The sequence below is a fragment of the Lichenostomus cassidix genome, chromosome 1 (assembly GCF_008360975.1).
Source record: "Lichenostomus cassidix isolate B80296 chromosome 1, HeHo_3.0, whole genome shotgun sequence".
NCBI lineage: Eukaryota > Metazoa > Chordata > Aves > Passeriformes > Meliphagidae > Lichenostomus > Lichenostomus cassidix.
Window position 1 is genome coordinate 54,655,026 of NC_139479.1, and position 72,089 is coordinate 54,727,114.

At 38.3% G+C, this 72,089-nt stretch overlaps 1 protein-coding gene and 1 long non-coding RNA gene across 2 annotated transcripts; one reads left to right on the forward strand and one right to left on the reverse strand.

The window, feature by feature from the left end:
- Positions 1 to 33,542: 33,542 nt before the first annotated feature.
- LOC146444661 (uncharacterized) lies at positions 33,543 to 35,549 on the reverse strand. Its single transcript, XR_014851722.1, has 4 exons — positions 35,110 to 35,549; positions 34,578 to 34,840; positions 33,735 to 33,818; positions 33,543 to 33,594 (listed from the first exon to the last, which is right to left on the reverse strand). It is a non-coding gene; the product is annotated as an uncharacterized LOC146444661 (long non-coding RNA).
- A 128-nt stretch (positions 35,550 to 35,677) lies between these two features.
- LOC146444662 (maestro heat-like repeat-containing protein family member 7) lies at positions 35,678 to 43,560 on the forward strand. Its single transcript, XM_085058702.1, has 14 exons — positions 35,678 to 36,103; positions 36,340 to 36,404; positions 36,518 to 36,847; positions 37,032 to 37,180; positions 37,420 to 37,567; positions 37,796 to 37,983; positions 38,066 to 38,203; positions 38,478 to 38,592; positions 38,765 to 38,902; positions 39,160 to 39,336; positions 39,463 to 39,882; positions 40,274 to 40,376; positions 40,619 to 40,675; positions 40,974 to 43,560. The coding sequence occupies exons 1-14, from the start codon at positions 35,983 to 35,985 to the stop codon at positions 41,186 to 41,188; spliced, it is 2,364 nt and encodes a 787-aa protein (XP_084914828.1). The 5' UTR covers positions 35,678 to 35,982; the 3' UTR covers positions 41,189 to 43,560.
- The last annotated feature ends 28,529 nt before the right edge of the window (positions 43,561 to 72,089 follow it).

The following is a 72,089-nucleotide window of genomic DNA, read 5'->3' on the forward strand; positions in this document are numbered from 1 at the left end:
ATCTCATTGTGATGTTTATGGTATTTGTGCAGTGCTTGCTGCTTTGTTAATGGAGGTTAATGAAAGCTGTGTGGATAACTCAAATGGGAAGCATTTCTCAATCCATTTCCAGGAGAATCTCACTGCTTATACTATGGAATTTTTCTGATTGCTATGCATTGTTTTTATTATATTACATTCACTTAATTGTATTTTATTTACAGGCTTTCTTCTCAAATCAGAAACTGAAGCACAGAAGAGTTTCTCTCAGTACTTAATTCAAATGTACTCTGTTCCCCTTTTGTTTCCACAGCGTTTAGATGACAGAGGTAAAATCGCTTGGCATCTCAGCAAATTAATCCCTTAAAGTTCCTTGTTACAGTATGAAATGTTATAACTTTTACGGTCAGGCAATTGGCCTCAGTGCCCCAAGAACACTGAAGTTATTGGAGTCCCTTCTAGGCATTTAATTGGACAAAGGAACATCATTTTCCAGGTCTTCAGTATGTATTTCCAGCAGAATGAGGACCAAAGAAGATTTGTCTCTCAGTCCCAAAGAATGAAACTCAGATCAAGAAACAGGAAAGAGCTAATGTGCAGTCAAAATCAGAATTAATTTATTTTCTGTGAAAGAAAATGTGTTTAAGACGCAACAGGGGAAATTACATTTTTACTGTTTCTCCTTGTTTCACCACCTCTGGTCTGAGCCTATGTATTAAGAATGTGGCTATAATAGGTTTCCTGTGTAGCAGATTTATATGCATACTTGACATTTCCCATCAAGTAATAAAAAATCTTCTAAATTATCTCCATTAAAATAAAAATATGAATAAATGATTCCTATCTTTATCATATTACTTAGAGAATGTGAAAAAAATAGTAAATAAACTCCTCAGGTGGGTACATTTTGCCTTCACTGTAGATTCTGATAAATATTGCATTAAAATATTACACTAGATCTAAAGTGAGTATCCTAACCATGGAACCTTAATGGTCTTAGTTCATGCTCTGTTAGACCTCCCTACTGTGATGAACAACTCTTATGCTGAAATAATAATCATCTCCATTAAAATGGTGCTAAGTAGGTCCCCATTCCAATTATGCTGTTGCAGACGCAGAGGGAGCATGTGGCATCTAAAAGTCTCAAAAAAAAAATCTTCATGAATATAATTTGTGTGAATCTCATGACTTCACTTTATTGATTTATGATGTAGCATTAAATCAACCCTTTTAACCTGATTAGTCCCTTTCCTCTCAGAGGAATCCATCCTTTGCTGAAATATATACTAAAATCTCCTCAATACCTAGATGTATGTCTATCATTAAAAAAAAAAAAACACCAAAACCAACAAACTAATATCCATCATAGCTTTCATTTTTGTTATCACTTGTAAATTTATTGGCCTGCCACTGAAACTCCACTAAAATGTGGAAAGGATTTAAACACTGTAAATAAAATGTCCTTCATTGCAGAGGTTTTTGTTTTCAAACTGAAATATTTCCCAGAGGCAAGAGGTTTCTAGTGAAAGTAATGCTGTTGACCCATTTTCTGAACCAAGATTTAGTGACCATCTAGCAAGCAAACTCAGATGATCAGAACTTCACTACATATATTTCCTTTCTATAGAAAGCTATCCGAACACGCAAAATAATCTTTCCCTCTCTGCATCTGAACTTTTTAAGTTCCTTTTCTTAGCAATCCTCTTCTGTTTGTACAGATTATTTTGTCTCAAGGCAGGAGTGGTGTCTATTGCAGCACTATTCAGTAAAATGTGAGAAAAAGCCTTTTTGCTACCTCCCTCCAAGAGGGTGCAGCAAAATGTGAGTGCTATGAAAAAAATTGGTATATGATTGCAATTAAGCCCCAGATGACCCTTAAAAGAAGACTATGGTTGGCAGTGCCTTCTCAGGTGCAAAAATCCCTCTCAGACTGAAACTCTACCCGCATGAATATTGGTCCATGACTGGTTATCAGTGACCCAGTTATAACTCTCTGAGCTAATACAGACTTTTCAAATGGAAGGCTGAAGTCATTGTTATGTTTGTCATATATCTTCCCCTACTCACTCCCAGCTCCAGATTTAAAATAAGAATATCTTGGGATTTCAAAGAAACTGAACTACAGTTTCAAAGCACTGCGTTTTATCCTGTAGTGTAATGCAACTCAGATTCCATAACAGATTTCAAGACCTTAAAGATATAGTTCCTAAAACAATATACAATATTTGCTACTGTGTACAGAAGGGTTAAGTTTGAAATATAATAGACCCTAAACAATTCAGAAGTGCTAAACCCTCTCAGTTTCAAATAAGAGCAGAGATTGTAGTTGCTGTGTACTTCAGACTTTGCTCTCTTACAGTAAACCTCAAGGAAACATAACATCTAATCCTTGCCAAACCTTTTACGTCTAGGAGTGCATATGGCAATGGGAAGAGATTTATACAAAACAAAAAAAAACATTCTTGGAGTTCTCTGCTTTTAACTCTTGTCTCTAGGTCTTCCTTGAGTGACAAGGGCAATGCATTAATGAGGAGGAAATGAAAATGAAAATGAAAAAACTGAGGAAGTGAAATGCTCGTTTTCCTTCACTAATAGGATTGGCTTTTAATAAGAGACAATTAGTAAATGAATGCTTACTACCTCCTTTCACAATCAGCAGCAAACATAAAAAAGGGAGAAACACTGAAGCTAATAATAGAATTGGATGCATAAATAACTGCATCATTTTAGATTAAATCACAGAAGCAAGCAACAAAGACAGGACTTGTTCCAAGGCAGATCTATGCAATGAGATTAAGTGCAAAGACATTGCAGAAGTTTCCTTTAGTGGTTTCCTTTAGTGGACTTTGTATCAAGAGTAACTGTCCAAACTGCAGACTTACATGCCTGAGCCAGTCCTCCTAAAATTCGTTTCAAGTTAATAGAGAAAAATATGCATTTCTTGCAGATAATTCATTTCATGTCAAAATATGTAGTAATGTGATTTCCAGATCTCCATGTGCTTCCATTGTTTCCCTGCTCTGTATGCTATTGGTTCGTTTTGAAATACGCATCCTGCTGTACCTGAAACCTATTGGTGTGTACCCTTTTGCCAATTTTCCCTTCCTCCTCCCAGGACTGGCTCTAGGGGAGACAATCCTTCCCCTTCCTTTCCCCTTATAAGCCAGTGTCTGCATCAGAGAGAGGTCTTCATCTCTGTGCTGGCAGCCCCTGAACCTCCCCTGCCTTCCTCTCCCCTTCTCCTCCCCTGTAACCCTCTCCCCTTACCCTAAAATAAACCTCCCTGGCAGAACAGAGATGGATTCCAGGTAATTTCTTCGTCTCATTATATTTCCCACTGAATTTCTGTGGCTACGAGACCCACGCCACGCCGAGCAGACCCCGGGTGCCGCCCGCCCCGCATCCGGTGGAATTACGCTGACCAGGGACCCCGTTCCGGGGGGGAGCCAGCTCCTGCCGCCATCCCGGAGCCGGTGACATCAAAAATGGGCATCTAAAGCAGATAAAATGTATTCATAAGTGTCTCTACTGAGCAACTCCAAAAGGACCATATAGTGACTAGCTCAGGTAGAAATGCTTACAGTGTGAAAGTTTAAAAGTAGGTGATAAGAACTCCTTCTCTAGGGTCTGGGTAGGTGATAGCCAGGTTTCAAAAGAAGTGAGAAATATACCAGTTTCCCATTATAGATATCGTATAAATCTTTGTAGCTATCAAGTGCATATTAAAAATATATGCAGGCTTCCCCAGAAACCATGACATCACATTAAAGATGGCACAAAACCAGTTACTGAGATGATAAGAAATGACAGATTTGAAGTTGTTTCCATAACTTTGTTTTGCAAGACTTTTGTGTACATAGACATTCAATACTTGTTTATAACTCTTTTATTTTCACAGACTTTGTGCTTCACATAGAGTACAGAAATGGACCTTGCGATGAGTACCAGGGTTATTTACTGCAGAGGAAAATACAGAGATAATCAAAATGTAAATGTCACCCACTTTTTTACCAAGTTTCATATCAAAAAGCATGGAAAATCAAGTGATTAACCAAAAACCCTTATAATCTGGTTTTGAATGAAAATGAAACTATCTTTTTCTGTAAATAAAAATATCCAGAGAAATCAGTTGCAAAATTTTGTTCCAAATGTTTTTAAATTTCACTAAATTACAATGTATTAAAAATTGATCTTGAAATTGGAGTAACAGACTCCATTTAACTGAGCTGATCTGCTCTTCCAGCAAGCCAAATTGAATGGCACTCAAAAACCTGGGGAACAGGTAGCAACAGGAAAAGTATGGAACAAGTAGCAGCAGCTGCTAGTCACTATGCCCAAAGCTGCAGTTCTCACTACAGCTGCAGTATCTCTCCAATAATTCTCTTAATAAAATCCCTCCTCCTAGGACCGCCAGAGTTTTCCTCTTATTTATTATCCAATACAACAGATCTTTTGAAGCATTACTTTAATATCAAGTATTAGAGTTTCTTACAGAGAGTTGTCTAGTGAAAAACAATTAAATATACTCTCTCTAGAAATCTTGAGGCTCACTTGAAGGATCAGTGTAATTAGCTTCTACTGCTGAAGAATGGGTTCTGGATGATCTGTCAGGTTCTGCCTCATACGTCTTAATAATACTCATTTGACCAGAAAAATATTTCAGCTCTGATGATAGTATAATTTTCCTATAGTATTCAAGGAAGATCCAAGTTTCAAAGAGATGGTGTGATAAAACCCCAGTCATCACCATGGCTGCAAGCAGCAAACGATGACTTTGCAACTCCAAATAGGAGAGGTATTCTGCAAATCAGTACACTGATGTAGTTACAATATATGTCAAAACAGAAAATTGCCAAAGAGAGGCAGAAGAGCCAAACAGGACAGAACTACTTTTGAATCAAATCCGTGAAGAATCACAAAACATAAAATATAAATGATAGTTTGCTGAAACTGTTCTGCTCATGTGTGTATCTTTTCAAAGAAAAGAAATAACTGTCTAGTACTCTGAGGACTCTCAGTGAGTCAGCAATGGTGAAATCCTAGTGAAGAAAAAGAAAAAACTACCATTGTCCATAAACTTAAGGAATGAAAAAACACCAATCACTTTCCCTAAAATCACTAGAAATATCTCTTGTATGGAAAGCAGCTTATTATATTTTTCAAAAAAAAAAAAAAATTTAATATCTTGACAGAGCTCAGGAAGAAAAACAGCTCTGAAAATAAACAATGCAGCTGGAGGGTCATGGCCGCAGGCATGATTTCTCTGGTTTGTTTCCACACAGTTGTAAATTAATATTAATTCTTCATGACTTATTACAGTTGTCTTTTTCCCTGAAACAGTATTGATTGATTTGTTTTTCTTCAAACTGCATTTTTCTCTGCATTGCTTTGTACACTTTTACAAATGTGCCTTCATGACAGCCTTAGGCTAGGGTGACACATAAGGATCAGACTGGAGACCTCCTGTGTTACAACCTTGAAGTGAAAATCCATGACTTTGCAGTTAAGGACTTTAAGAAGCCATTCTCTGTGGATCAGTGGAGAGGGGATCCTATAATACCTATTTTCTAGTGTTGTTTTTATAACTCAAAAGTATTTTCTGCAAAGTTTCTAAAAGATGCACTTTCTTGAACAGTTTATGAATAACAATAGAAATTTATAAGGTCCTGTCAATCTAAAAAAAATACCATTAAGATACTACTCTCTCTTTCCCTGGCAGAAATATTTAGGTCTCAAACTAAATCTAAATTGTTCACTTAAAAGTGTATTAGAACACTGTTAAACTTGTGATGTTACAGGAAGAGTAGTGTACATTCCAGGTTAAAGCTACTTTTCTAAAATGTGAGTTATCATGTAGTTTGCATACATTATACTATACTTCTTTTTAGGTACATAAAAAGGAAAAGATGCATTTTCAAAACTACTTGTTATAACTGTCAATTTTTTATGTAACTAGTTGATCATTTGTGTCTCTTGTGTCCTGCTGTACCATTCTAGAAGTATTTTCAAGAAAAAACCCTCCACTGTGTTGATATGCCATACTACAAAACACATGGATATTTATTATACAATAAAAATTCCTTTGAAACAGAGAGATTCCAGTGCTGTTTCTGTGGCTAGAGGAAATCAAAGGGGAAAACTATACAAGATGAAGAATCAAAGATAACTGCTTTATGTAAGGTATAAAGGAAGAAAGTAACTTACACCACTTTCCAATTCATTGCTAACACCACTGTAAAGCATGTAAATGTTGAAGGTTATTGTATGTTATCCTGGCAGATAGGAGATCAAAGAGGTAGTAAGAAGGATATGCAGACAGACAATGTGCAAACTCTGCAAACAGAAGGTAGGATAATTAAACCAATTTCTATTAGCCATAGATACTGTCTCGCTGTCACATTTTGCCGATGTTTACACATATGCTTGCATATTCACATACATATACAGAAGCCTTTCATCAGGTCTGACAAGCAGCAACAAAATACAGACTAAATACCACTTACAGTTGCTCTGGGGATAATTATGGTAATCTACTAGACCACTTGAAAGAGAAGAATAGTCAGCACCTGTGGAGTAGAGAGGTGACAGTAGAAGGAGGTGACCAGCAGTTAACCTCTGCAGAACAAAGAGAGAAGAGTGCCCTTAACAATTCCCACTACACTTACCACAGTGTAATGGGAAAGGTCAGATGAGTCTTTTAAAGGAACTCTGAATAAAAAATCCTCTTGTCTTCCTGCTACATCAGTGGTGTCATAAAGAATTTTATTGTTGCTTACAATCCTTGCTGCTCTCATATCATTAGGCTATTACAGCTGAAACACTACTACTTTTATCCATGTCTGTAAAGAAAATTACCAGTGTACTTCACAGCAGTACCCTCAACACTCCAGGAAAGGTAGCAGAAAAAGGCAATGGTGTTTGAAGCCAAACATGTCAAAAAGGTAAAAAAGATCTTTGGCCCTGCCAGCTCTTACTGCTACCTCCCCTGTCTGAGAGAAGGCTGAAGAGGCAGGTGTGTGTTCCTGAAGTTATTCCCTCTCTTTCACATCCACTATTATACACTTTTTTCTCCTTGACTAGCTCTCCAGCTTGCTTCCCCATCACCCCCTCCAGGCCTCTAACAGGACTAGAAAGGAGCCTGCCCTTCTACAGTGCTCAGCTCTCCTGAGGACTGCCCAGATCCACATCTTGTCCTTTTGCTGGAGAACAGCCAGAGAAAGAGAAAAGCAGAGCCACCCTGTGTGTCTCCTGGTTCTGAGTAACTGATGCCCTTTTTCAGACAAATTTAAAGTTAAGGAGACAGAGAGGATGACACCTGGGAAGGGCAGTGTATATAGGAAGGACTTTAATAATGACTCCTTAAAAAAACCCTCAAATTATTTTTTAAAAATCTCTATTTTCTGCTTCAATTATGACAAAAGAATATAGCTGCCTATTTCTTCATTCATTATTTTAATTTTTACAAGCTAGACATTTTAAAAGAAAATTCTTCCTTCAAAACTGGAATCATTTTTTAGGCTATACTGAAAATAAATAATTTACCTGTACTTCAGAAAATAAGCAATATCTGTGAAAACAACAAAGGTTTCTGAGAGTTGGAAGCTGAATTCACATCTGTCCAAATAGGGACTGTCACACATATTCACTGGATTGAGAAAGGATAAAGCAATATCATCTGTGGCTTATGTAGCTAAACACAACTTTACAGTTAAACACTCCTTAGGTAGTTAAACACAGTGCTATCAGCAAACTCACCCTTCCTGGTTACTTTTACTTAATAAAAACTAAGATAAAAAAAGATAAAAAAAGAAGATAAAAAAATTTAGCCTATTGACTTTGGTTCAGTCCACTGTAATTGAGCACTGAATTGTTTTGCCAGTGAAGGAATATGTAACAGGTCAAAAATTACTGTAATGGCTAGAACTGTTTTTGATATAACATGTGTTAAAGACAGCAGCCTCTTAAAAAAATTAGTCCGGCATTTATAATACAAGATGCATATTATTTCTCATTAAAAAGAAAATATAACATATGCATTTATTGAGTATTTACAGACCAAGTGCATGAAACAAATAGACCCTGGTACACAGGTAACTGACATTACAATTTAAGGTTTTTCTTAAGCACAGAGCCAAGAACTTTTTAATTGCTTCTCAATATTGGGATTCTAGGCTTCCATTAAGGCATTTAATTAGGGCAGCTGACATTCTGAAGACCAAAACAGCTATAGCCCAAATGAATGAGAAATTCTAGGCTGTCAACCCTCTCAAAAATGTGTGCACATCCATTTTGTTGTTTACTTTCAAAGTGAGGTTTAACTTAGGCACGTATATATGACTGAAGGGCTTAGTCTATCTTGCCAGAATAATTAATAGTTTTGTACAAATGTATACTCTAATAGGAACGTGAGACAAAAAAAAAAAAAAAAACAAACCAACAATAAACCCCCCCAAAAAAAAGAAAAACAAAAAAAACCCACCAAAAAGATGAAGCAAAATAAATCTAATTATAGGAATCATAATTACTTAGGAGTAGCCTTATTAGAATGCAATACAGAATTCCAAATTATAAAATAAAAGAGTGAGTGGAAATTGCATGCATCACACATTTTATTTTGAGTAAATACCAACAAAATCTATGCAGATTACCATATCATCATCTCTTCTGCATGGAACATATTTCCCATTTTTAAAAATATCTAGCGTAAATAGAATCATAGGGTCACAGAATGGTTCGAGTTGAAAGGGACTTTAAAGATCATCTAGATCCCACCACAGGAAGAGATACCACCAACTAGATCAGGTTGCCCAGAGCTCCATCCAGCTTGGCCTTGAACAGTTCCAGGGATGGGGCATCCACAACTTCTCTGGGCAACCTGTGCCAATGTCTCACCACCATCACAGTAAAGAATTTCCTCCTAACATCTTTTAGCTTGCTCTATCACTACCTCTCCATGTGAAAAGTCACTCTCAATCTTTTTTTATAAGCTCCCTTTAAGTATTGGAAGGCTGCAATTCTGCTCTCCGGGCCAAACAAGCCCAGCTCTCTCAGCTTGTCTCCAGTGAGGAGTGCCTTCAGCCCACAGACCAGCTTTCTGGCTCTCCTCTGGACTTGGTCGAACAGATCCATATATTTCCTTTGCTGAAGACCCCAGTACAGGATGCAGCACCGCAGGTGGGGTCTCACAAGAGCAGAGGGGCAGAATCACCTCCCTTGACCAGCTGGCCACGCCTTCAAACACACCCTACAGTGTTTTTTAAGAAGAATTTGGGGGAATTAATTTGTTCTGATAATTCCCCAGTGAAGTAGATACATTGGTTGCCAGCTGTATGTTTTCCAGAGGGAACTATCACAGCTTAGATAAGCACTACCGAGTTTGTCAGGACTTTATGTCTGTTATCTCAGAAACTTTCAAGGTTAGAAATAAGTGTATCTTCCACAATTATGAAAAAAATGTGCTGCATTAGACTGCAGTAACTTTTATGGTCATTTTATTACCATACCTTCATATTTCATTTTGGGAAATGTAGGAGAAAGAGGTTTTTAAACTGGGAAATATTAGTTTAGGGACGAGGACTGAAACTGCCTGGGCAGAATTTAGCATAGCTGTCACACCTGAATCAAAAGGATTTCCTTTATAGTCAATAGAGAGGATCTCTCAAGGTACTCGCTAGCCCACTGGTTTTAAATACATTCTCCAGGATGATATTAATCTTAGAAAGTATAGTGAAAAAAGAAAAGTGGTGGAAATGGTAGCAAACCTACAGGGACAAAGAGCGACTTGATTACAACTACACAAACTCAGAAAAAAATTATGAACTTTAAATGTTTCTGCTGATTCCCCTTTTAACTTCCTCAGGTCTCACTGCTGCAACAGAAAGCCAAGAGGTTTCAGCCCTGCCTTTGTCTCTGGAGGTTAAAACACAGACCATTAAAAAAGGTATTTAAAGAATCTTGGTCTACTTGCACACTGAGCTATACTACAACATTTGAGAATCTTCAGCTGCAGCAAAATTTTTTAGAAGCTTGAGTTATACATTTGTAAGTTAAAAAAAAAAACAAACCAAGGAGCATCTGCCAAACCAAAATAATTCCTTCTTTGAATTTAATGGGAGTAGATTATGACAAAAATATCAAAAGCTTAAGCTTACTATAATATGAGATTCTTGTCAAGAATTTGAACATAATTTTATGCTACTTTTTACAATTCTTGTTGTTTCTTGATTTGTTCTATTAAAAAACCCCAAACACAAAATACAAGTTTCTTGGTGTTCCTTCTGTGCAGCATTACCTTAGTTCGGAGGAAGGGCAGGTATTTTTGGAGAATCATACTTCTTCCTGTCACTACAGCTAATGAGGCACAGGAAACCATTGACTGTTGCTTGATCATGCATACAGAACAAGCAACTGTTAGGAAGCACATTCTTCTTCTGAGATGAAGCCATCTGCAGCCAATCCCAGCAGGTTTTCCTATAGGGCTGCAAGTGCACAGTAAGAATACAGATTGTTTCTTCTTTCCACATCCTTTTAGCAGAGCTTAAGCCAGTACAATTGGGAAAATCAAGAAAAACACAGACAGATGTCTAATTTTCCTAGGTAGTCTTTCCATGTATTGTGCATACATTCTTTTGAATATCTAAGATATTGTTTAAAAAACCCAACTCAGAAATTAAACTGGAAGACTTTATCAAATCCTGTACATCAGGAAAAAGCAATCATGAGAGGCAAGATCCACATCTGCCAACACTTGATTTTAATTATTTGTTTGATAGGTATTTCTAGACAAACAGACTCAGTCACTACCAGATGTAGCATGTCTGTGTTAATAATCTGTGATAATTGACTCTTCCTTTTGCCAATTACCACACATCCAAACTGAGTGTCTTTCCTTCTCTCTTTGTCTTTAAATTCACTAGAAGGTTAGAGAATTATAAACTGAAAGATTGGGAAGGATAAGGAATGTCATTAAAATGTGATTGCAATCAAGACAAGGTGTCAGTGTTTATCTTCTGTGAGAAAGCAGAAACAAACAACCTAAGAACTTTCTTGTCTTTAAACGACACTGTTGGCTATTCCTCTAAAATATCTCTCCTTTCAATAAGTTAGAAACACCCCAACATTTGTAAAAACAAATTAAAATGAAAACATGCAACATGGATGAATTACGTTATTGAAAACATAGAAGTATTTTCTCAAAAATTGAGATGAGTGGACAAACAGAGCAATTTATTTATGTATTCTGTGAATGTATAACATTCTGTTATTAAGGACAGTATTTTGGCTATTATTTTCTGATATTGGTAATTAGCATGTAATACTGATTTATAAATCTGGCTGTAATTATAGCATTCTAGCTAAAGAAATTGAATTTGCAAAGGCTAACTAGCACAAAGCCTCAATTATCAGCTGATTATAATCATTCGGCAGTGTGACAAGTGAGTTGTCATAAGCCCAGTTGTTGTGAGGAAAATAAATGCAGCAAAAAATACCAAGCAGAAATTATTTCAGTGTGTGCAGGAAAAAATAAATCTTTATTTTGGAAGTTCAATAAACTAAATCCAAATGCTTTAAGATAAACAGAATTTATGAGGTAAGACATTTTTATAATAAAAGAGGCACTTTTCAACATTCCTGCCTATTTCTTTCCCAGTAAGTGGGAAACCCAGTTTTATTTTCTAAATCAATAGTAAAACATTTCATTTTCATCACAACACAGGTACACTTACTATCAATTTACCTGCTATGTAAATATTGCAACCTGAGCAGACACATCTTATTTTAGAAAGGTGGTGTTATTACAAGATGTGTTGAAACAGAGATACTTTTGACTTCCAGCTCTACTCAGTTTTTGGACTAGAGTTCAACCATCTAATCTTAGACACTTAATAGAAATACCCTGGTTAGCAACCCAGTGTCTTTAGGATTCTTCTAATGCCCAGTAAGAGGTGATTTCAGACCTTTGCAAGGTGAGTCAGGAGTCTGTTGGGTCAAATTGCTCACTAGAGGTACAAATTTTTTTCTTCATCAGGGAGATTCTATTTTAAGATAATAATTGCCTAACTGGTGCCTTTCTTTGATCCTATGGCCAAGTCACTTAGGTCTTCTGCTACAGACAAAATCCAGGAGAAATTCTCTATACTCTGTCAGAGAGGCTGAACAATCCTGTACAATTTGTGAAGGGGGTTAGCCAAGAATTGGGGCTCTAGTATTAAGTGTGCAGACAATGAGACTAGATGGGGCACTCACCAGCAAGCAAGGCCCCAGACTTGAACTAAAACAATACAGAGAGCAAGACTAAACACTATTAGGGAAGCTCCAATTCATCCCTTACATCTGTGTCCCTGCCTATCATGTTGAATTAATAATAATAAACTATTGACCATTGCACAACCTATGAGAAACATCTCAAACCTGGGTAGTTGTCTAAGAAAGAAGTAATGTGAAATGGACTGGGGCACAGATCCTTCATACCAGAAGTATCAGGCTGAAATCTAGAGTTGTAAACTTTTTGTTTGATTCAGGCCTTCAGGACTTTCAGCTTTCAGTTTGCAGCTGAGAAGGAGATGTCCTGCTTGTGTTCACTCAGGTGTTCAGAAGGAACCTGAGTCTTCCTGATGAAATGTTAACCATCACAACTATATTCTGAAATACCTAAATGTACATGTTAGCTAAACTTTAGAGAGCTCTCGTATTTTGCCAGGAATCAGAAATATAATTCCATTTTTCTTTGGGAGTTTTTTGTGTGACCTTTTTTTATATTAAACTGAATGTACTTCCAACAGGAAAGTTTTGATATTCATTTAGTCCCCTGTCTAGGATATTTTTGGAGTTGTAGATTTTTAATTTGGACTTCCCACAGTTGATACAAGTACTGCAACTTCTTCATGCGTAAATTGATGTGGTCTGACCATATTTACTATGTTAGCTGAGCTACATTTATAACTTGGCTTTTAGAGCTGAGCAGCTCAGCTTTGTCAGGATTTATGCATACATGCCTAGAAGCAGAAACAAGAAATAATATACCTTACTGATAGGCAGGTATTTTAACTAGCCAACTGATAACACTATTTATACTCATAGTTATTAGGATGCCCAGGGATGCTAGTAGGGATCATGTATGAGAAACATTTCTTAAAGGTATGTGGTTTAAGGCTCAACAAACAGTCTTTTGTAGGTAAGCTTGTCCCTGTGTTTCAGTCAAGTGTCTACTACAAGTTTTATTTCCACAGTGCTAACTTGGAGGTAATAAACTCTGTACAATTAACTTGCATCTACCTGTTATAACTTACATAGCTGGTATTTTTAATGCAAAACTGCACGAAACATCAGTGTATTTGTCCTTACAATCTTTTGATAAAGTGCTAACCAGCACTATTTATTCTATTTATAGAAAAGTAAGTCACTAATGAGGCTTCTCATTTCAGATGTAAGAATGTGCAGCAGTGTTTCCCAAATTGCGAAGAGTATTCTAGCCTTAAACTGTGTCCATATATTTGTTAAAATTGTGGACAATCATATACAATATACTAAATATGGCATTAGATTTTACTTTACAAAACTTTCTGTCTAAACAAGACTAAATAGAACTCCTAGGTGCCAAGGAAACTCACACATTAAGAGTTCTGCAAATATACACAAATTGTGTAAGTTATGAAAAACTATTACCTATTGAGATCCAGCAAAAATTCCACAGGAGCACAGCAAACATATCCCTGAAAGAGAACCACTTTGTCTCTTACTGAGCTGTAGTATGCTCTGTGCTTCACAATCCTGATGGCATTAGAAAAGACATTAAACATCATCACATTTTGTTAAAAGAAACCCAATGAAACGACAAGAAAAACCAAAATAGGTTACAATAGTACTTTTTTTAAGTGTAACTCTTGTCTACTGGGTGTCTTTTGATTGTTTATCTGGTTACAGTCTCACCCAGCACCAAAACACATCTTCTCTATTCCTTTTTTAATTTACTAAAATCAACAACATTAAACTTCTTTTGTTTTAGCACAAAATTGTCTTATTTTCTTTAGTCAGAAATTGCTTGCAGGTGCTGGATGTGGCAAAATAGCCTTTGCACACTCTCCTATAATAAAATTTGAATGAGCTGCCGAAACTTTTGGTATAATATTGGTAGTAAATCTTATTTGGTGTGAATCAGATTAGTAATTTCACTGCCATATTAGCAAAACAAACAAAGATAAATTATCGACTGCTGACAATCTTCATAGAGCGCTAGGCCTCTCTTTTAATCTAAATTATCTCATTTTTTAAATTTTAATCTGAGATTTTAACTATTGGATGGACTTGAAACTTTGTCATTCAGACGTAGGAGTCCCTTATCAGAGCTGGTTCTGTGTTTACTGTTTTACTGACTCTGGTGAAGACATCTTCCTCCTTAACAAAGGAAATTAGATGAACTCCAAGTTGTTCACGTTGCAGATAAGCAGATTTAGTAACCCTCCTTTATTTCCAGTTACTCAGAATTTTTTGGTAGCTTAGCCCAACACCATCCAATTTATAAAACAGTCATTTCATAAGCTGACACAGATTGTATTTGATTTAGTGCTTATCTTTCATTTTGAATAGCAGTGAGCAAATCTATGTCACTGATGAAAAGGAAAGCCTTCAGGTCAAATTCATCTCAGGTGTAATTCTGCTGCATATAGTAGCTACACCCAGAATTCAAATTGTACCCTGTTACTTCAGACAGACAAGATTGAGATCTCAGTATTTGTGGGATTGATGGGAAGAAATATGCTATTGTTGCTATGAAAAATGGAGATTGTTTAACTTCTCAGTTGTAACATCTCTAACTGTATGTACTTTCTTATGGACTGTACTTTGGAAAAGAAAGAGTTTTAAAATCTCAGTATGAAATCTGAGACATGACCTCTCACTTGATATAAGACGCATGTTTTAGATTAAGCACAAGGAAAGTTTAGATCTTCCTCTGATTTGAATAACTTGAGTTTTTACTTTTATTCCTTTATATTTGTATTGAACAAGCAAAATGTACTGGCTAAAATCCAAGTGTTTGGTGTTTTGTTTTTTAATCTAGCAAAAAGAATTAAAAAAAAATAAATTTAATTTATTTCATACTACTTTGATTCTGTAAGGAACATAGAAGAACTATTGGGGGATCAGATGTACAGAAAGGGGAATTTCTGTAATGATGAGTGAAGGGACAGTAATAATATATTTTGAGATATAGAGATTTAACCAAAACTCACAATTCAGGAACAAGTTGCAGTGATTAAGGTTACAGGTTTGCCCTTCCTATTACTTTCTTCTTTTACTTTAAGTACCTTTTGGTTGGGGTTTGGTTTTATTTTTTGCTCTAATACAGGAATATTGCTTTTTATGTTGCATAAAAATTTCTCTCAGTCAAACTGTGCTTTAAAATTCAGCATTTAGTTCATCTTCTGTACATAAAAGTATTAAATTCATAATATTACAGCCTCAATTCCCAATTTCCTATGTTCTACCTTTTTCACTGGTTCAGGTTCAAAACATAATCAAGCCAAATGGTCATGCTGAATAAAGTGGGGAGCAAAAAAGCACTTAAAATATCAATGTATACTGGTATTTCTTACCACATCCTAGGTCACATAAGTTGGAAAGGGAAGGAATTTATGTTTCTAGATTTGACAAAGAAATAGAAATAAATTCTGCCAGGCAAATCTTGACATAGTACAGCACCAGACAGCCTTCAAAACTATGTAAACTCGTTTTCAAGATCTTTTTGAGTACCTTGTGTTGTAAGCAAGCAGTGACTACACAAAAGACAAAATGCAATAAATAAGGATAAAATAAGGACAAATAAGGATATTGGCATAATTTAACTAAAATTAACCTTTCAGTTGAGGAAGGAAATTTATAGAGGACTCTGTAATAAAATCCTCTCCACAGACAGTGATTTTATAATTAAGGCACACTTTCTGCTTAGAATAGAAAAGGCAATGAATAATTGGAGCCAAGTTAACAATACAGTATGTTTATTTAACAAATCCTTTAAAAAGTTATGTATATTAGCCAATATATATTCCCATGGCAACTTCATGAACAAGTGAAATTAAGATTTGCCTTCTTCAAGTAGAAAGCTAAGGAATATCAGGTATGTTTGTGTTTTGCAAAGACAAATTAGTTTTTATTCACCTGTTACCACCCTTTTTATATCTTGGCAGTGAAAGGTAACGGTTCAAATGTGGTGCATCGGCAATGAGTGGAATGTGTACATGTTGGTTAAACACAGAACACTTCAGGCCATCAATCAGAAACAATTTCATGTTAAAAAAAAATAGAATGTATAAGATAATTCTGCAAACCAGAACGGCTTGAAAAGAGGCTTGAAGGCGAAGTCACATTGTGGAAGCATATCTGCTTAGAATGCTTGCATTAAGCCCTGCAGCCCTGCTCAGTGCCTTTAAAAAGCTTTTCAAAGACAGAAGGAAAAGCCCATTAACAAAAAAGGACATTACACATACAGAGAAGTCACAAGTCTTGTGGGGTTTTTTTGGGTTTTTTTTCTCCTTATGTCTAATTGCCACAGACTGTGCTGTAAAGGTGCATATATATAAGTCAACAGTGTGCGCTGGCAGCCAGGAGGGACAAGCATGTCCTGGGGGCATCAGGCACAGCATCACCAGCCGAGCAAGGGAGGGGATTGTCCTGCTCTGCTCTGCTCTGCTCTGCTCTGTGCTGGGGCAGCCTCACCTCGAGTGCTGGGGGCAGCTTTAGGTGCCATGTTATAAAAAAGACATTGAGCCATTAGGGAGTGTCCAATGGAGGGCAACAAGGGGGAGCCTCAAGGGCCTTGGGGGGAAGATGTATGAAGAGCAGCTGAAGTCACTTGGTTTGTTCAGCCTGGAGAAGAGGAGACTGAGGGGAGATCTCACTGCAGTTACAGCTTCCTCGTGAGGGGAAGGGGAGGGGCAGACACTGATCTCTTCTCTGTGGTGACCAGTGACAGGACCTGAGGAAATGACCTGAGATTGTGTCAGGGAAGGTTTAGGTTGGATATAAAGAAAAGGTTTTTCACCCAGAGGGTGGTTGGGCACTGGAACAGGCTTCCCATAAAGTGATCACAGCAGCAAGGCTGACATAGTCCAAGAAGGGTTTGGACAATGCACTCAGGCACATGGTGTGATTCATGGGGTGCCCTGTGCAGGGCCAGGAGGTGAAATCGATAAGCCTTGTAAGTCCATTCTATTCAGCATATTCTATGATTTTGTGATTCTATGATATCAGCCATGGCATAACTACTTATCAAAACATATGTGAAAGTGTTGTGTGGCTCTCTACTCTGTAAGATGAGAAAATACTTTCCTCTAATTCTTCGTCCCTGATATTGCTTTCAGAAGCCTTTTGAGGTTGTTTTTTTTTTTCAGTTGGTTGACTTGTTATCATAGTCTAGGTTTTGTGTGTGTCTCTGTGAGCGTGTGTGCGCATGCAGATTTTTTTTCTGATGCACAAGTTTATGTCACTGTTTCACAGATGAAAACCAAGTGCTCCACAGTAATTCAAATAAAATTTTCTTGTTGTTCAGGGCTTTTCTATTTCTAAGTGGAAGGTTTCTTACCAGCATAATTTTGGAAATACACATTAAGGAAAATTTCCCATTACTCATAAGCATGGTATCCAATTCTGAAATTGTCTACACTTATCCAGACTAGTGAAGCATGACAGTAATCCATCACTTGCAAAGGCACTTATTTCCTACTAGATACCATCTATATTTTAGAGATAATTATTTGTGTTATTGTCATTATGACAGTGAAATTAGTTTCTGTAAATATACAAAACATAGAACCACAGAAAGATTTAAATCAGATTTACAGAAACTTTGCACTTTACCCAATTACCATCTCATGATGTGAAAAATAAAGCTAAAAACCCCACAAACTCTGTCTCCTTCTCACCTTTCTCATATTTTATATTTCTTTCACTGTGCATAGGTATTTACATACAAAGAAGTCAGGCTTAAGATTTCATGGCTGGTACAAGACTACCATCTACAGGCTGTATGAGAAAAAGGTGTTTTAAAAGGCTAGATATGGAACCATTTATAACACAGTTTTTAAAGCAAATTCTGACCTTTTTTCCCCAAAATGTTTTGCTAATCTCCCCACAACTTCTGAAAAAGAGTTTTGTACTTTATATTTACACTGGAGTAATTGTGTTTAGGGTTTTACTACACATAAATCCAAGTCGACAAGCCTTAAATTCACCTTTCTTACTAGTTCATTTAATGCCTTCCTGCATAAAAAAGTGCTTATTCAAAAAATGTCTTGAAACCCCATTTTAATGCAATGGGAAAATTTCAGATATGAGTTACTGATTACCACAATATATTAAATATGGAACAAAATATTTTAAATTGAAGAGATAATCAAATAATGTGGTGTTTCCTTTAGACATATGTGTTTCATCAAAAAGTACAGATCTTTAGACACATATATCATATATATTTTTCTCATTAAATCAACATTTATATGCAATATCTGTATTTCAAAATTATTTTTATTCAATGCATATTCTTTGGGTTTGTCATCATAAATCCAAAGAGTCATTGATGCCTTCTAGTTGTTTGTTTTGGTTTTTTTTTTTTTAAATCATGACCACAAAACTCTCTCAGGTTCTATTTATTTTATTATATATGCTTTGAATCTTATTCATTCATTCATTCAAAAACACCCCAAAACATACCAAAAGGAAAAATAACCAAACAACCCAACGAAAACCAGGACATGCACCGCCTGAATAAACTTGACCATTTCATCAGACCTTTGATCATATTTGCTTGCAAAACTCCTGCTGGAAGTAATGAGAGCTTTGCATAAAAAATGGTGGCAAGTCTGTGCACAGTAATCAGCTACAAACTTTTAATAGGAAACATTATTCTGTCCCAATAACAGCTACATTTAAGCTGAGTAATAATAAGTTAATCAACAATAGATTGTTTTGTGCTCTTATTTTTAATTATTAGAAAGAAAAAAAAAATGTTGTGAGAAATATGCTAATTTTTGTGGCTGCAGTAATACATATGTTATGGAATTTACAAGGTATATTGGGAGAACTGAGTCCATTCACCCTGAAGAAAAGAAGGCAAAGACAGACTCTAATTGCTTTCTTCCATTATCTGTGCTGAATTTTTAAAGAAAATGAAGCTAGACTCTTGGTTGTATTATACAACAAAAGAAGAGACATTTGGCACAACTTACAGGAAAGGATGTTCAAGGCAGAGAAAAATCTGGGGGGGGGAAATCAATGAGGGTTGTGAAGCACTGCAAGAGGTGCATCAAAGGTGTTGCAGAGGTACTAAAATGTGACAGGACCTTTTGCTATCTGATCTAACCTCAAAGCTAACCCTGATTTGAAAGCAATGGTGGATTTCCAGGGGTACTGGAACTTTAGTAGCTTAAATTTTTCATAAACCTTAGGATTTTTGTGAAGATTTTCCCATCAAATTTTCCCACTAAGTTTATGTTGATTTCTGTGGGGTTTGGATCAGGCAGTTACAGAGCAGATGCTAATGTAGTTTGAACCTCACACCTGTGAGTATCAAGAATAAAAGAAAAGCGCAAACTCAGTGCTAAACAGAAATCCATTTTTGCCTTGTGGAGTTAATTAGCAATTGATTTAAACTAGCTGTAAACACATATTTGCTGTTAATGATTCTGAGCAGTGTTCTTTAGGGATCAGGTGTGAAGATATAAGTTTAAAAAAAAACCCTCAAAACAAAGAAAAGAGCCAACTCCATTATTTTGAATTCTTCTTAACTCATACTTTGAAGCTTTTAATGATAATATATTAGACACACAAGAAAACAAGTAAACAAAAGTAGGACCTAAAGTTATTTAAGTTCACTAAATGGCTTGTGACATCAATTTATAGTGCAATTTAGTAGTAAACACTTTGTGTAAACTTTCAAGTGTAATTGATTATAGCAAGTAAAAATACAAGAAATATATTTGCTGCTGAGACAGCTAGCATAGGAATGTGCATGTCTTCAATATGGAATTACAAGAAGAAAGCAGTTATAACAGGACTAGAGCTTCTAAAATACAGTGGGGTTTATTACATGCAAGGTACAAGGTGAATTAAAAACAAAAGAGAGGGAGAAGACAAAAATAAGTCAATACAGTTTTCACCCTCAAAAGAGACAGAAACCACTGTGCTAAAGGAAACAAAAATATTTGAAGACTCTTTTGTGTTATGTTTAAACGCCAGTCAACAGAAAAGAAGATTACCCTGTGAATCTCTTTTATGGCACAATAAGTTTATTTTTAAAAAAATCAATGCTTTAGCAAGGCTTGACCAAGACGTGTTGCGAGTAGGGAGGTGGTAGGCACAGGAGAGTGTAACTTTGAGCTCATTATTACTTCACAGGACAGAGTCTTGCAGAATGCCCAATCTCTAGGTTCATACCCACCGTTTTTAACAAAGGTGTGGAAAAACATGAAGTCTGCTCAAAGAACCCCAGTGTAACCAATTTAAAAACAAAATCAGAAAATGACTGGACTGAAACTGCTATTTGTTTAGAATAGTTATTACCAATAATGCAATTTTTGTAAAAGAAACCAAACATTTATGATTCTTTATTTTTATTTCAAATGTATGAATTTGAGTTACAGAAATATTTTCACCAAAAAAAACTAAAAATACTCCTTCTATCTCACTACCAAATTTGTAGTTTAGGCTGTGTGTAAACTAATGCAAACCAACATGAATGAAGTAAGCAGGATATACTGGATCAGAGACAATCTGCTAAAATCAGATGGATGCTGAATAATCGCAGAAAACCTATAGACCTTTATAACATTCTTATGGCATTAGCTTGAATTATATTAAGCAGTAGTGAGTATATGCTTCAAGTGCTTCAATTTGTTCAAATATATAAATGCAGAATTGGAGGAACCTTTTTAAAATGGATGCTGCAGATAGGGCTTCATGCCATTTCGGTTTCAGCTCCCCTATATTGCCACTGCTAAAGTCAATGCAGCAATCATTGTAGTTGTAATGTAATAGCTGTGGCTGGAAGCAGTCTCTGGGAATCATTTAATCCAACTGTCCTGCTCAGAGCAGAGTCAGCTAAAACAGGTCACCCAGGACAATGACAATGTCCTGCCAGGTTTCAAATATCTCCAAGGACTGGGACACCTGGTTGACCCCTTTCAGAGTGAAAAAAAAAAAAAAAGTAATTTTTTTTTCTTGCAATGAAGTTGATTTTCCTGTATTACAAACTGGGCCCATTTCTACTCGTCCTCTCAGTGGGTACTACTGTGGAGCATCAAGTGAATCTTCTTTGCTACCTCTCATCAGGTCTTTATACAGATTATATGCTCCCTGAGCCTTTGTTAAGATCCCATTGTTAAAACTATTAGAGAGGTGCGCCTGCCTGAATTAAGGTACAAAAAATATCATATGGCAAAGTCAATAATAGGGATTTTTATTTAATAGCAGATAACCACCACCCCTTGGATGTCTCACCAAGACTTGATTGTTGCAATTTTGATGTCTGTTGGTCAAACTGATGGTTACTGTCTTGATCCATCAGGGGTGAGGGAAGTCCACAAAACAGAAAAATTCCATGAGTTATATACACTCAGGATCAAGTGAAAACACCCAGATAGCTGGCGTGGGGTGGAGAGTTTCACATCAAATGATGTCACAGGACATTTCAGGAGCCTTTGACACCTTCTAAGACGTCAGCTGCTTATTAAGTCAGCACAGGTGAGTCAGTTATGGCCCATCCTGGCCCATCAGCAGGGATGGATACTTTCAGACTACGTGTGAGTGTCCCTGTACTTCCCCAAACGGGCGTTATCACCACTGAGTCACTTGAGTGAGGACAAAGAGACAGTATCTGCCTCCTGGAAGGATTTGCCTCTTTCCTTACCTTGTTCAACACCAGAAGGACCTGAGATGTCAGGCGTGCTCACCCTCTGTTTGAACCATTAGCATTCCAGTCTCTCTTCCAGCATCACTTGTGGATACCTTCTTCTGTCCAGACCTGGGACAATTAGACTATAGTACCACTTTTTTCCTTATGTCAAGTTCCCATCACAATCCAGATTCCAGTTGGGCATATTCAGGAAGGGGTGGGCTTCAGTGGTTTCAGAAAAGCAGCTGCCTCTTTGCAGTTATCTACAGTGGACAAAGGTCCCCGAAACTAATATTTAAGCCATTGACCATTTCAGTCTCTCAATGCCTTCTGCACTTTGAACAGCCCCAGCTCTCTCAGCCGGTTCTCCAAGAGAGATATCCAAACCCTTATTCACTCTCATGGCCCTTTGCTGGACTTCCTCCAGCATGTCTCCCTCTACAGGGTAGTCCAGGATTAGACCCAGTACTCCTGATGTGTCTCACCAGGTCAGAGTAGAGGGGAAGGATCACTTCTCCTTTGAGGGAAGGATCACTTCCTTGATCTCCTGAAAATTCTCTCTTAATGCAGCCCAGAAGGCTATTGGCCTTTTCTGCAATGGTGCAATGTCCACAAAATCCATGGTCATTTTCAGATCTCACAAATATGTGTCAATGTCAACCAATCACATTCCTTTTTTTTTTCTGCCCCAAAATCTTACCCTATCGTATCCTTTTGTCTGCTCCTATGCTGACAAATGTGCTACAGGCTGCGATTTAGACTGAATTCATATACTAGAAACCTTTGCATATAAGAAGATGTCTGTAAGTATCTGGGTTATTTTAAACTTTAAATCTAGAAGTCCAGTATCAATGAATATCATTATTATTGTTCAACTATCCTGAAAAACAACACAGAAGTGTACAAGTTCCATTCAGTTAAACCTGTTTGCTTTGAATGCAGTTCACCCTGCTGGAAGACCTATCAAAAGTCCTTTCACAGTATTTTGGTTTCATTTAATCCACTAATGTAATTTGACTTACTGTATTTAGGTACATTTTACCCTCTGAGAAAATATCTGTGCAATATACTTGGTAGAAACCTAATTTACAATAGAAATATTCCATTTAAATAATTGTTCCATATTTAAGCAAGTTTTGTATCAGTTTGAATTAATTACAAAGCACAATAAGATCTAAATTTTGTAAATGAAGGAACTCTGATTCTACCTAAATATTCTTGATTAGTATATAAATATGTTTCCTTCCACAAAACAAGAGTAAGCAAGTTGTGTGTCATGTTCTCCTAGTGTTGACCTCTTTCTTCTACTTTAATAAACTGCAGTGGAACTAATCTGAAGTAGATGTACTACAGTAAAATAGAATAAAACAACATCTGTTATAGAAATATCCATCACTAGCCCCATATTCTCAAAGCCTTCTGCAAGCTGGTAATAAGGAGATATAAATGACTTGGCTCTGCCAATTTCTAGTTGTGCAGCCAGTGTGAAATACAGAGATTATAAAATGTTCCTCTGTCACATATTTTGGTGATGATTGGACTATCTAGGGAAATATGGGATTTTATTCTTGGTACTTTAAGATAATAACAATAACTGTAAAACTAATATTGTTCTTTTTTATAATTGCTGCTATTCATCATATGATGTGAGAAGCTCAGGAACAAATATGCACCACTTTGTTTCATTGTAGGCTTCTGGATAAAAATCTATCATATTATTACTGAGTCTTTCTTAAAGAATTATTCAAGGAAATAATATTATAATGACTGCTTACATTTGAAGACAGGCTTATGAAAATAAGATCATGTTAATAGTTTTATGCCTTACAGCAGTCTTTCTATCCACTCTTTGAACACAAAGACACTGTACTGAAACGGTACCAATATTGTCAGTGACACATACCCAGTAGCTAATATATTGAGGAAATGTTGTGCATTGATGCCTTGCCTAGATCACTTGAATTCCACAATTAGTCTTGAAAAGTCAAAGGAAACATACACTCAAATTTCAAAATTTAAGTTAATTTTTTAACAAGTGATGCTTTATAGTGGTTTGGGAGCTATGGCTTCATTGTACTCAATTTCCCCTACATTTACCACTTTGATGAAATTTGTCTTATCTTCTATTTACATGAATTTGTAATTGTTTGCAAAGTGTTAGCTAAATCATTTCTCTCTTTTTGAATAGAATGATGATGTCTTTTTCCTGTTTCACTCCCCAGTGAAATAAAATCTTACTCATGTAGTTTAAGTGCAATATTTCTTATCTTCATTAATGTTTCAAAGCAGACAGTTAAGGGTTAGTGGGTGTTATTTTGTTGTGTGGGGAAAGATGAAACATATATTTGAAGAAAATTAAAAGACAGAAAACATTAGAGCAGATTTGTTTTAATTGTATCTCATGTGAAATTAATTAGATGACACTGTACACCTTGTTTTTTAAATACAAACAAAAAGCCAAACAAACCAGTCACAACTATTTAAGTTGTGTATATATGTGTATGCTATAAGGCTGTTTCTAACACATGGAGGCAAAATCCCCAATCTCTAATAGAGCATTCAAGTCACTAGGAGACAGCTAATGATTTATAACATCACAGACAGAACTCATCTAATCTAATACATATATATCTTCAGCTGAGTTATTCACTATTGGTTTCCAGTGTTTAACATGGAAACAAATAAGGCTTTGAAGGACAGAATTTGTCCTAAGATTGGCATCTAAAATAATAAAGTCACAGAATGATTTGTATTGGAAGTGACCTTTAAAGGTCATACTGTGACCCGGGAGCATAGAACAGAGAGAGTCAACAGGATGGTTGTCCTTAGGTACATAACTATTTTTTGCTTGTAAATTTTTCAGTCACTGTGTTAAACCTAAGCTCTAAAACTTCTACTGGACTTCATAGCACTTGTGTTTCTAATACATATAATGGCAAAAAAATCAGGAAATGGTCGTAATAGGAGGAGTATTCACATTCCACAGGTTGAAGCTGAATGGTACAACCCCCAGCAGATACCTCCGAAATATAAACCTTATAAACTGATTTAGGTCAACTGTGAGGACTGAAAAGCACAAATAAGAAATTGCTTTGCAGTAGGAATCTCACTTTAAAAGCAAGTCTGTTTGGGCTCATTTGGGAAATATATGAGATTTCTATATTTTTATGTAGTGGTATGGTTATGACGATAAATGGAAGATACGTTAATATTGTACTATTTCACTTATGTCTAATTTAATTCATTAAAATATAACTGAGAATGTAGTTAGATAGGCTGTTTCCTCTTTCTCTTCTTCAAAACTTTACAAACTCACAAGGTGTACTTAAAATTACAGGAGCCATGTAATTTTTCTGAGAATTTTCCTCTTTTTTTTTTGTCTAACAGTACAAGGTAAACTATCAAAAGAAGGGCTGTCAATTTCTTCCATCCAAAACTCCTCAATTACATTCAGCAGGTGTTGCAAAAGAAAAGAAACTTCCACAAATAAGAGGATTGTTACTATTTTCTTGTTTTGATAAGAAACAGAGGACTATTATATAAGTTGTTCATCCTCACATACTAGCTTTCATATGAAAGTGATTTCACCTGAGATTTTTTAATACATCTAGAAAAATAAATAAACCAATAAACTACTGTTATCTCTGTCTTTCAATGCTTTATAGATTATTAAAAAGACAGATGAATATGATTTTACCAGTGGCATTTGTGATGGTCTGAGTGTGTCAATAAATAAAGCTGCATAAGAGGAGTCATTCCCTTTATGTCTTTGCAAGCCTACATTTATTTCTTTCTTCCTATATGTGTGGGAAGGAAGGAAGAAAGCCACTGCTCCTCAGAATGGACTGAGAAACAAAGGAGTTCCATGAATGAGTTGGTGGTGAGAAAAAAGAAGAAATTTAACAAAGAAGTGTCCAGCTTGCTTTTAAAGAACATGGCTGAAAACATGAAACAGAAAATATGGCATATACTGGATATCAAAGGAAATGACAAAAAAAAAAAAAACTGTTTGGAAGTGAACAGAAAAATAACTTTTGTAATTAAATTTGTAATTTTTTAAATGATATTTCAAGGTTTAATGTGCTAACACTTTGTTTAATAGTTAATTAAATGTTAATAGGTGGCCAGTATTAGAATTAAAATTCAATCTAGCTTCAGATGTTTTGTTAGAAGTGATAGCTTTTTTACACTTGCAAATAAGAATCTCAGCATGAAAACAAGTTCAAGAGAATGCCAGAAGAACACCACTCCAGAGCAAAGAATTTCTTTTATTGTATCTAATAAAGCTGCATTATTACACATAGGGTAAGTGGATTCAGTTAATTTGTTACTTCTAAGGAAAACAGAGCTAAACTGTTGCAGTTTGTTGGGTGGTGTAGCAGACTTTACCTGAGAGCATCTCTGCCCAGCCCAGTTCAGCACCAAACCTTCCCTCAGAGGGCTGGTCACTGTGCTCTCACTGGCCAGGGAGCCATAAGGCTAGCTCTGGTTAGTCTGCTGTTCCACAACGCGGCGATGGTAAAGGAGGCGAGAAGGGTCTATGCACGGTGTCCATGGAAGTGGTTTATTCACATGGCTGCACCAGAGGCCAAAGACCTCCCAGAGGCAGAGATGCCTCATGGGTGAAGAACTCAAGTGCACAAACACATGTGCATAGACTGCATCATGGCAATGGGTCAGGGTTTTTCTGTAGGGACAGCACATTGCCCAGCGATCTCTGGGCACAGGGGCAGTACAGAAACCAATAGGGAAAACCCAAGGGAGTGGCCAGGACCAGGGGTGGGGAAAGCAGGACAATGTGAGAAGGTTATACATATAAGGAAGAAAAAGGGGGGGGGGGGGGGAATACAGTTTGTACCACAACATAAACTTAGCCTAATATTTATATCCTGTGATTGATGAAGCTAGTTTGATATCATTCTGTAATCCTTCTAGAAGTCTGAGTGTAATACTTCTGCAGCCTCTCAGCTACACCATTTCTTTTTTTCTTCTTTGTTATCTTCTACATGTATTTCTTACCATGATTACATTCCCTATAACATTATTTTTACACACTTTCTGCATATTCTGTAACACTTTCCCTGTGTGACTAAAATGAAATATGTATTTCTGCTAAAATGTATTGTTCTCCGGTAAATTCCCATCTCTTATCTGTCTTATACTTTTGACGAAGTTACAAGAAAAAAAAGTTATCAATTTAAATTTCAATATAGAAGAGCAGATTTTCTGTTTTACTGAGATAAGAGTTCAGTCTAGAACTGAATCAAATAACAAATTAGTATATATGCATTTTAAATGATTTCTGGATTAAAGTAGATCAAGACACCAAAATATAGAAAATAGTGAAAACAAGCTTGCAATGTTCAACAATGTATTGAATGTTTCTGTTCTCACCTTCAGCATTGAGATAAATCAGGAGAATAATGATGTACAAAAGGAAAGTGATAACTTTGGTTTAACAAAGAAATATCAAACTGCACTTCAATGTCTGCTGCTTCTGTGTAGTTCGTTTCAGTATATTCCTAATGCTATTCTTTTATTTACCTAATACTAGGAAAAAATGTTGTGTTGCATTTCATGTTTTAAATTCAGTCCTTTTACCTTGTGTTGTGTCCATGGTCTTTTGTCATTTTAAGCCATTTGAAATCAATCAAAACTCAAAATTTCTGGAAGGAATGTATAACTTTGTTGCTTTCAATAACAAAGGATGGGATTACAATATTTATGAGTTTGTTTCCAGGCCTCTGGTTTTATGTTCCTTTCCAATGTCCTGGATCAGACATAAAAATTGTAAATGTTGTCACTATCATACAGTATGATTCTTCTCCCTTCTCATCTTAAATCTGGAAGAAACCAAAGACAAGACTCAAGATTAAGCTAATAGTTATGAAACTGGAAAGTTTATTGCTGGTGCTACAGAGTACCTCTAAGGGTGTTAAAGACAGCAACATATTTTGCAGCACTATCTATTTAACCAGGATCTTGCTTGATTAAATCAAGGTAGACTCAACTAAGCTAAATCTATGGTAACTCCCGGTGGCAAAGTTGTGATCTCAGCGGTGTCCCAACAGGGCAGAGCTGTGTAGGGTTGTATAGCATCTAAGCACATGAGACAGAGCCAGGGGCTGGTCACAGGGTCCATCCAAAACCCTCAACAATGCAAGGGGAGCCAACCATTTCCATTCCAGAAAATGGAAAAAAAACCCACATGGCAATAAAATGAAAAATTGCTTCAGCACAGGAGAAAAATGGTGAAGCTATTAATTCAGTGACATTTCAGAATCAACTAAGAATAAGCAAAGTACTCCATAGTTTTACATTTTTCACCTTTCTTTTCATTTTCATGATAAGGGATTAAACACAGTATCTGAATTTGTCTTGATTGACAAACCCTGAATGATGAACCCTGAATGTTATGATACTACTTTGCTTTGCTAAACATAGTGTAAAACTGCTACAGGTTATCAGATTTGGCGCTTTTTTCTGCATTTTTCTCTTCATTCAGCAGACATGTATTTCTATGAAGAAATATATACTTATATATATAAATGTTATCTTGTATAAGATCCTCAAACCTAGATATTACTTGTTCACCTCTTTATACAGTGGTGACATTTTACTGATTTATTCCTATCATTCATTGAATCAGGGAATCCACCACATTGCTCTTCTTCCTCACTGAAACCAGTGACCCATTTCACTGACAAAGTGCACATGGAGTTATCATGCTTAAAATACTAATCTTCATCCTGCAATCCAGTTACACAGAGACTAACATGGAATTGGAGAGCTCCTGAGCTTCAGGCAAAGGGTGCCACAGCTGTCAGCCATAATTTGTGCAGTGATTACTCTGATAAATAGATTGATTTGTGACTACAGGATGGGGTTTTCTCGCAAAACCAACTGTATGTTAAAAGAAACCTGTAGGTGCTTAACTGATAAGCACTGCCAAGCAGGCATGCCCCTGGCTATATAAAGAAAAGTAGCATGAACTTCCAGCTAAATGTCATGGGGATACTTCATATTTCCATGAACACTACATATTTCCAAGAATAAATGGAAACTGTGTTCAGGCTTTGATAATCTGAGTTAAGCAGTTATATTGCAATTGTTTAAACCCTTTTCCTCTGAATACAGTTCAAGGTTATTACGCCAGGTAGAGGATAACTCTAGATTCATGATGAAGCAGAAATGTATAGTAACTATTAACATCTAAGGTGAGTAGTTATCAGGGTAACACAGTTAGGGAAAATAGATGGTCTTTCTCCAGTCCTCCTCACTTATCACCTGATTCAGCAACAAGGACTACCTAATGAGCTTTCTGATGAGCACACAGCTGTTGGAAGAGCGGTGTGACTAGGGAAGGCAGAACACTTGCAAACTGGTTTGCTTACAGTTCATAGGAAGGCATTTTGTCTCACCATGGGCACCATTCTCTATATATTCAAGACTCTGCCAGTTTAAAACATCACACAAGTTTCCTTCATTTGCTGTCTTCATTAGAGGAAGTAAAATTCTGGAAAATGTGCATTGATCTCTATCTTGCCTACTGGCAGATTTTTCTTTCAAAAGCAGGAATGAAAGACCTCTGAAAATCTGACAGAGTGGACACAGGAAAAGAGAAGGGAGTTTTCCACTGGTTCATTTGCAAGTTTATACTTTCAAAACTGGTCAGCAAAGAAAAAAGTCTTTCCTGGATAAATGTTTTAAGTATTCTATTATTCACAATAGCATACGCAAAATGAGGTATGTTAATACACAGGTAGAGGTGAAAACCAGAAAAACTAATTTAAGCAAGAGAATATGAGAAGGATAATGTCTGAAAACAATCATAAAATATCCTGAACAAGCCTGCTTTATTGTTAGCAATTCAGATAACAGCTATTCTCTTTATAGTGAAGGTGATGCTTAGTGACACCCAAGACGAGAAGAAATATATTCTTCTTCATTTGCAAATGATTTCAAAATGTTAACTAAGTTTCTCTCACCCATCTTTCCTGCAGAATTTGAATATAATTATATATCTCTCTATATAACCACATCATTGATGGGATCATTTTAAAACTTTTTTTTTTTGGGGGGGTGGAACTTGAAGCAAAAACAAGGAAAGCTATAAAATAAAAGGACCATTATCTGAGGCTTCATAAAATAAATTCTAGCTTGTTGCTTATTGAGCTGTTTTCTTGACTAAAAAAAAATCTTTTCTCTCAAAACACAGTTTTAGAAAGTGTTCTATGCCTTTTCACAGGAATAAATTTGCATTTAAGTCAGTATCTCTCTTTCTGGAATCCACAGCTCCCAAGAAATAGTGCTGTTCCACAGAAGTTTCCCAATAACTACAATTACTAATATTTCACCTTAAAGTAATTCAGCAGTAATATGCATGGGCAGCTCCCTTTGTGTCCCTGCCATTTCATGAGCACAGATGGGCTGTTGTCAAAAGTAGAGAACAAGTGTAAACTCTTGGGAAAAGGAAGAGGCTAGCTTACACCTTTGCAAGAATGCTTGGAGAAGCAAGGACCCATGGCTGGGATGACTATTTATCCTATCTATGTTAATGTGCCTGTGCCACACGGCAGATATCAGGTACTTTATTTCTTTTACTTGAAGCATACAGACATTTTGAATAAAAATTCTTGATATTCTAAAGGTAATCAGAGGAGCATGGAGATTTTGTTCTTTGGAATTTAAGCAGCTTGGAAAGTATAATAGAGGCTATTTATGTGGGACCAAATACCTTAACTGTACTCTGGGGACTGATAAGACTACAAAAAATATAGTATTCCTTCAAAAGATTTTCTTACTGAGAATGTATTCAATGTGTCATTTCTGTTCAACTTAGAAACCAGAAAAGAATAGTGAATTGGGTTTCTTGAAACACTCATTTGAAAACAGGATATTATATTATGCATGGGTTTATGAAATTATGATCTGGCTATAAAAGATTCACAAATAAGTCATAAAAAATGTAACTGCACATCTCTGACATGAAGCAAACCATTTCATAGAGGTGATCATTATCTAAACATTTCAGTAGTAAATATTAAAGACCTAGTTCTGCTCTTACTACAGTAAATATCATCCCCAGCTATATTCAGTAGGTGATGATATGTCTCCAGATGTCTTTATTTTTCATCCTTTCACAGTGAAAAATAAAAGCCTTTTTAGTAAAGTTGTTTGCAAGGATTCATATTCTGTACGCATATTCTATAATTGTTTCTATGACATCAGGAACTGGAGACGCCATGATGTTTATTCACTGCTTAAAAAATAACCAAACTCTATGGTGTGAAGGCACCTTGTAATTGACGTATCCATCTGAACTACTTTGTTATCTAGAAAAAAAGGAGCAAGAAAAAAAGAATCTCTGTACTCCAGTCTCTCAAATATATCTTTCAAAAAGAAGCTTTGCATGAAACCAGTCCTGTTTAGAGGGCTTCCCCTACTTGCACTTAAAACAAGAAATCCAGACAACTCTGCATAGGGGAGATGCAATATAACAACATATCTTAAAGGAGCAAAATTTTTCATTTGCTCAAGGAATCTGTCTTTCTCTTCTTAAAAATATAAAAGTACCAGAAAATGAAAACATATGGACAGAGAAGACCAAATACACAGTTATATTATAGAAGCAAAGAGCAGGAAAGAAAGGAAGTGTTTTCTTCACAGTAGTTATGATAATAGATGAGGAAAGTACTAGTGAGGTAGAATCTTTTTAAAAGAAAACTGTAATCCTAATTCTTGTTTCTAATTGTTGATCTGCTCTATCTATGCCTTTGTGAGAATGGTTTTGTAGCAGAGGATGTATTTGAGACCAAATGTCACTGCCACAAAAAAAACAACCCAACAAAAAAAACCCCAAAACGTAAAAAAGAGCTATTTAGACACAAATGAAATTCAGGACTGCAATTTACAGCCTTCACCTCTACAGCCTGTAAGTAGATAAATGGAGAGAATTCATGAAGAGACTTTGAATTTAAACACTATTTAGAATTTCTGGAGTCAGATGAGTAATCATTATCACAGAACAAGTGCACTAGAAAAGCATTGATTCTTTTCGTGGAGAAAGTTGCTAGAACTAGTCTCAGGAGTTCTACTCTTTCCATACGAATGAGGAGTAATGTCATTAAAAAAAATCCTTTTTCTTTGCTATAATATTTGAAAGTAAAACATCTGGGAAAAGCCTCCATAACAGGAAGCTTTGTAAAAACAAACAAATCACCAAGAAAAAACCCCACATGATGACATTTTCAGTGATTTCTAAAATGCAGTAAAACATTAAACAATTAAAAGAAGGCAAAATTTGGCTCACTTTCTCTTCTTATGGAGTACTGGATATCCAGTTGGCTACAAATTGTCAAAGAAAAATTAAAAGTAATAGTAAAACAGTAATCAAAAGTTAACACATTTATATTCCACTTAAACCAAATAAAAGAAATTTGAAATGAGCACTCAGGAAAATTTTCACTACAACCTTACTTTGAAAATACCAATTTACATGCATGCATTCATCATTTACAGTCAAATCATCTTACAAAATGACTTAATGCATTTTTCTTATAAAAATGATATATTTTTTTCAAAGTAAGCACTAATGTGAAAATTTTGCTTGATGACACTGCCTTTTAAATTGTCAGTGGAAAAGAAGTTTCCTCTTGCTGTTGCTTCCACCTCTTGGAGATTAAATATACAGGACTTTGCTTTCTTTGGTGTAGTTAACAGAAAGGTTAATAATAGAATATAGCTTCTAGTCTGTTCTCTGTGTTAAAAAGATCGATGTATTTAAAATTTATATTCCCCTTTTATTGGACCATTTGCATCTGTGGGCCCTACACTGACAATCCCAGCTAGGACTGAAACACCATCTTCTCAAAACAGGAGCAGAGCAAATCAGGTCTGGGTTATATGAATTCATCCAACAAATGATAAACACATCTGATCATATCACAGTTGGTGTCATGGATGATGTCAAAGCCCAAATTAACTCTCTGCATTTATATTACATTTCTGTCCATAAAAATACCTTTTAAACAGAGATATTTTGTTTTAGAGAAATGAGCAATGGATATAATTTCTAAGTAAGCCTCAATAACTCTGTAGTATAAAGACCAGTCGCACTGGGCTCACGAAGCAGTTGTTAATTTAGGGAAATTTTGCTCAGAGTAAAGCCTAGCATTCCATTTTAACGAAAGACATGCTTTTCAGTTTCACAAATGAACCTATTTAAAATTTGAGCCAAATACGTAAAATCAATAGCTCCTTGACTTGACAGAAAATTAGCAAGGCTTATTAAACTTCATGCATGACTCATTATCCCAGTGATACATCGAAAGGAAGATGAACAAATAATCCCATTTCTCTTTAAATGGTATCAACTTGAGAAAACTGATTGAAATAGACATAAGTAAAAATTTCAATGTAAATATGATTGTCACTATTAATAATATACAGCATAGTTACTATGGGCTTGCTTTAAATTTGCTTTACTGATCTATTTTATTTGTTCTGTGTATTCATAAGCACTGCTTCTACTTATTTTTGTATTGAGATTTTTCTGATATTTTGTAACTTTTCAACCTAGCCTTGAATGCATTTTCTAAGACATCAATATATGCAGAGTTCATGCTGCATTTCTGAGGAATTCATATTCTCACAAAAAGACAAGAGAACAGTTTTATTTCCTTCTGTTTACTTGAGTGTACTGTAAAATGTCTGCCTTTCCTCCAAAGGTTCTGCAAAACAAAAAGAATAGATTATAGCAATGACTGCTGTAAACTGAAGATCTGCATACATACATACACATGTGTGTAAATATTTGCATCAGCTTTGAAAATGCCATATGCTTCTAACAGCTGTTAACACATGCACTCACTTCCCTGTTGTTGTCTATCCAAAGAGAATACAAAGCAGTGAAAAATCCATGCTGTATCTGAAGGGATGAAACTGGCAGATCATGCTGTAAATATTTGAGCAATCAGCAAAAACAAATGGTTTAAATCTATGCATCGTGCACATCCACTACAATGGCTGTTATGCAAGGAAAATATGTTGAAAATGACCAGTTCAAGGTGTAAGAGTTAGTGCTGCACAGTTTTAACCATCGCTATCACGCTGGGCAAGGGGCAGACACGTTCCTGGGCTAGAGGCAGGCTCAGGGGCAGCAGCAAGACGGCTGCTACCCTGCATCTCCCCTTGGGCCCTGTCACATGGACGCCGCAGCACTGAGCGCTCTCTCGGGGTGCTTTGACTTTTGCAGGCAAATGTGGCGCTGTGGGTGATTGCCCAGGTGCCTGAGTGCCACGAGGCAATGACCCATCATTCAGCCAGCAGGTTTGTGGCTCTGCTCTCCCAAGTTTACATCACCACAGAGCAGATGCCAGAGGACGTTGAACTCTTCCGGAAAGCATGCATGGAGGAACACCACCTTCCCATCAACCCCAAAAGATCCCAGTCATCCTGTCCTTCCCATGTGCTTGTGGCCAGGGCCAGTGTTCCTAGAGTGACCTAGGCCTTGCTCTACACGAGGGCCACCTGCAGGCGCCTCCTCCCAAGAGCCACCTGCAGGAGGGAGCACAGACAGCAGTGCACCTTGCCTTGGGCCGCCCTCTGGCTGAGAAGCTCCCCAGAAGCACAAGTCTCTGGGGCAGGAGACAGGCAGCAGCGCTGCCAGGTCTCGGGGCGTAGCAGGTCTGCTTCAGCAGGGACTCTGCCACACCTGCTGATTTCAGTGCTCCTCGGGCCCCAAGGGTGAGAGCAGCATCTGTGCCCTGGCCCACACATTCCTTGTCTGTGTCTCACACCCGGGTTTATGATGGCCAGCAGCCAGGACTTGTCCCAAGAAGGCTGTGCCAGCTTCTGTGGAAGGCCCCAAGCCCTTCCCGACGCTGCTGCGTCAGCAGCTGTGGGGGCTCCTGCTGCTGCCCTGAGCCCGCAGAGCAGGGGAATGTTTGCATCCTGTTTGAGCAACTCCTAAAGCTCCTGTCTGTCGCTGTTGAGCAGCTAGCAGAGTAATGAAAGCACCAGTTCTCAGTGGCAAGAAGGAATGATCTTTATTGTTTTGATTTCATCATATATATAGAGTATTCAAAAGTCACCCAGATTGGTCAGTCAGAAGCCTTCCCCCGGGCCTGATTGGCCAGGCCTGCACCGTCCAAGTTCTGGGACACTGTTCCAATAACATCCAAACTTTATCTTTATTTATAAAACACAAGAAGAATTCTCGTGGGAAAAACGTGTGCTAGCCACACCTGTCAGGCTGTATCAGACACTCAGGGCAACGGATTCCTTCCAACCTGGGGCACTTTGGGTGGGGTGAGGGCAGTCGCAGGGCACGTAGCAGTGTGTCCATGGGTCCCTTTGTGACACGGTGCAGCAGGGTCACTGTGGCATGCAACAGAGTGTCCAAGGGCCCTTTGTGACACGTCCTGACATAGGTGCTGGCGGCGACGCAGCCACGCCAGAGTGCTCGGTGCACGCGACGGGACAGGACAACACAGAGTGGTGCTGTGAGGAGCCCCCGAACAGCCAGCTCATTTGTTGTTGACCCGAAGCCTTTCCGAAGCGCTACCGCTGCAGCTGCCCTTGCGGGCAGACTGTGGCACTTGGTGTCTCGGAGCTTTTCCGAGGTGCTACCGCTGCAGCTGCCCTTGAGGGCAGACTGTGGCACTCAGTGTCTCGGAGCTTTTCCGAGGCGCTACCGCTGCAGCTGCCCCTGCGGGCAGCCTGTGGCACTCAGTGTCTCAGAGCTTTTCTGAGGCGCTACCGCTGCAGCTGCCCCTGCGGGCAGACTGTGGCACTCAGTGTCTCGGAGCTTTTCCGAGGCGCTACCGCTGCAGCTGCCCCTGCGGGCAGACTGTGGCACTCAGTGTCTCGGAGCTTTTCTGAGGCGCTACCGCTGCAGCTGCCCTTGAGGGCAGACTGTGGCACTCAGTGTCTCGGAGCTTTTCCGAGGCGCTACCGCTGCAGCTGCCCTCGCTGGCAGACTGTGGCACTCGGTGACTCGGAGCTTTTCCGAGGCATCTCACATCCCTGCGGCCAGTGCCATTGAGGCCTGACTGCGGGATTTGGTGACGAGGAGTCTCCCGTCATTGTGGCAGGAGCCCTCGAGACCAGACAGCAGTATGGCGGGCGGATTGCTCAGCCTGTTCAAAGCCTGCAGGGGGAAGAAAAAGAAAGGTCCTGCAGCTGCCCCAGCGCAGCAGCCTGAAGAGCTGGAGCAGTTCCAGCCGCCGCTGCAGCACGGTGAGTAGCAGAGCCGGGCAATAGGGCTGGCGCCTGCAGCCAGCTTGGCCCCATCCCATCGCAGCCCCTGTGGACACACCCGTGGATGGGATGGAACCGGGGCTGAACCCGCCGGCGGCCGTGCTCCATCACCTGGGCATCTCGGGGCTGTCCCTGCCTGGGGAGTGCAGGGCTGGGCTGTGTTCTCCGGCCTCTCCCACAACCCCTCAGCTCTGGCTGCACTCGCTCTTTGCCAGGTGCAGGGAAGGACCGGACACAACAGCAAGACCCCGCCCGAGGCCGCTTCCGCAGAGCAGCACAGGTACCTGCAGCCATCCCCACCTGGGCTGGGCCCACTGTCACCGGTCAGCGGAGCGCCACGCTTGGAGCGCTCCATGGAACGTCCCTCTCTCCCCACCCTTCGTTCTCCTGCAGATCTTGCGGAGGTTCCTGTGCATTGGGCGCAGGAAGACCACCACCGCAGCAGCTGAGGGCACAGCCGAGCCTGACTCTGGGCCAACCGAGCTGCAGGCAAAGCCTGATGCCAGCATGGCATCCACCGAGTGCACGGGCAGCTCTGACTTGGCTATGACTGATCCCAGGGCAAAGGCTGGCATGGCACTGAATGAGGGCATGACCAGGAGTGGGGACACCACCACAATGACTCTGGCTGTGGCAGATACTGACACCACGCCCACTGCGGCTGTCATTCATGCTTCCACTCTGGATTTTTTCAAGGAGAATGCTGCTCTTTCTCAGCAGCAGGTAAGCAGCCTGGGGCCAAGACCAGAGGCCTCCCAGGATTGTGTGGCCCCTCAAGCGACATCCACCGGGCCTCCTCAGCCTTTGAGGCTAGCCCAGTGCAGTGCGAAGGGAAGCAGTTCTTGGGGGAAGCTGGGGATTTTGCTCCCATGGACAGCACTCCAGGTCTTCCTCATGCCTCCTCCAGGTGCCAGCCATGGTGAGAAACATTCACCAGAGACTCGTGTCCCATGACACCGTGGATGCCAGGCTGCAGACTGGCATTCTGAGGCTGGCTGAAGAACACCCTGCTCTTGTGGTGATGAGCCTCCTGTGCTGTGCCCCATACTGTGACAGGTAAAGAGCACAACTGCCTTGAGAGCTCAGGGCTCTGCAGCCTTCTGGGCCCGTCTCCCTGTAGAGACCTTCCAGTGGGGTCTGCCAGCCAGGCAGAGAACTCCAGGAGCCTCGGGCCCCTCAGTTCCCTGAGCCTGCTACCAAGCTCCATCCGGGCCCCTCAGAGGACCAGGGCTCTGTCACCCAGCCCCACACAGTTGCACAGGGCGTGGTACTGATGCAGAGCTCTGGTCCCACAGAGCTGCTACAATGATGTGGAGAACTATAGGCTCATCAGAACCAGCCGTGGAGAGGGTGCTTCCAGTGCTGCTCTGGGTGATGAAGGAGAGGCCGCTGTGCAAAATGTCCTTCTCCTGTTCGTTCAACAAGGACATCTTTGCCCTGGCTGTGAGTTTCTGCAACTGGCCTTTGCTCCCCCTCCAGGTCACCTCTCCAGCAGCTCTCCATCCTCTCCCTGCCCTGCAACTCTCTGCCTCGGGCGCTGGGCTGTAACCTGGGCTAGAGGCAGGCTCAGGGGCAGCAGCAAGACGGCTGCTACCCTGCATCTCCCCTTGGGCCCTGCCACATGGACGCCTCGGCACTGAGCACTCTCTCAGGGTGCTTTGACTTTTGCAGGCAAATGTGGCGCTGTGGGTGATTGCCCAGGTGCCTGAGTGCCACGAGGCAATGACCCATCATTCTGCCAGCATGTTTGTGGCTCTGCTCTCCCAAGTTTACATCACCACAGAGCAGATGCCAGAGGACGTTGAACTCTTCTGGAGAGCATGCATGGAGGAACACCACCTTCCCACCAATCCCAACAGGTCCCAGTTATCCTGCCCTTCCCATGCCCCTGTGGCCAGGGCCAGTACTCCCGGCGTGACCCGGGCCTTGCTCTGCACACAGGTTTGCAGTGCAGACCATGAAGGCTCTGCTCTGCCGACTGAGCTGGGACAACGAAGTGGTGGCTATGGAGCGCAAACGCGTCTGGGACACGCTGCTCTGTGCTGAAACCCAGCACTATGCAGTGGGTCTGCTGGCCAGGTGAGACCCCCTTCTCCCCACCCCCAGCATTGGTGCCCTGTGCCCAGATTGCCCCACACTATCCCCGTGGTTCTGGGTGAGAGGGCCTTGTCATCGAGGAATGGCCCAGCAGACTGGAAAAGGCTGGGAGAGGAGGGTGCTCAGGAGAAGCCACCTCCCAAAGGGCCCATGGCTCTTTGCAGGGTACTGGGGAGAGATCTGACCGCCACAAGTCAGTCCTGGGAGAGGTTTGCCCATGAGGCTCAGGGTCTTGGTGCCTTTTTCCCCCTGCCAGGGAGATGTGCCATGGCTCGACCCTCCTGTGTTTCCACATTGGACTGTACTTGCTCAGGCTGCTCACGGAGGAGCAGCCATGCTGGGATCTGCTTGGCCTGGCATTCCTTGTGGAGGTGAGCCTGATGGCCGGCGCTGCCTCGCTGAGCTACCTCGCAGCTGTCTTCCCTCTCGTAGCTGCAGCCGCCTGGGACGGTGCCTGTGGCCAGTGCTGCTGCCTGGGCCCAGCCCCGTGTGGTTCTGGGCTCCTGCCAGCCGGGTCCCATGTCACTGCCCTGTGCCTTTCAGCTCCTGGAGTTTCTGGACTTGACGGAATGTGGTGTCAGGGCCTTGATGATTATGTCACGGCACCTGGGGAGCCAGTGTGGGGAGAGGCTGCGCCTGCAACTCAGAGGCCTCGTTGTGCTCAGCAAGGATCCCTGGCTGGTGAGGAGGGGACAGTGGCTGAAGCTGTGCTGGCAGTTGGGGGCTGGGGAATGCAGCAGCCCCTTGGCCTTGGATGGGCTTCAGGAGATGAGGCAGCTGCTCCCAGCTCTCCTGCCTCTCGAATCAGCTGCCCGAGTGCTTCGGGACAGGCCTTTGGCCTCTGGGCCCTGCGGCAGGAGGGTGAGGTGGCCGTGCTAGAGCAGTGTTGATGCTGCAGCCGGTCATGGATTCACACCACAGCCTTGTGTTCCACATAGGGAAGACAAATATGCGGCCTGTATCGAAACCTTGTGGAGCTGCTGGGTGATGCAGACGGAGAGATGGTCGGGATGACCCTCTCTGTGCTCATAAACATGCTCCAGGACAAAGACATCCAGATATCCACCACCACTGCCCTGGAGCTGGCGGAGGCAGTCCTGCCACTCTTCGAAAATGTAAAGCTCCATGACCCCGGCACGGGCACTGGGTGCCGCCCAGAAACTTTGTACCCTGTGGATTTTTGGGTCTTTGCCCAGGGCGGCCTGGAGTACTTGGTGCTGAGATCTTTTCCTTTCCTCTAGGACAACGGCCTCGTGCGGCTGCTCTCCATTCACCTCTTCTGCAGGGTGATGGAATCGGTAGTGCAGGAGGGAAAAAAGCCTCTCATGACACTTGTGAGACAGAGCCTGCTGCCACTCTTCTTGCACTGGCGTGATGAGAACAAACGTGTAGCAAAGGCGAGGTTTTGCCTGATGCTGCTGCATCCCTGGGAGGGGGCAAGGCTGCCTCTTGCCCTGGCGCCTCGTGGGCTCCAGCCTCCTCCTGGCCTTGGCACAGGGATGTGCCAAGCCCTGTGCCCCGGGTTGTGGTGCCACCTCCGGCTCTCTGCTGTTCTCCAGGCCTCTCGCGAAGCACTTCTTTGTGCGGCCCAATTCCTGGAGAGGAGGGATCTCGAGGAGCTGCTGAAGAACGGGCAGCGGATGAAGTTCGCCGAATGCGTGGTAAGGACAGCCTGGAAGCCCCAGCCGCAGCCTGGAGAAGCCCCCTGCCCCCGGTGCTCAGTGTGCGGGGCTGGCGGCTGCGCCCCTGCCCAGGGCCGCTGCGCCCCACACGCCGCTCGCTTCCCCGGGCCGCGCGGGCTCTCGCGAGGCTCCTCTGGCCCCGAGCCGGGTGCCCACGGAGCCCCGGCCAGCTGGGCCGTGGGGCGCGGCGGCATCGCGGCTCTCCGGGCAGCACCCGGCCCTCTGCCCCCTCCAAAGCCCGGCGCCAGCGGCTGTCGGCCGGGTGTGGGGGCTCTGCGGGCAGGGGAGGCCAGGGCCGGGCGCACGGAGCGCCCGGCCAAGGGACAGAGCCCGCGCCAAGCCTTCCCTCTGTGCCCCGGGCTCTCTGCAGCTGACAGAGGACGAGAGCCGAGCAGCCGAGCACCTGCGCTGGGCGCTGATGTGCCTGGAGAGCCCGCAGAAGCACCTTCGACACGCAGCCATCAGGATTATCGGTGAGCCACGAGCCCGGGCTCCCCAGCGCGGCTGCTGCCCCGGCAGTGGCATCCGGGCCCGGGGCGGTGGAGCCCCTCCTGTCCTCGGCGCTGCTGCTGCCGCCCCGCTCTCGCAGCCGTGACCTCGGGCGTCAAGATTCGGCAGCAGCCCGGGCTGAGCCCTGCCGGGGCAAGAAGGACTGGCAGCGCCGCTACGGGACAGCTGTGCCGCTTGGGGCCGTGACAAGGCTCTGTGTTCCCAGGGATCGCCGGCGTGCTCATGATGGGCCAGAAGGAAGAGCTGCAGGTGCTCAGCGAGGGTGAGTGAGGGCAGTGAGGGCTGGCGGGAACAGCAGCTCCAACCGCTGGGCACGAAGCTACAATCACTGCCCCAGCTGCGGAGGGCTCCACTCCCTGTGCAGACGAGGGGTCGGCATGGGCAGAGCACAGAGAGATTGCAGGGACGCGGCGGGGATCCTGGCCAGCACCTTCCAGCTGATCCTGTTGTCTCCTGCTCGCTCCTGGGCATGGCAAGAGCTAGGTGGGATGGCGCTGGCAGGAAGGTCTTGGATTGCCTGAGTCCGGGCTCTGACCGTGGCACTGTTCCTCTTCTTGCAGCCCTTCAAGCCCTGAAGGAAGATGACAGCCACTCCATCACAAGATGCTTTGTTCAAGTGACATTCGAGGGAAGAGTTGCAGAGCTGCATTCATCCACTGCATCAGGAGAGCCAGTGTTCCTAAAAGGCCTCCAGACACCATGGAAGATGAGACCACCTGGAAGCCATTGTGGACCAGCTGCAGCTCTGGGCACAGCTGATGCTACTCACAGCTGAGCCTGTGCAGAAGCTCCAGCAGCTCCCTCCCTCCCTGTTGGCAGCTCCCTGCATCCAGCCCTCAGACACTGCCCATCGCCTTTTATGCCTCCCGTGCGAAGCTCCAGGAGCTTCTTCCGTCTCACTCCAAGTTGACAGATCCCTCCCTCCAGCCCTCAGAGCCTACCGATCCCCTTTTTTCCGTCCCAGCTCATCCCTTCGCTTTGCCTTTGTTTAATAAACAGTTTGTTCACTTGACTGGCCTCTCTGTGGAGCTGAAGTGGCGCAAAATCTGAGCTCTGGGACACGCAGGCCCCTGCTGCCGTTCTTTCCGCGCCATGTTTTGTGCAGGGAGACAGAGAGGAACAAGGGCAGGTCCGGCCGGAAAGGTCCCTGTCCTGCAGGTCCAGTTCCACAACATCCTGCAGTTAAAGGTCTTGCTGAGCCCAGTGAAGGGGACAAGGACCCTGGGTTTTAGAAGAGCCAACTTGAGGATGCTCTGAAGGCAGCTGTGAAGGATTCCAGGGCGAGCATCTGCGGCGGGCAAAGCAGCTTGCAATGCTGGAAGTTTTCGAGAATAGCTTCCTGAAAGCACAGCAATGCTCCATCCCTGTGCAGGGCGAGGAAGAGGGCAGAACCAGCATGCATCCTGGCTTAATGGCGTGCTTTGGGTTTTCCTAAGAGCAAAGGAAACAGCAGCAGAGTGGCTGAGACTCAGAGGTGCAGCCATCCCAACCTAGGGAGCACTGTCAGGCAGTGCCTGGATCCTGGGTGTGCTTCTGGCAATTCTGGTCCCCACAAGGGAGGACTCACAGCCCCTGCCTCAGACTCAGTCAGAAAGCCAACAAAGTGAGACCAGAGGGAGGGAAGCCTTCCCAACTGTCATGGGCATGGCTGCACAACAGCCACTTCTCCTTCCTCTGCATGTGTTTGGGGAGGCCACAGAGCCAGCCAGCTTGTGGCTAATTGTAGCCTGATAATTGATAAAAATGCTCAGAATTAGCTGCACAGTTGCAGTCTCAATTTCTTACTTCAGAGCACTCAGTCTTTATTGATGCTGCTGTATTGCCAAAACCTTTGAATTCCACCAGCGAAAATATATTTCCCTCTAGGCTCCAGACAGGAGAGAACAACAGCGCCTCAGTCACTTTTCTTGTCTGCTTGGATCTTTGCCATAACTTCTCTGACTGAATCAATGTGCTTTAAAATAGCAGAATTGATTCTCTGATTTCAGTTCCATTTTTCTATCTTTCCACCACACAAGGCAGTTGACTCTTTATTCTTTACTTCTATTTCTTCTATCTTCTTTTGCCTTTTCAGATATTTTTGTAAATCTACAAAACATTTCTGCTTAATTGATGAGATATACACTGTGGGTGGCTCTCTCTATGTAGTTTGACCACATAAGCATACAAAACATCTTGTATGGGAAGCTTCTGTCACTAGGTGTTATGAATGCTAACTGGTTTCTTCATCCATACATATATGGAATTGCAGTAGTTTAGTGATAGCTCTTGCCACTCGCTGCTACAGATGTATGCTAGATCAGTGCTCTCTGTTAACCATGATATGGGTAGTCCCTTTCATGAATAAATGAAACCTCCAAGGGATATTTCTAAGTGCATATCCCATAGAATTACATATTGCCATTCTTTATGTTTGATAGTTTACTCTTACTAAGGGATGCATGTTCAGTATTTTAACGCCAGCATGGTAATGATAGTCATGACTCATTCTGTGGGTTTTTGGTTTTTCTTTGTGCTAAGTCAACACCAGCTTTAACTTGGGGTACTGCCACTCACTCATGGTCAGAGTAAGAAAATCCAAATGTATGCCAGACCATCTGGAAGGGCAGAAGGAGTTATATTTCACTGGTGCTGAAGTGTCTGTGGCAGATGCAAATGTTAAGCCAGATAACATAGATGGAAGATAAAATATTAGGTTTTTCAAACAGCTGAAACAGCTTATGAGCCATAATGAGACTCTTTCTTCCTTTGACATTAAATACAGCAGAGGAGTTAAAAACTTAGAGGTTATGTACTTAATGTACTTAAATATTTTAATTTTTGCACTTATCCTTGTTTTCTTAAAGTGAAATGAATATACATTTGTCTTCTGAAGTTTGTCATATGAGAAGATCCTCATGAATGCGTTAACTTTTTCTAATAATTGTTTTAAAATGCGTATAAGGTAGGAAGCTTAACATTGTCACTTGAGCTGGACAGAGCCCCGATCAGCTGAAAGGAATTAAATAGAATGAAGTACATCTGGCTTGTTTAAAGTTCTGACTGTTCAGCATTCCCCCCCCCCCATCTACAAAAGGATAATGATGGAAAATATTCCAAACTGTAAGTACTCTCAATGCTGGTTCAAATCCTAAATCTATGCTATGCGGCCAGAAATATTAAAGATAGCTCTTTTACTGTCTCCCTGTTTGATTTCAGTGTTTGCCTCTGTGTGTTTTCATAGTCTTGTGGAGCAATGGTACGTTTCTTATCAGTTTTTCATTATTAAATATATAACACACTGTTTTAACTGTGTACAACTATTGTAATCTTGGAGATGCAGATTTTTATCCTTTCTCTGGAGATCATCCAGGCACAGCATTTTGCAAACATCAAAAAGGTGAACTCTTCCACACGCTCTACATGGCAAACCTTAAATGTCTGGGGGCTTGGTTTTAAAGCAATTACTTTTATCTTGATGTGATGCTCTCACTTTTTAAACTAGAGAAATCATTTAAGCTCTCTGCTCTGTGAGTTATAATAGACGTATATTTGCATTGCCTTCAAAACTCATTCTTCATTTTACCAATCTCGACAAAAATATGTTAAACTTCAAACCTGCCCCAATCCTAAAATTTGCCTGGAGCCCTTAACAATTATGTGACCTGAGGATCAAGGAATGCATGAGAACTAGATGTGAAGGAAAAGGAACAAAATTATACTTTTACCCTGGCGAACAAGTAAACTCCATAGTTGTTTAGAGCATTTGTTTTCTTTCATATTCTCAGTATTTTTTTATTTAATTGATGGAAAGACAGTATGTGCTCTGATATAACTCATCATAAAACCATGCCAGCTATTTTGTTTGTGGGAAAAGGTTTAGTCTCTCTGTCATAAAGTGATTATTAGGAGACAGTATATGAGCTGTCTGCTATCCATTTAGAATATTTGAAATCACCCAATTTTGTGCTGCAGTTCTGTTAAAGAGATGCTACCTCATGAGTCTGGGCTTTTTTCACAAAACCAAAATTGCAATTGACTCCTGTCAGTCCTTTGTAGGATCGAAGTTATGCCATTGACTGAAGACTTCAAGGAGATTAACTACAAAAAAAGCATACCTTTTCAGAAATTGACCTGTAACTCTGGAGACCTTTATACCTTTTCCCAAGTATTTATTTTAAAAATAAGTAATTTGGGTCACTCTCACATTTATCAGAGGTACAAGGTACAAGACTGTAGGTGTTCTGGCATCTAAGTCACATACCTAAATTAATCAACGTAAATCTCCTCCAAAGAAAATGGAAGCTATACACCTGAACCTATGTAAAGTGAAAAACAGCAGCTCAGTCTGTGAACATGGATATCCTTGCACCATGAACTTGGTGTAATATGGTGCATTATATTCATGACAACAGGAAGATGTAATCAAAGACATTTCTGCTTAAATTTGCCTCCTGGTTCCAAGTGTGTATGGTCACACAATAGGATTTGCGAGACGGAAAGAAACAAGATAATGCAGATGCAGGGAAGTTAGAGACATCTGAGTAATAATGAAATGTGGTTCAGAATAGAAGAGCTAAGATAATACATCTTGGAGAAAATACTCTCAAATACAATTCAAAGGGAGGGAGAGCCTTGGAAAGCTGTAAAGCTAAAAAAGATCTAAAGATGATGAATAGTAGACAGTAAATTGGATATTGAGCTTGCAATGTAATATGGAGGCACAAATAGACCACCTAAGCTTAGGCTGCTCCTACAGGAAATGTATGTCATAATCTGTATGAGCACTTTTGAAACCACTACAAGAAGAGTAGGTACATTTCTGAGGTTTTGCTACTGAAATGACTCACAAGTTGAAATAAAGGTGAGGAAAAATCACACACACACAACAACTGAAAAGACGATGAGTTTGCTTTTACATGCTAAGTGAACAACCTCTAAACAGAATACACTTCTAGAAATGTTTTCTTGATACAAATACCAAGTAATGAAATGTTTTGGCATTGTCATGAGAATTTGCTCAAAATTAAATAAGGAGACAAAAAAAAGAAAATCCAGTTTTGAAGGAACAGGTAGTAAGGAAATAGTATCTGTTGAAAGATAGTAGTGGAAAAAAAATTGGCCTACAATTTCCTGTTCACATACCATATATGCAGAATGCAGTCTGCTGGAATTTATTATCCCTTCTGTAAGCACCTCAAAGATAAATGTTTGTATGTGAGCTAACTAGCCAAAACTCCCCTTGGAGAAGATGTAGAAATACCCAGAGGATGTTTCTTCCCATGCCTAATTATATATCCGTGATAGGAGAGATTATTCAAGAAGAGACTATGATGGAGGTGTCCACAGTAAGCAGCTTCTCTAGACATCTCAGCAATTATGTTTAAAGATAAGGGAGAGGAATCCCACCCAAGGTAGCTTTGCATTAATATTATTGTACATTTATTAATTTAAACATTACTAAAACTTAAATAGAAATTTTATCTATAAAATATTGTACTCTTAGCTTTGCTAAATTTTAGGGGGTTTTAGATGCTGTTATTTCATCCTAATCCTTCTATATAATAATTTGTCAGCTATATCTATTTAGCATTTAGAAATCCTGGGTAGAGGTCATATTTAAAGTACTATGTGCTAGCCTCATTGTTGGTGTTGTAAATTTACATAATAATATATCCTAGTTAATTTATAATAGTGCAGAAAAAGCTAGATAATGGGACAAAAGTATTTCATGTTGAAGTTCAGTTGAAATCTTAGCTCCAAAAGAAACAGCAGAATATTTTATTTGCACAAGAAGCACTTTGCAGAACACAATAGGGGTTACTGTGAACTGTGCAGCAGGATCTTAGAAGATGAAACTTGTAGCTTGCTGTGAATATACATGTGTTGCTGAGACACTATTACTTATTTTACAGCTCAGTATTTTGTGTTAGTATCTTGAAATCTGGATGTCCACTAGCAAAAGGGATGTGTTTCTATTTTGCTGCAAATAGCTGTCACCTGTATTAATAAATACTGTAACACATTCTGATAGTGATTCATCACATAATCTTATACCACCAACCATTCTTGACCATGACTACAAAAATTATGTCTCTGAATATGCATAAAATATCTTAAAACACGTGAAAGCAATGGTAACACTGAGTTGATTATTTTTTTATTATTTTAAAACATTATAATAATTCTGACACTTCTGGAAGTAACTAAATATTTCTTCAACATATTCCAACAGTCTCTCAGTGTGAGTTGTGACATTCCTTGTGCTGGCTCAACATGTTTGGAGAGGTAACTTGCATCCTCTTTATAAATAGTACAATTACAGTCCTCTGTTTTGGAATGCTTTCATTAGATGGGAGGAAGATGGGAATATATAAAATAGGGGGTGGGAGTACATAAAAAAAGGAAGTGTTATTCGAAGTGTTTTCTTTAAAATTATATCTTTTTACTTTTGCTACATTTCCATTGGTATGAAATACTCACTCTTGATTTATCGTCCAAAGATGAGGCCACCTGTCATATTTTGGAACAATTTGTAAGTATTCATCCCATCAGGGTCCATGGATTTATATATGTCCAGTTTGCCTAAATACTCCCTGACCTGATCCTCCTCCACCAAGTGTACATCTTAGTAGTGTAGGATCATGGAATGGTTTGTGTTGAAGGGACCTTTAAAGGCCATCTAGTCCAAACCACCTGCAATGAGCAAGAACAGCTAGATCAAGTTGCTTAGGGCTCTGCCCTGCCTGACCTTGAATGTTTCCAGGGATGGGGCCTGGAATATCTTACTCATATCTCATCTGACTTCATTCTCTTTTAATATAAAACCATAACCTCTTGTCCTATTGCTCCAGGTTTCTCTCCTGGTCTCTCTCTAGTGGGGGATCTCATTAGCAAATACCAACTCATATGCTAAAAAATGGCAAATCTAAAAACTTGCTGCTTCTAAATTAAGTCAGTACTGTCATATTTTAATTTTAGCCTATTTCTGTTTATGAAAGGGATTCTTCAGAATGATGGTCATATCCAAGCTAGACATCCTTCCTGATAGATGTTTATAGTCATTGGAGAGAAAAGGCTATTCTTAACGAAGAGTTCTCTTAAACTCCACAGCTGAAGTGCCAGTTCATAACTCAAGATAAGGAAAAATATGTTAGAGTAGAACAAGCTATGCCTCCCTGTGATAAGGAGAGGCTGTGTGGCAATGAAACTTTTATGTACAAGCTCTAGATTTTCCCATGCTGCACCTGAGCCTGCCTGTGTGCACACCCAGGATGTTTAGGCACTCACTCTTGTACGGTCACACTTCCAATCTAGTCTTCTGCAGAGATGAGGTAATGGATCAGTTTGAGATAGTGGAGGGTCTGAGCCATGGTTACTGATGGAATTCCTAACCATTTTCACAATTAGGTGTTTGTTACAGGAACTTTCCAGTTGGGAACTTCAGAGTGTTTAGGATATTTCCCAGGGCAGTTCTGGATGTACATAGACTAATCTACATGTTTACATGTGTTAAGTAGCATTCTGCAAGGTTTATCTGGCCATTTAACCTCAGGCTTTCAGAACTCACCTCCATAAGATTATCTCTCTTCAGAAACAAGAAGATAAGAGTCTTCAGAAAAAGTAGAAACTGTCCCCAAAGATGTAGATATGATTGTATCAGACAGTCTTGTTGATGCTTGATGGGTTTTTTGTAGGTAGGTAAGATAGTGAGAAGATGTTTTTAATATAAACAATATACAACAATAGTTCATGCAAGTGCTGGACTGCACTGACCAACCAGGTATCATAATTCAGCACAAGAGTTGTTTTAGGAGTCTCACTGAGTCAGCTGAAGATGCCATGGTAAAGACTTCTGTCTTGTCTGACATCCAGGCAGTGACCAACCATCTAGTTTGAAAGATTTGATTCACTGCACAAACATTGATGAAATTATGACAAGACTGTGAGATTTAAGCATTGGTTAGATGAATCCCACTGCCATAGTAGATACTACAGTCAGAGATTCTCAAGATCTCTGCTTGAGTTCAGGATTTATGGCAGCAACAAAACATCCATTCCACTGCCTAAAACATAGGAAACACTGAATTGCCAGAAATTCTCTGAAGGATGTATTCTCAAATACATAGCCATCAATCTTGGGTATGATTGCTTGACAAGCACCAACCTGGAATGTATTACTACAGAAATTACTGCAACAGTACATTATCTTGAGGGCTACTAAGTAGCATGTTTATTACAGATAAACATTGAGTATCTGAGATCACCTGCCATATGATCTTCTTTGAGCCCAATGCATGCATTAGAAGATCACTGATAGAATACAAGGACTGAAAGCAATTTATTCTGAGCACTATATCATAAGGACTTTTACCTCAATGACTCCAAATCTGATTGCCAGCTCTTTCCTGCAGCTAAATCAAGTGATGAAAGTTTTAGAAGAATCTGAGTAAACATGCAAATTTCAGAGCACTCAGAATGGTTGACCTTTAAACAGAAAGGAGTTCTCAATCATAGCAAAAGCAGAGCTAATGCCCTATATAATTTTGAATTATCATTAACAGTTAGAAAGGGGCTTGCAATATGTCAAGAATAGAGCAGCTCAATAAAGAAAAAGTGCTGCTAAAATTTTTTGGCTTATCCATCATAGTAGCCCTTGCAGATGTACCTTCCACATTAAGATTTGACCTACAATGTATCTCTTATTTTAAAGAAACTGCAAGGAGAAATACTTCAGAGAATGAATTCTGTTTGTTATATTTACGTATTATGAGCTGCACATTTCTTTGACGGTTATGGGGCATTGCAAACGGCATAATGATTTTCTTGAAATTTTCTTCAATAACTTGCTTCTCCCAGCAACAGATGGTTGAGATTATACCAGAGAAATTCAGCAGGATGAAACAGCAAAGAAAAGTTTGCCCACAAGAAATAGTAAAAAAATCTCTATCTTAAAGCCATACATTAGGGTAAAATCTAGTAACATGCAAATTGTCCTGATTATTTGGTAAATAAAAAGGCCTCAGACGTTAAAACAGCATCATACTGAGACAACAGTTGATACCTAAGTTTAGAAAAATCACTAATAATATGTTTAACAGCACAAGAAAGAACATAAATCCTTTATATGCAGCTAAGTTTTTCTGCTTGTAGCTAGATAAGCTATTATACATATAAGGAACCTTTTTCTGGTTCCCTTCCATCTTATCTTCTCAAATTTCTGAGGAAATCAAGGTATATGTGGAAAGAAACAAGGGGTTGTTTTACAGCAGCATACCCCAGTACATTTGGATGTATGGACAAAGAGCACCAACAGTTGCAGGTATTGAGAAAAGCTGAGTTTACTGAAGCAGTGATAGAGGCACAACAAAAATCTAGCACTGATTAAACATTACCTTAGTTAAGTGTCTTGCATTCTTATTCAATTAAGAAGACAGTGTCACACAACTAAATTAAAAAAAAAAAAAAACTAGATTGCTAAGCAGGGAACTACTTAAAGGTACTCTCAGCACAGGGCTACCTGGAGCTAAGAAACAGAGAAAATTGAAGAAAAGTCTGAGACAATTTTAAAGCAGCTTTCAAAATCCTCCAAGAGAAGTGAAAAATGGTGCATGTTGCTCAAAAATTTCTCATGAAGATAGTAAATTAACTTCCAGGAAATGAACAGAAAATGAGGAAGTTTGCTTTGAAAATACGAGAGCTAGCTGCTACAGCTCAGAGCTATATTGCATATTATGCTTGAGGGTGTTACATAACTTTATTCCTATATGTTCTACTCTGCTGTACAGAATTGTCTTTTTTTTTTTTCTGATCACTTTATTGTAACTGGTTGCCATTCAGTGAGAACTGGTAAATCCTCAACCTTGGATCCTCCTTTCCAGGGTTTTAAAATGTAGTTTATATGATTGTTTCCCAGTAGGCAAAAAAGGCCTTCCCATCACGTGAAAAAGGCTGTCCCTTACTCCTTCAAGTGTACTCCTTAGACATCAGTATGTTTAAAGGCTTCTTTCGTTCTTGTGTTTTTCTTTTGTCTATTAGCCTGATCCTGTAAGCCCTCTTTGCATAGGAACATTAAGCTCTGGGATCTTTGCAGGTGAGCATGCTCTCAGCTAATTTTTCTTGTGAAGAGGTTGATAGCAGCTGAATGGTTTTCACTGCTGGGCTTGGTTACTTGGATTGATGGTCTTACATGAAAGACATCTTTCAGAAGATTTGATTCTTTAAAGCCTTGTGGGATTTAGGTCCCTCTCTTGCATTGATCCTTACTGAAGTTACAGGCTTAACTAACACTGGGAATTCGAGCCTAAGCTCTCAAAACTGTTGGGGCTTAATCTGTACAACTCTCCTGAGCATTTTATGTTGCCTAGTTTAAGCACTGACTATTGTGAGGTTTCTCCATGTACTTTAGAGTTCCTGTTTTACCACTTAGGAGCCTACAGCTTTTATTTAGAAATAATAATATAAAAAAATAAATTAATAATATAAAAAATAAAATTTTATTTTCCATTTTATTTAGAAAATGAACAGCTGCCAAAATAAATAAAGGTTGAGCTCTGCAACATACTGTAAGTAGTTTCTTTAGATATTGTGTAAGAGGACTAGACCCTAGTCCTGTGTGGGGAAGAAAAAGGCTTCATAACCATAGAATGTATATGTAACTAGCTATTGAAGAAAAGAACTACTGGTGTTGAGGAATTCAATGGAAATGCCCAACAATAAAATCAAAAAGCACAGAATTGGTGATTTTAAAGGTATGGGTATTTATTTAGAAATCTGAAATAAAATAATTAATTTTTAAACTCTTTTGTATCTATTTTAAAAGGTAAAATCATGAAACTCATAACAAAAGAAATAAGTAACCAAAGATAAAATAACCAGGGAATATATTTTTTTAATTTCCTAAGAAAATAGTATTAATTGCAAAGCTGTTTAAATTGGAAGGCTGTTTTAAAATTGCTGATGATACATTCTGTATCCCTATCCCTGTGTTCTTGATATTATGGAAGTATTTATCTTAATCTTCAAGGTTGCACTATACAATTTTTGTAGTTCAGTATCCCTTAATTAGATTAAGTGTAAATAAATAAATAACAAAGAGAATTTTTAGATGGCATGGTGTTGTATAATTGAACTTGCTGCATAACTTCTTACTAGTTTTATTCTTCCTACTCAAACAGTTTTTTTTTCTCTTTCAGCTAACGTTACTTTTACCTATTTCCTTTTAGAGACTTTTGTGAACTAAATTTTCATTTTATCTGCAAAATTCCCAGAGTAAATTAACTGTGAATCTTAGGCATATCTCTCAATTACATGCACCTGTACTGGATCAATTAGCTTGACTAATTTTTAGCAACAATAAATGGCCCACAAGTGTTCTCCATTAATAAAAATGCTATCAGCCTTTTGTGAGTGCACTTCTAATGTATTCTGTCTACAGCAGATTGGGGGGCAGCTACTTTCAGATGGAGCTTATGATGCTAATTTGCCTTTTGAACTCATTGTCCCTCCCTGAAAACTAATGCTAGATTTTTAGGTTTTTTCCTTTCTTGTGAAGCACAACTTTTGTTTTATTAGTTACTGTGAGAATTGCTTGCTGTAAAACTAAATCAGATCTTGTACTGTAGCATTTTGTATTTTACGTGAATGGGTTTTGTTTCTGCTGCTCTTTAATTTTGGTTGTAAAGCCAGATTGGACCTCTCTTTAATGGCTTTATTTGATGTCAGTCTATCTGGAAAATAATTTCCTTGCACGGATGTAATGCATAGGCTACTGTAGAAGAATAATTCTTCTAGGTGTTAGAAAAGCATGTTTAAATCATACTTATGTGCTCATGACCTTTCTAAGGCAATGATTTAAGAGAGTTTTGCAGATTAACTGCTTTATTCTGCACTCCCTGAAAAGGCTCTGCTTAAAAAGCACCCTGACCACTCTCAATGATTCTGTTTAATGATGCAATTCAACTTTTTTGCAAGGACCATTTTTAAAAAGCCATACTGCTAAGTATGGCTTTATAAATTATTTATAGGGAATTGCTGGGACAATATCTTTCTTGGTGAGTTGCTGGTGCCAGTAACACTGAATTATCCACAGAAATTAAGTCAACTAAGTTTATTCCTTTCTTTTTCTCTTCCAGCATCAAACTTAAGTATAAATTCATGCCAGAAGCCATTTTAGATTTTATGCAGAAATATTTTTCATTGCTTCACCGAGTATTTCAAAGAGGCAGAAAAATCTTTCATTACTAGCCTGCTTCTAATCCTAATTAGCAATTTTAAACCAGTTGAGCAATATGTACAAGTATTTGGTAGACATTTTTATAATACACAGTCAGTCTAGAGTTAAGAAAACTGAGTAGAATTATGGAAATAATCACATAGTAAGTACATTCATAAAGTTAACCTACAGCTAAATAAGTATTAACTGAAGCAATAAATTGGTAACTTAGACCTCCTTATTCTATTTCAAATTATGTCTTTCAGTTGTCCCTTTATTGGCCTGTTTTATGGTCTTTCCCAGAGACTTCAGTCCAGTATGTTACTGACATCATGGAGAAATTCAGTGGGAGCATCTTGCATAGAGTTTTTCTGAAATCCCTCCATATCTGTTGCCATGACAACACAACTATTCTTTCTGGAGAGGATGTTTTCTCTATTCCCAGAAAAATAATCTCACAACTTTATTGTTGCAAATATGGGAGTGGGAAGAAGAAAAGAAAACCCAGAAAACAACCTGGAAAACAAAGCTTTCTAAGTGGACTTTCTGAACAAAGGAAGGAACCCCTAGGATTTGAAGCTAGTAGTCATTTTCTATAATAGTTTTAAGTTTCTGCACATATAAACATTTGTATGGGATGTTCTAAATACATGTACAAAAGATACAAAAGATGGCATTCATGATTTTTTTTTTGTTTTAGAAAACAAAAGTTTATGCAGAGGTTTTTTTGAATGAACCATAATTGTGTGTTAGAGGCACAGTCTGAGATTGCTACTTTAGTCAAGTGTCTTAAACTACTAAGCCTATGCAAAGTCTGCCTGGACCTAGTTGTTATTCACCTAACCTGTCTTAAATTCCACAGGAGACAGAAATTATGTGGAATAGCATTTCTTTGCCATCTCAAAGTGCAGCTAGCACAAACCAATAGAATTATATTTCCCTTAACATGTAATTATATTAAGAAGGTGACTGGGATTTAAAAAAAAAACAACAAACACAAAACATCTCCATTATTCTAGCACATAACCCATCAAGACTGTACATCAGGGAGCATAGAATACTTTTCAAGAATAAGAATGCTGGTCCTACTTTTATTTTTTTTTTTTAAGGCTGAGCCATTTTAGTATACCTAGACCATTACCTGAAAATAAAAATAACCTGACAAAGTGAATAAGATTTGGAAATCTGTACAGGTAAGTAACAAAAAGGTAATGTTATGTGGAGTAATGTTTAAAGATAATCCAATATTCCTTTCAAGCATATGAATTGCAAACTTGTTATCAGTTTTGTATCATACACCCACAAAGATTTGTATTCTTTCTTCACTGCCCCTTTTACTTAAATTTTGTAGCTGAATTGGAAGTAAAGAATAAATTTATTATGCTGTGTTCCTTTTAGTTAAGTCTCTAAAATCAGCAGTTTCCTTATAGGTGATTAAGTCTTGTGGGAAGAAAACTAGTAATGAATTATGATAAAGTTTCAGGAATGTATGGAAGGTAAAATAATATTCTTGAAATAATAAACAAAGGCATTATCATTTTTCTAATGCAAAACCAGGAAAAGATAAGCAGTAGAAAATTTTGAGACCTCAAAGAGGAGTCTGCTAAATTATATAAATTGGTATTATCATTTATCTTTACTGTGACAAAAATCTATCTTTCTTAATCAAAATCTGCTCTGGTTTCTCTCCTGACTGTGTGTATGAACCGGAGAAAATTTGATTTCATTTCAAAATATGCATCCTAGCAAGGACTATTTTTGTCTTAAATAATTGCTATGAAATCCCTTACTTAATACATTTATCAAACGTAAATTTGTAAAATATATTTCCAATTTACAGAATAAACACTATCTGCAGATGGCCAGGAGAACATATTTGACACAGTCAACATTTAGAAGGGAAACAGTGTCAAAGTAATCGGTTTGATAAATTCTCAGCAGACTGTGGAATTGCATGTGGTTCTGTGACTATACAAAAAGCTTGAGGATTCTGAAATCTTAAACGGACTTGGAATGAACATCAAACTTACCTGTGAATAGTAGGAGATTTCTGAATAAATAAAGACAAGAAAATGGAACTTCTCTGAATTCTTATTTTAACTTCTTATTTTAATGGCATTCTGCAACCTCATTTACCACTTGGAAACTATTCAGTACTAAGAGAAAATATGTTTAATTAAACTATTTGGAACAATTTACATTATATCCTGTTATAGTTTTATTCTATTCTAATTGAACTCAAAGAAAAGCTGGAGTATAGTAGCAGATCAAAAGGTACAGAGCTATTTTATAAATACTGGAATACAGCTTTATATATAATATAGCCATCATTATATATCATCATTGTCTCCAAATGATCTTTTCACATTTCTGTATGATTAATTTTTTAGCTTGTTTAGAGTACAACATAGCACCAATGACAACATAATGGCAAAGAAAATGAAGAAATCCTACTAGATCATATAGTCAGCCAGACTGCTATAGTATTTTTTAAATAAAGCTGCAAATGTTTTACCCAATTGTGTTTTCAGCATTTCAAAAGATACAGTTCTGTTCCCTTTTTTAGAGTGTAATTGTTCTATATTTCCTTAGCATTTATTGTGACAAAATGTGAAAGACTTAAACAAAATGATTCTGTTTGCTTATGCATTTGTACCCTTTTCCTCCACAGCTCAAATGAGGTCATTATATTCAGCTTATCTCTGTTTTATTACACTGACTGCTTCGTTGACAGGAGGAGGCATTTTGGAAGTCTTCTGTAGACTGTGAAAAAACAAACTTCTAATTTAAAAATTTCTTACAGTGTTTTTGCCACTAAAAATATTATTTACCATCTTGGCTCCTTGCTTACTGCTTTGAAACAAGGTCCTCCAACAATTGCAGGCAGCATATTTGTGATGTGTCAGCCATTTCAAAGTCATGTACACCCTGCTCCCATCACAAGGCATCTCTGCACATATACTGTCCCAAAGCACAGTGCACTGTATCATGTGGTGGTGGTTTAACACCAACTGGAAATTAAACTCCTAATAAAACATTCCACTTCCTACAGCTCCCTACACAAGAGTACGAAGAGTGGAGACTAAGGGTTGAGATAATTTACTGAAAGCAAACAGCAACGGAAGAAGAAACACACAGTTACAGCAGCAGTATAAATAACAAAAGTATACGAAAAGAGAAGTGCTTTACCCACAAAAAAGGTGTTCACTACCTCTGCTTAGTTCCACATGGCTGATGAGACAAAAAGAAAGTGGCAGCTGTACCACGTAGCTTCCCAGACAAAGACAAGCTGGTGGCTGCTCACTGCAGCCAGCTTTCCATACCCCCAAGCCTAAGACAACAGGAAATATCTTTGTGTCATGCAGAAATGGGTCATTTTACATACATGATCAGGTTGGCCTTAACATTGCCCAGAGTGTTTGCTGATGAAGAAAACTGCAAAAACAGGCAAATAAAAAATCCAAACTTAGCATAAAAATAGAGATTTTAATGTAATACTTTAGTATAAAGACAGTAAAATTCATGTTAAATTTATTCTCCTAATTTTATCTAATTAAAAGTGCCTTTTTTTCTTTTTTTTTTTTTTTTGGGGGGGGTTGTTTGTTTGTTTTTGGTTTTGGTAAAAAATACATCTTTTAAACATTCTACAAGTTGCTATGGTCTAGACTTCAATTCTTACCAAAAGTGAAAACAACATTTCCTGTCATAAGAAGTTTTTTTTAATTGAAATATTGCAGACTTCTGCACATGTGCATTTGCCTCTTTAAGGAGTTTGGCAAAGCAGCTCGACAAACTCTGTAATGGTCGTAGGTGCTGGTGTTCCTTGAGATTTGACTCGCAACAAAGAGAACAATAAGATGTCAAGGAATATAAAAAGTGGACTCTCTGGCAGCATTCAGATGGCTAAAAGCCAAAAATTTTACTAGAGCAGCTTTGGCATGCTTAATGGTTTGGGCTGGCATGATGTAAAATTTATATAAGCTATGCATGTATCTATATCTATCTATACTATCTATCATCTATCTATCTATCTATCTATCTATCTATCTATCGAATCTATCTATATCTTATAACATTTTTTCTCCCAGCTTAAGGTCTATCTCAACTGACAGGCTTCTTTCTAGCCTGTGACAGAATCACAGAATCACAAATGGGGGGAATATAAAGTCACTGTTGATATATAGTTACCCATAGTTGCAATCTTGTGGGTTTGATCAGTTTCTGTAAGCTAGTATAGCATTTTCTTGTCTCAGATAATTAATGTTGTATCTTGGGCATTGCTTGGTAGCAAACGTTGCATCTGAGATAGCAGACTGGTTCAGTAGCCTATTGAGAGAGTAAAAAATCCTCTTGCCTTTTTTTCAGACTTGCTGGTATCACAGACTGAGAGGCTAAGAGATACAGAAACTCTTCCTTTTCATCACATCAGGAGGATATGTAACATGACCAAGTTCTATTCAAATTTTTCATTTGTCTTCTGAGGACATATTGGCATCAGCCAGTGACATTTGAGGAGTTGCTTTCAGCAAAAATAAATAGATGAAAAATATATTCTAATATGTTAGAGCTCAGAACTGCCTTAGAAAAAATCTCATTAGATAAATATGTTTTTAGGTCCACATATTTTTAGACGTATAAGAAGTTAAGATTGGTCTTGATCAAGAGAAAATGGAAAAATGGCAACACATCCTGAAATAACAGAAAGATACTATTCATGTATTCATAGCTGAAGACTGAATGTTATTCTACACAACAGTGCTGACTTCTTAATTTATTTTACCTGTAGTTTAATTTTCAATAGCACCTTGAAGCAAAATATGATGAAACTTCTTCACATGTAAAATAATAAAATACAGTTTGTTCTTTTTTTTTACCTGCCTTATCATATAGAATTTGAATCAGAATTCTGTTTGATGAACAAAGTGAAATGAATGAACAGCACAATTTTGAGCAAGATTTAATGTTCTTGTCATTTTTCTTGGACAGAGACATATTGTAACAACATAATCCATTATGATTTGTTGTAGCAAAACTAGAGGCTTATTGTGATTTTAAAGCAAGAATGACCATTATCTCTTAGGAAAGGAAATAGAAACCCTTTGGTGATTGAGCTGACAATCTTCACAGTCATTAAGGACATTGATAGGAACATTTTCACCACAGTATACAGAAACCAGCTGTCATATTTTAGTATTACCTAATGTCAAATTCCCATTCACCATAATAAAAATACAGCCTTTGTTGAGACTACATTCGCTTCACACAAACATAGGATTCTATTCTTATTCAGTGTTTCATTGAAAGGGATAAACCTCTGTTTGTAGTCTCTGATTCCCTTCTTTTCAGAAGTAGGAAGAATAAACAATTTATAAGACTCGGCAGACCACAGCCACATAGACCTACAAAGCCTATGGGATGTACCTGAGAGAGCACTAGAAATTCTGCTGGGGAAGAGCAGCTCATGGTTGCAGAGAACTTATGGGATATTTGGGGGAAGAACCAAAAGCAGGAAAAGGGAGGGGGTTAGGTGATTTGGGGAAGAACAAGTGAGGGAAAATTAAGTGTTGTGGGGGAAAAAAGACCAGCTGGATGCAAATACTTCTCTGGTTGGTACACTTGTCTGGCTGTTGCAGCCTGGGGAGCTAGAAACTGGGGATACTGAAAGCCAAGGATAGCCACCAGGCAGACGGAGGGTCTGAACTCAGTAGACAAAGGGATCCAACTGGTATATAAAAATATATCTATGTCCACACTTTTTTCCCCTCACTATTTTATCTTCATCCTGCTCAGACAGAGAGGGGAACAGGATGAGGTTGTTCATGATGTCAGTGATTGCATGGCTCATGAGTGGTCTGTGCCACTGCCTGAGTGCATCTGTGAATATGTGTTGTATATGTGCCCTGTATATATGTATATATCTGCTGGAAATACATCTTCGGTCTCACTACTGGTTGGAAATAAGAGCATGGAGTCACAGCAGCCTCACCTCTCTCTCAGGAGGTTAGATCTGACATAATCTATGTAAATTTTCTTCCAATATGATGTACTTAAAAAGATATTTTAATGATTTATGGTCTATATAACCTGAAAATATTTTAAATACATGTTGTTATTGAACATAAAATGTTTACTTAGTATTTATAAGTCTATAGCAACTTCTTAGAATCATGAAACGAACTTACGCACTAAATACCACAAACAAGTTTTTCTGTTTTGCAAAGGGTTACAATTGTATCAACCCTTTCAGATTCCCTCTGCATTTTAGCTTCATTCCAAAGGAAAGTCCACAAACAGGTTGGGGTGTTTTTTTTCCTGTTTTCCTCACACATATCTTTTTGGTTTGCTTATTCTTCAAATAGTCTTGGAGATTTTTACTGGGAACAGAGGCATAAAGAAGATGAACAGTAAGTCAGAAAAGGTTTTGCATTTCTGTGAGTAACCTCATTTCCTGTTCATAAACCTTTACAAGGTTTTAATATGCTCCTAACTTTATATGTGCATCGGCATTTAAGAGACTTTTTAGGAGCATACAAATAATTTTCACGGTCAGGATTTTTAATGCCTATGTATCTGAACAGCTAATATCAACTTTAAATGTTTAGAGAAAGTTTGAAAATACATATATATAATTAATTCTGTTTTTTCTCATGGGAAAAAGGATAGAAAGGGACATCCAGAATCTTTGCTATACTAGGAAAAAATATGCCTTATAGGAAAAGTTGAGTATTATTTAAGAACAGAAAGTTTTACTTTTATGTTTATCTCTCAGAAATTCCCAAACATGTAACAATGTCTTAACCTAAAACTCTGTTATTAAAAGGGAAAAGAAGGGAAGTAAGAAATACAGGGAAAAAATTGTAATAATGAGTGAAATACTGAGTTTATCTTTTAATTATGTTTTTTGCTGTTGAAACCTTAATTTTATTAGTTCTCTATTTTTTTTTTTCTTTTTAGTATTTAAAAACCCTTTTTATCATGTAATAGATGACGTAATAGAATAAGCAAACTATAACAGGAAGCCTTGCGGCTCCTACACCAGTGTCTGAAAATTTAATGCCGGCAGGTTTTTTTGGGTTTGGTCCTAGATGTAGAGCTCAATTTGCAAACACATTGTTTGTCGAAAGAATTCATGAAGCTGACCTGCTAGATTTCTGCCATGCAACTCTTCCTATTTTTTAAATTTGAATATATGTTATGACATCAACCATCCCTAAAACACAGCAACAGGAAGATAGATAGATAGATAGATACTATAGACAGCAGACAGTATGTCATCGGTGATTCTGGTGTGGGTATGGACTGGCCAAGGGCACGTTTATGTTGCTGGTTGGAGTGTAAGAGAATAGATTATTTCTAATTTCACACCATTGTTTGATTGCTAGTCTGATCGTTCTTTTAACCAGAGTGTAGTTTCACTTGCTCTCATTCATACTTCTTTATCAAATTAGGTTAAATTTGACTAATGTGTTCAAAAGCCTTTGAAGACAGGAGGCAGACAGATGAACAGATGTAACTGAAAGTCTTGCTTTCTTGAAAAGAAAGAAGTTACCATTATCACTTAATTACAGTATCTAACATGATTCATTGTATTCTTTGAAGAGTCAAAGTTAAATTCACAATTTATGTAAGTTCAAGAAACTTCAATTTATCTGCAATTAGTTTTGGGTCATAGAAGTAAAAGACATCACCCCCAACCTCCCATACAGTTCATGTGAAGATTTGGTTGCTAGAATAGGATTTAAAACAATCAGCATACTGATCCCTTAGCAGTCCAAACTCATTTTTATGAAGCGACTGAGAGGAAGGATGTGGTTTGAATCATTGTCTGTATAAAATCTCCCTATATTTTTTTTTCTGAGGACAAGTAGTTTTGGGGTTTTTCTCCAATATAAGCAAAAACCTCCATAATGGTTTCTTGGGAAATGTGTTTTAACACTACTTCTCTCAAAAACTAGGAAGAAGACTACATATTATTTCATTGGTTCATTGTGCCAGTAACATGTTTGTCTAATGGACACACACATACATGTGCACATGTATGTGCATGCATAAGTGCATGTGCATATATAGTTATGCATTTAATGTGTGTTTGTGCATAGTAAATAGTAACATAAGTTAATTCTCTAATCTCCTCTGAGCTATGTAATTGTCCGTGCTAGTCTTCGTCTTTGTTTTGTGTTTAGTGTTTTACTGCCACTATTTTTGATGTCTCTTTTTTTCCAGAAAAAAAAAAATCAGAGGATAAAATATATCATTCACAGCATCTGTATTTAGGTGAAACAGTCTTACTGTTCATAGCAAAGACACAGCAGTTCAGCACTTATAACTATGTCTCGCTATACTATCTTCCTAAAATAAAATGAGCCTGTGATTCCCACAGCACTTTACAGCAGGCAGGAAAATCCAGTTTTAATGATAATTTCTTACAAGGTTCATCTGAAAATAATGATGAATTTCAGCTAGCCCACTGATATGACTAATTGTTTTGAACAAATTGTTTTACTTATGAGGATCACCTTTGCCAATATGACAAGGTTTTAATTGGAGAAAATTAAAAGCAAAAAAATATCAGGGTTGTGAATTTACTTCTCCAATTTAAAACTTCCATATTGAGCTAGAATTAAAATGTGTGCATTTTCTTGTTCTCTAACTAGGTGGAAATCCAGTAAAGATTTGAAACTATGACTGAAATCAGCCTAAACCAACAAATTTGCAAATGTTTACAAATCCTACAGTTTCCATCCAAAAATTTCCCAGAACAAAAAGAAAGGTGTGTCTCAGGACATGTAGTCTGAACTAAAATCAGAGATAGAGAAAGAATTGCAAGACTATCAGCAGAAGCAGTAAGACTGGAGGCAGTGGGAGTGAAAAATTAGCTAAAATGAGAATTTGTCAATTTTAGATTGTTTACTAAAGTATAAGGTAAAATAATAGTAATTGAGAATTCATAAAATATCTAATTACAATATAAAATAATTATTAAAATGGTATAATATTAGTAGTTTCCCAATTCACGTGACTTTCCATTCAGTCAACTGCATGCCAGTCAATTCTTTGCCAAACTCAGCTTGAAAGGACATCTGATCAGACAGCAGTAACATGGAAAACAGTGATGAAATCTGGTTATGCTTCTTCATTATATCAACGAGATTAATTACTTATCAGATTACTCTTTCCCATGTAAATTATAATAATTTTCCAACTAACAGGTGAAGGATGTAAATTTCTGCATAGATATTAACAGAGAAAGCCACAAGATTTTCGTTATTAATAGAACAATAAATGTCTATGCATGTATTCTAACACTGGCTTCTACTAGAATGAATCTTGTCCATATGGGAGTCAGGTCAAGAGCAATGCAGATACCCAGATTTGGAGGACAGGAAAGCAGAATCCTGAGCATATGTGGGCTCACTCCAGCAGAAAAGTCTAAACATAGATTTACTAATTTTATTTCTATGTCACAATTTAAAAATAACCAATACTGACTGCTGGCTATTTTTAAAATTATTATTTATTTATTTTTAAACTTATTTTTGTTCCACCATATCCATGTATTGTTATATTATTTTTGAAATTAATCCCTTGATCCAGAGGAAAATACTTTTTCAATGTGTATTAACAATATGCTGAATCTATATAATATTACTCTGCAATCTTTTGTCATACCCTGCATGAAGTCTCAAAATGTAAAATTTATTTATGGTATAAAAATAACTTCTTTCCTGATTAAAAAAGAAAATAATATTTTTTCTGACTATATTCAGAATAATAGCTCAGGAAGAAAACATTCATTTAGTAATTGTTTTCCTGTGTTCACCAAGGATAGGGAGAATGAATCCATATTTGTATGTTTTATCTGTGGTCTGTAATGAATGTCATAACAGTTATCCCCTAAAAGAAAGACATCTTCTGAAGTGTTTATGCTGGATGGAGAAGAATGCTTACATTCAGCCCCAGTACTTTTATCAGTCAATTCGGATTTCTAGTGTAGTTGAGTTATATTTCCTGTAAAATATTTCAATCATACCTCAGTAATAACTGTATTAGAATGATTCAATTTCCTTTAAGCCTCTCACAAATTTCTGGAAGAATATACATTGAGCTTTTTATTCCCATTCTTATGTTGGACATGAAAAAATAATCACTACAGAAATGCTCTTGATTATGAAAAATTCAAATTAAAATGTAGCAGTAACCCATAACTCCTATTTTACCATTTCTAGCATAGAATTCTTTTTTTTGTTCTCAGACTTATTTCTCTTCATGGGTTTGTTTGGTTTTGGGGTTTTTTTTTTGGTTTTTGTTTTGTTTTGTGTTTCTTTGGTTGTTTTTTTTGTTTTGCTTTTTTTGTTTGTTTGGTTTGGTTTTTATTTTGTCATCACAGGAAAACACTAGAAAAACTTCTCTTGGATTTTGTAGCTGCTTTTCAAATTTTCCCTTCCTGATTTTGTTAACCCAAGATCAGACAAGATCATTTATTTCTCGTTACATCCATTGCCCTCTGATATGAAGCAGTTCACTGAGCAGGATAATTTTTCACACACACATAAACCCTTGCAGTCATTATCAGAACAATATTTGACAGTGGCTATCAGGCCACTTGAAATTGAGGAAGAAATTTAGCTGGTATTCTACATCTTGCTGCCAAGTTCATCAAAAATAAAATTTTGGTTTAAAAGCCGCTTATTGATCCACTTCCATACAAGTCTTGGGCTTACATAGAATCTGCAGATCTTTACATTTTTTATCAGGTGTAGAAATATATCCTAAGGATTAAATGGGAACCTTGTGTCTATGATTAGGTCACCTATTTTTACTCTTATGCTAATGTGGTGAGACATGTCCTACACATTTTCTGTGTCACACAGATCTATGAGGAGATATAAACACCTTCTTTAAGAAGGGGTCCTGTTTGTGAGCATAGCTCCCTCCCATTCTTCTCTTTTCCCTATGGTTTAGTAGTTCTCAGTTGGAAGTACCAAAGACTTCTTAAATGACCCAAAATGTGCTAGGGAATATTTGAGTGACATGTTATCTTTTATCGTGAGATATGCATCTCTGCCTCATGAGAAATGTAGCTCTTGTCTACATGGTGTTCATTTATTTCTTTCTGCTCCTTCGAGACACTGCAACCCAGGATAGGATTTAACCTCTTAGTATTCATGATTGCATTCCCTGTATTACACTACTAGATTGTGCAATTCCCCATTTAAATAAAACACTGCATTACTCCTATCCTGATATGTTTTCTTGCTTTTTACAGTTTATCTCTTGCCAATCTATTTATTCTTAAATTTGGCATTATTAAGCTGGCATGTTTTCTCACTAAGGATGCAAAGAATAAAAATGTATCCTTATATTTTCCTGTTGAAATTTTGTGGCTTTGTAACCTTATTTTAACTTCTTTTCCATTTTATTTGCATAAAACAGCCCTTTAGATATTTGTTTGTGTTACAAAAGTCCTTTTGGTTTTTAGGTTTTTTTTATTTAACATTGTAAGTGTCCACATTGCTCTATAAAGACACATTATATTTACTATGTCTATTAATTTCAAATCTGTTCTTCACATCATTTATCCCCAAAGGCTTTTCCCATATGAAAAGCTATTAAAAAAAAAAAAAAAAAAAGTAGAAAAAATTGCCATTAAAAATCAACCACGTAAAAGCCTACTATCTACTAAAAATTCCTTGTCATAAAAATCACACAACAGAAATCAACTTAATCAATCCTGTGGTCAGAAGTTTAAATCACATCTTGATAGTACATTCTCTCCAAGTCCTTTCATACACAGATGAAAAAAAGGCTGTCTTGAAATGTAAGCCGCTCCTGCTAACAGGAAGGAGGAAAATTTTTTTAATTGCTTTTTTTCTCTCCTTTCTTTTGTTGTCTCAGTAGTCATAGATGCTGTGAAGGAATGTTTGGGAGGGAAACAAGAAGCAGTCTACACTCATAAATACTGTGAAGTGTCTACAGCTAAGACTAGAAAAAAGCCTCACATTTTTTAATACTTTTCTAAGAAGAAAATTGCACAGCAGATTACTTCAGCCAACAGTTAAATTTTTCTATACACTTGATATTAACTTGCAGGTTGAAGAATGGTTCAAAGATTCGTGACTGCATCCTCTCAATGAAACTAGACAATATCGCTAACTGTGTTGGAAAGCAATTTCAGATGGGTTTTTCATGAAGAAGCTGAACCTGGAGTATTTAACATCAAGAAGATATGTAAGGAGCAACTATAAACATCATGAATTTTAAAACAAAAACAACTTCTTTGTATCATTCACTTCATGACTGCTTCAAAGGTAGATAAATGTCACAGAGCACCCACATGAACACATGCATACATACCACAACTCATACAAAAAATAAACTAAGAATGTGCAAATTCTTATAAGCATTTCTCAAGTACAGAAAACAGCTAAACATTAAGTCAGCTTGGAAGGTCACAAAGAAAGATGTCTTGTGGCTAGCACAGGTCTTTCCCATGAGAACTTTCTCCTGTGTTTTATAAACAAAGATAAAGTTTGGATGTTATGAAAACAGTGTCTCAAGATTTGGACAGTTCAGGCCTGGCCAATCAGGCCTAGGGGGAGGTTTCTGACTGACCAATCTGGGTGACCTCTGAAAAGTCTATATAGGTTGGAATCAAAATAATAAAGCTCTCTTTTCTTGCCACACTGAGAACCTGGGTCTTTTCTCTGCTAGCAGCTCAACAACGACAATGTCTCAAATGGATGGAAGGATGGGTGCTCATATGATCAAAACTACTGTTATACAGTTAAATCAAGGAAACTATTGCAACTAAGACTTTGTCAGAAATACCGTGATTAGGTCAAACAGATTGTGTAGCTGTTGTGTGCAACAGAACTAGGAGCAATGTAGACATCTGTAGCAGTGTGTGTCTGCCAGTTTTAATCCTGCACCGCGGCCAAAGTCCAGAGGTTTCTCCTTTGTTCTCCTTCTCTGTATGTTATTGGTTCTTTTGAATTATGCGCTCTCCCCTATCAGAAGTCTATTGGTGTGTACCCCTGTTCTTCTCCTCTCGGAGTTTCCCGGGTTGGCTCTCTGGAGCTAACACCCTCCCCTTTTCCCTTCCCTTATAATCCCCTGACACAGTGTGTTGGGGGTCGCAGTCTCTAGCCTTTCAGGCCCTTTGCCCTTCCCCTGTTTTCTTCCCCCCTTCGCTGCCCTTGGACCCTCAGCCGAAGATCCTAATAAACTCCCTGGAAGACCTCAGGCTGCGTCCATACATTTCTCCATCCCACCTCGTTTCCCACTGGGCTTCTGTCCCCCGAGCTCCGCGCCGCCCCTGTGTGGTCCCTGTCCTGGCGCAGCCCAGCATGCGTCACGGCGCAGCTGACTGCCTTTCCGTGTGGCGCTGGGGCTTTCGGCTGCTTTTCGGGGACGCAACGCCACAGACATCTAAGTGCATTTTTGCACCCAAGGCTTTCATAACTGACATCTATCTCATTAGATTAGTTCCTCATCTATCTCATTAGATTAGGCATGTTTCTGGACAAAGCTGCAATAACAGGGGCAACAGATGATGGAAACAATACCAAACAAAAATATAAAGGAGCAAAAAGACAGAGAAATAAAAGCTAAGGACAAAGTAAATAAACAAAACCAGGTGGAAAACCAAGAAAAAAAAAGAATAAGAAATGAAGTGTAAGTGAAAACTAACTATCATGAAATGGGTTTAGACACCAAATATAATGAATTTTATAGGTGGTATTGAAGTTCTGAATAGTGTAATCATGGCAATTTTCCTTGTTTGTTTCCTTGTAATATTGAACCTATGGAACTATTATAGATAACAAGCAAAAAGAGGATGCAAAATACTGTTTCCTGATTGTGATCCAGGGAAAACTGAAATCAAGACATCAGAGATGGATATACACAAAAGATTGCAATTTTTTTTCATTTATTGTCCTAAGAACATACAGCACAACTATAATTTTGCAAGAGGAATGGTAAGCATTGAATCTGTGTGCTGACTACTTTGTATAAAAGAAACCTCATGAGATTTAGTAATTCAAGAGCTAAATCCTTGCAATGATTACATGAAGTAAAAAAAAAAAAATCTGTAGTAAGTATTTCTTTAAAATACACAGGACATTAGGACATTACATTAGTTTAAACAGTGTGGCAACAATATGTATAACAAAATCACAGTCATTTGCAACAAACACTTAATTGGTACAAAGAGAAAATAAGTAGGACTTTTTACACTGACAGTACTGTAAGTAGTCACTGCATAATTTCATTTGAATGACTGGATCCATAACAACATCTAAAGGAAGATAGAGATGCCACGTTGTCTTCTGGTGGGTTTTGTTGGTTGGTTTGTTTGTTTGTTTTTTTCATCATTGCTTTGACCATGAAATTCACCCTGAAAATATAGCAGACTATTCTATGAATCACATGCAAAACTGGCAAATACAGGAAGTTGTAACTTTCAAGAACTCATGTCCATGTAAACAATGAAAAAGAATTTTCTGACAAGATTTTTATCATGTGATCTTTGATATAAAACTTTGGACTTGGTTTCCTATCACAGTATGGAGACATTGATTATAATAACTTAGAATACTTATGATTTTTTAAAAAGATTCAATAAATTATAGATTATGTATTATATTATATTATATTATATTAATTACAATATTTTTAATAAATGTGTGCCAAAAAAATTTTTGTGAATATTTTTGAGAGAGCAAGGAAATCAGAAAGAGCAAGGAAATCAGAAAGACCAGAAAAGCTTTTGAAAATGTGTCTCTACTGGGACTGAGGACAATACTCTTGGCATTTCTCAACACTCCAGCACACACAGAGTAGATTTATTCATGTGAACAGTCATTGTACTGACTTCTGCTACATAATTACACTGCTTATGAAGTGAATACTTTCTTGTCTTACTTGATATCCTCAAGTAAGTATCCTCAAGTAAATTGTAATACACTTCAGTAATTGTATGCTTATTCCAGAGACAAAAAAAAAAACCCAAGAGACCAATAAAATAAACCCTAACACCCAAAAACCCAAACCCCACCACAAACCTTGAAATAAGAGCAGAGGTTAGTTCTTTTCCCAGAGTAGATACACATAAATGTTAGTAGTTTTTTGATCTTTAAAGGTGCTTTCAGGGTCTGAGTGTTCCTCTAAAAACCACAATGCTGGAAAGAAGGACAAATGTACAATTCCATTATCTCAAGAAAAATCCAATCTTCATCAGTGTCTCAATTACTCCATTGCATAGATTTCCTAATAAATTTTAGAGAAATTACTTTTAAAATGTAAGATTAGCCAAGCCATTAGGACATCTTATAAATACATGATCAGTCTTATTTTGTAATAGGTGGAAAGCCATCAGTGATAAACCCAGAAACAAGATCATGACAGTGAGAAAAACACACTAAAAATTTGCTAGAAACAAGCATGAGAGATTAAGAAAGAGCTGTAGAAGCCAGCTCTTGAATTTGGAAAATAAGTGCCTCCTCCCCAGAGAAAATGTGGAGCAAAAAGTCAGAGAGAGAAAATATGTTGAAAAAAATGCCTAGCAGGGTGCCACATTATGGAGTATTCAATGATAACATACTGTATGTTAGTTTAGAAATCAAAGCGGCTTGATAGATACCCGTCTTTAGGTCCCTTTTCACCCAGAAAATGACTAGGTGTTGATCCTAGGATGTTCAGCAAATACATTTTCTCCAGCTTGAAGAATGCATCATATTAATTCAATTTTAAAAATCTGTTGTTCATTTCTGTTGTTCAAGTTTCCAGAAACTGAAAATTGCTTTAAGGCTTAATGTAAAAAGCAAACCAAGGCCAGTACTTCTAACATTGAAAAAGGGAATATTCGAGTAAGAAAACAGATTAAGTAGTCTTTTTATTCTTCCTTTTTGTCTTTAGAAATACCATAGAGTATACTTACAGTTTAACTTTCAACATAATACTCAAATAATCATATTGGACCTGATGATCTTTCTATTGAATTTAATGGCAAAATTCCCATAGATTTCAAAGGAGGAAGAACCAGGCATGTTATACATTATTGATATGTAAAATTATGGTAGAAACGTTAGTGAAGCATTTTTCAATGCATTTTTACATGTTTTCAAGTAAGTATATTAATTATCTTGATTATTTCCATGGAGAATAATTACACACATCTCTGAAGCTCTTATCAGTGTAAATATTAAAAAGAGAGAATATATAAACAGATTACACTAACAAAATATCTTTGGGCAATTTGAATAATTATCGTACACACTGCTGTTGGAGATCTGCCTGATTTTAGAGTTCTACACCTGCTACTTTAAACTCACTTTTGGCTCTGAACTTCATAAAAAAATTACTCTATCACATACAAGGATGATCAAGACTTTAGTCTGCATTGCATGGTTTAAAGTACTTTCCTGGGAAAATCATTAGCTTTAAAAATGTATGATACAAAAAATAGATACTAGAATGTCTCTATAAATTAACAAAAGAGTATAATAATTAAATTTTCAAACTTAAGAGAATAACTTTTTTCAGCTTTGCAGAAAGTATTTAATCTTAATTCTAATTTCAGCCTGACTCTATTATGCCACAAAAGACAAATCTGTAGGTATTTTTTAAAAATATTCATATTCATTTTTTAATTCATGAGACTTGAATTTCAGTTTGAGACTGAAGGTGTAAGTCAGTTCAGTTAAAAGTACTCAGGACTACATAAATCATATCTGTCAACCCACATGGATTTTGTGGATATCTCATTTTAGGTGATACTCAACATCTATTTTCGACATTTTTTTGATCCAGCCTCCAGGAACTTAAAATGAGGCATTTAGGGGTAAATATCCACATTTAAGTCTTATATTGTGTGATGATTTCTAAACAATGCAGTCAAAGAAGTATGAGCAGATTCAACTGATAATTCACAAAGCATTTAAGACAATTTGCTTAAACTTAGGTGTTTGGTAATATTTACGATGTCTTATGATGTTCTAAATTCCTGAATAAGACTTACAGATATGACACAAGTTGCACAGAGGACACGTGTCCTTTTGATTTGACTGATTGGAGCAGTGTGGCCAACTCAAAGGGCACAGTCTATCTGTCAGCATTGCCTGACCTGAACTGATCCTTCAGAGTAAACTGAATTTTTCCTTGAGTGTGATGACCTGAATTTATCTACATATGTGTATTTCCAGGTGAGCTAATCTGGAGCTCAATAGCATCTGAGGACTTCTCCAAGAAAGACGCAAAATGTGACCTGACACATGGACCAGAGTCAGGTTAGGCATTTACCACTGACATCTAATCTAAGATCCCTTGCATAATCCATTTGTGTAGCTCAAATGATTTAAAGTAGCTGGTTAAACTAATAGTTTATGAAAGTTCCTGAATTAGGAGTACTGAGTCCTTAAATGATCAATAGGCCTTACATCATAACAAGTATTAATGAATGCCTTTAATTTATTCTTTTACAGACTTCAATTTTGCATATGACAACACTGACAGAGAGGCATCTTTCTTATACAGCTCAGAGTTTTAGTTATCACAAGGAGGAAAAAATTAGATACTTAAGTATTATACAGTTCACAAGAGAACTTTTTAAACCAGAGCAATATTTGAATATAATATTTCATTTAGAAAACATTATCCAGCACCAAGATAACTTCTAGAAACTGAGGATGGTGCTTGAAAAAATGTTAAACCTAAAGCATAAAATCTCTTGTTGGCTACAAACTGATGTGATGCACAATGACTTCAGTGATCTTCTCTGCAGTTGTAAAGATGATTAGTACCTAATTTTGAGACATGTTTAATTTAGGACAATATCTATCTATCTATCATCTATCTATCTATCATCTATCTATCTATCATCTATCATCCATCCATCTATCCACCCATCCATCCATCCATCCATCTCTCAAAGTAATTAAGGAATGAAAAGACCACGATAAAGGCAAGGACATGAAAGGTTGTTCTGTTGCAGGACTGTGCTTCGGGGAAAGCTTATCAAATTCTTTGGTGATTTTGTTACCTGAGATATTTTTGTATCAATCAGAAATGCTGTACACATCACTTGATAATACTTCTACTGTTACTTTTCTCAGACTAAAGACTTGTCTTTGGAGATAGGCAAAACCCCAAAGAAGCCATGCAAAAAGAAAAACAAAGAAGCCAGAAGGGCAGTTATTTCTCTCATGCTCCTGCATCTTTTTAGGCCTCAAAATATATTTTATAATGAAACATAACATGGGTATGGAAATACCAGTTCAGGTAATGAGGCAGACTATTACAGAAAGAGATAAACATGCGCAGCAGTCAGTTCTATTAAGGACATGTTATAATTGCACCTTTCGGGGCACTGCAGGGCTTTAGGGTCCACGAGCAAATTTTGTGGTTTGAAAATGTTTTCAATTGCTCTTTCATATTTCCCTAATTTTTGTATGCATGAAAAATGTGTAGCAATATTCATGAATTACATTTTCCTACCGGCATTAAATGGTAAAACTAACTACTGGTTAGCCCATTCTCCATATTTCAGTAATTTAGTCTTTCTTTCCCACATCAGCAGTGCCAATGAATGTCAAACAAATGAAGAATAGCTAGTTTTGCAACTGAGATTAATTGTCTCTTTCACATTAATTGTCTCAGAAAATACTATCATTTTCTTTTGGGTTGGCTTGATCTCAGTTCACCAACCTAGAATTGAAAGGTTCATACCCATTTATTTATTCTTCCAAATAATTTGCATTAGCTATTCACCTTAAGGCCAGAGTAACTCTTACAGACTGACAGAAGACTAAGTCATGTTCACTGTATGATGGATGAAATAAAGTAGATTGTGTCATCTTCTGAAACTGAAGTGGAAAGACACAATGGTGAAAAAGAGGGCAATGTCTAGTACATGGGAAAGGAGCAAATAATTCTGTGTTCAGTTTCACCTTTTGATAGCCATTGAAGTACTGGCTGGTTCACTGTCTTCCAAAGCTGGAAACTTGGTTTACCCAGCATCTGGTGTGAGAGATAGTTCCTCCCGTTTCAGGCTAAGAAAGCAATAGAAGATAAGAGCAGCATTCAGTTGTAAGCCACATGCAGCAAAAGACCCATGGACCAAAACCATCATAGATGTGGTAAACAAATTAAAAATTAAATTCTCTCACTTCAGTTTATTTAAGTTGCACTTCCAGTTCTTTCTGGGTGACCCACCAGAAGATATCTAATCCTTTGGTGTATCAAATGATGCAGACTAGGACATGATTAACAGCTCCTTGTAAACCATCTTTTTATTTCTTCTCTGAGCCACACTACATACTCTCTCCAGTCTATTTAGACTGCTGGGACTTGAGATCTATTTTCCTTTACAGGAGAATAGTGGGCAGTCTAGGCCAATCTTGAGGAAAACTCTAGAAAGGTCTGTGAAACAAATATGAGTGAGTGTGTAATGAAAAGGAAACAGTATATAGTAACATTAAAAATC

Excerpts from the sequence above, each read along its gene's own strand:
- LOC146444662 (XM_085058702.1), top strand. The coding sequence starts at position 35,983 with ATGGCGGGCGGATTGCTCAGCCTGTTCAAAGCCTGCAGGGGGAAGAAA. Across the intron at positions 36,104-36,339 it reads CCAGCCGCCGCTGCAGCACG|GTGCAGGGAAGGACCGGACA; the intron begins GTGAGTAGCAGA and ends GCTCTTTGCCAG. Across the intron at positions 40,377-40,618 it reads CGCAGCCATCAGGATTATCG|GGATCGCCGGCGTGCTCATG; the intron begins GTGAGCCACGAG and ends CTGTGTTCCCAG.